Source organism: Puma concolor, chromosome D3, assembly GCF_028749965.1.
Source record: "Puma concolor isolate L17-30 chromosome D3, mPumCon1.1.hap2, whole genome shotgun sequence".
In the NCBI taxonomy this organism is placed as follows: domain Eukaryota; kingdom Metazoa; phylum Chordata; class Mammalia; order Carnivora; family Felidae; genus Puma; species Puma concolor.
Genome location: NC_141678.1, coordinates 84,812,778 through 84,884,866, shown reverse-complemented (window position 1 = coordinate 84,884,866; position 72,089 = coordinate 84,812,778). Strand labels below are relative to the sequence as shown.

General features: G+C 40.5%; 1 protein-coding gene across 2 annotated transcripts; it reads left to right on the top strand.

Moving 5' to 3' along the window:
- Positions 1-39,288: 39,288 nt before the first annotated feature.
- DSEL (dermatan sulfate epimerase like) lies at positions 39,289-49,034 on the top strand. 2 transcript variants are annotated; one of them, XM_086683190.1, is made up of 3 exons: positions 39,289-39,681; positions 40,519-45,048; positions 46,054-49,034. In XM_086683190.1, the coding sequence occupies exon 2, from the start codon at positions 41,401-41,403 to the stop codon at positions 45,037-45,039; it is 3,639 nt and encodes a 1,212-aa protein (XP_086539316.1). In that variant the 5' UTR covers positions 39,289-39,681; positions 40,519-41,400; the 3' UTR covers positions 45,040-45,048; positions 46,054-49,034. The 2 variants fall into 2 exon arrangements, with proteins under 2 accessions (XP_086539316.1, XP_086539315.1); XM_086683189.1 differs by having other exon boundaries at positions 40,519-49,034.
- Positions 49,035-72,089: the final 23,055 nt, after the last annotated feature.

Genomic DNA, 72,089 nt, shown 5'->3' with positions numbered 1-72,089 from the left:
TAATTAATCTTCAACCTTGTACTGAAGAAGTTTCATTTGTTTATGTTTTAGCAGATTATTTATTTGTTCTTTCTGTGTCATATAAAGCTAAACCCGGCTACGGAGCAGACAAGGCAAATTCAGCATGAAGTAAAAATTGGATACAGGACAAATAATATAGCTAATGAGAGCAATATAAAACCCAACACAATTACAATAGAAGGTTCTGGAAGGGAATTTTTGAATGTAACAAGCTGCTATTGGCCTTGAAAACGAAATCAGAAGTAAGAAAACAAGAAGGACATTTTAGCAAATATAGTCATTTGTGTTCTTTCTTCCAAAATATTGGAGTAGGGAATATGAAGTGAACAATGCTAACATAATGAAAGAAAAAGAATCTCCAGAGTCTGTCACTAGAAACACAAATGAAAGAGAAAACACGAATATAACTCTGAAAGAGTAGTGCCATTCATAAGGCCAAGAATTATCAATGGGACCTCTGAGAAGGTTGTTGCTTTAAAGTGTGGTAAATGAAAGGGCAGGTGCTAAATTTAGTTTTACATGGTCGAGTGCATGAACTAACAAGTTAAAGGTGTAAAGGAGCCTATATCAGGTTCCCATGGCTGCTTACAAATTACCACTAATTTAGTAGATTAAAACAACACACATTTATGCTGTTCCAGGTCTGAAGGTCAGAAGTCTTAATGAGTCTTATGGGGAAAACCAAGCCTCCTTCTGGAGGCTTTTGGGAGAGAATCTGCCTCGTGTCCCTGTCAGCTGCTAAAGGACACTTGTGTTCCATGGCCCTTGACCTTTGCTGGCATCACTCCAATCTTTTGCTTCTATGTCAAAGCACATCTCAACTACTGACTGAAATCTCTTATAAGGAGACCTGTGATTATATTGGGTGCACTTGATGAACTAGATGAATCCTATGATCCTAAGGTCTTTAACTTAATCACATCTCCAAAGTCTCTTTTATCATGGAAGGTAATATGCTCACAGGTGCCAGGGATTGGGATATGGACATTTGGGGGACCATTATTCAGCCTACTACAGAGCCCAGTAGATCATTCTAAGCATGAGACTCAAAGGAGGAAAAAAATGGTACTGGCTGAAAACAAAACAAAACAAAACAAAACAAAACATGTAGCTCCAAGAAATGCTAGAAAGAGTTAAAGTTGCAGCCTATAGAAGAAAATGCAGGAAAATGTTTACTTCCTGCTTGTAATTAAATAGAAACATATATTATATTTAAATCCCATTTAGACCACTTACTAGTTGCATTACCTGTAAGAAGTCACTGGTATACATTTCAAATTCCAAAGCTAGAGTTCCCACCTTTTATTTCTAATCACCTCTTTGATGTAACTGGTATTTCTTGAACTGTGACAGATTGTAAGGCATCGTGCAGCACACAGGTGAATGACCCTAATCTCAATATACACAGAGGCACAACCTTAATAAAATTGGATTTCAATGATCACCGACTGGATGGGCACACATGCCCTGAAGCACAAAGGAGGAACTAATTTACCTCTGCTCTCATCCTCCCTCCCCATGCCCTGTAGTAATGAATGACATCCGTCATGATGAGGACCGGGGAGGACTCAGTTCCACCACTTACTGTCTTCTGATATCTACTCTCAGACCAAGTCCTGTAAAAGTCACTTACTCTTCATTTCTAGAAGTTCTCTGCATGCATGCATGTGAACTTCCACTATGCTCGTCAAATTGCCATATTTACCGCTGGAGAGTGGAAAATACTCACACATCCATTTTCGGTCCTGTCAGTCTAAGCTTCTGCAAGTTCAAATCTTATCAAGTGCCTCCTTGCTTAATCACTTCCTTTGCTCTTAAAGACCCAAATGTTGAACACATCCTGCCTGGCCCTCAAGAATCTGACCCTGACCTACATTAGTGGCGTCATGATGTGCAAAATTGTCCTCACTCTCTGTGCTCCAACCACAGAAGATGTTTTCAAGTCCTTGCCCTTCTGGCCCTGCTTCCTCTTCCTGGAATGACTTTCCCCCCTCTTTCTCTAATAAATGCCTCTTCTTCTTTTATAATTCAGTTAAATTATCTCTCCTCAGGGATCTAGTCCTTGACCTCCCCAGAGGAGAATACATAGCCTCAGAGTACCTTTTATCTCTCATTCGTAGCATTATTGATGACTGCACTTAAATAAATCTATTGTGTCATGAATGGTTTAAGTAATTACACAAATCTTAGACCGTAGGCTCCATTATTCAATGATTGGTAAATATTTTTTTTGGATGACTGAATAGCTTAAAGGATAATTAAAGCCTTTCCAAGTTGATAGATAAGTAAACCATTTCTAGTCAAAGAAGGAACTGTCGGTTGAAGCTTAAGTGTGAAGTCAATAACTCTAGTTAAAAATAACAAAAGGAGAAATGTTGCTCATACACAGAGATATCACACAGTGGGAAAGTGTGCTCTGAAGAGTATAGTGAAGGAAAAAAAGGTCAGGAAGTATGAATTTTACTCAGGATTGTCAATGCACACAAATGTGGCTTTGAGTTCTCCATCTTGGAAAATCACCTAAAGAAAGAAATCTTACTCTCTCCAGAGATTTCATTCCTTATTAGCACAGCCGATTCTAGTGAAATTCAAAAGGACTCAAAATACAAACAAAAATAATAAATTTCTTTCATTCAAGGTAAAGAATTGAGAACTAAACAACTGACATGAAGGAAAGTAACAGAGGCGGGACCAGATGCAGCATAAATGTGCTGTTAACACCTCTTTAAAATCTTTGAGCATCTTGTAAGACTTGATTGAAATATAAAATTAATGGTTTATAAACCTATTATTGAGTTAAATGAAACATCTACTAGCACATTTAAAGCAGTTATTTCCTGATCTCTTCTGAGCTTATTCACCAAAGGAACAGTTGAATGCATTTCTAATCAACTACAAATTCAAATGCGAAGTGATCATTTGGTTCATTAAAAAAAAAAAAAAAAAAAGTAGCGGGCTTTCCAATTGCATCCTTACTGTTACACTTAGATTCCAGGGAGGAAAATCCTAGTAACATTCGTTATTCAGTTTCCTTTGCTTATATTTTTGATGGTTGTATTTAAAGGTATAAAATCAAATATGTTTGTATGTTTCACGGAGCTCTGTCTTTGAAAAAGAATAATAGTTTCTCTAAATCTTAGCAGGTCAGGTTGATGGGAAGATTAAAGACAAACTTCACTTTTTCTAAATCAGTGTTTTTTCTTAATCTATTTCCAGAGACATAATTTGGAAGGAGCGTTGAATAGTAAGTCATTATACCCATTCTGCAGTAAATGTAGAGAAGGGTATGAGAATACTTATAATAAAGAAGTTTCTAAGAATAATTTCAAAAGGTCAACCATCAATTTTTTTGAGGCTGCCTGCTGTTATCTACAAAGAAATCACTGAAAGAAAGAAGAAAGAAACAAAGATAAAGAAAGAAAGAAAGAAAGAAAGAAAGAAAGAAAGAAAGAGAATATCGACCAAATTTAAAGGTGTAATTAGCATAAATTATGAAGAATTAAAAGTATCAAAAGAAAAAAATAAAATATAATAGTAGGGTTTCTGTTTTAAAATGTATAGTCTTGGGGCGCCTGGGTGGCTCAGTTGGTTGAGTGTCCGACTTCAGCTCAGGTCATGATCTCGCAGTCTGTGAGTTCAAGCCCCGTATCGGGCACTGTGCTGACAGCTCAGAGCCTGGAGCCTGCTTTGGATTCTGTGTCTCCCTCTCTCTCTGACACTCCCCAGCTCATGCTCTGTCTCTGTCTGTCAAAAATAAATAAACATTAAAAAAAATTTTTTTTAAATGTATAGTCTTAGGAGAAAATGTATAATTTTATGATTTGAACTATAATCTCAAACTGTGATCACAGATTTTATGATAATAACGGTAATAATTGCTATGTTTTTTCATAACTTTTATTAAAAATTAAGTTATGGTATTTTTATTATGGTATTTTTATTTTTATGTTTCTAAGATCATAAATATATGAATCAATAAATTTAAATCAAAAATATAAATCAATCAATCAATAAATCTAAGATAATAAATATATGAATAAATATATGAAGCAAATATTCAGAAAATAAAAATTAAAAACAATGAAATGCAGAAAATAAAAATTAAAAACAGATGAGAAATAAATATATTAAATTAGTAAAAATTTAAAAACTCATTTTGTGTACCTTATATTTTATTTGCAACGAAAAGCCAAACGTTGCAGAGCCAGCACATGAAGTTGCTAATTCTTGTGTAGGCTCACATGGACAGCATGCGTATTATAAATGACATATACACATATAGTTGCAACTTAAGGTTTAAAGCTGGTACATTTTGACATGAAAAATGTGCACACCAAGGTTGATAACATACACCCCCGATTAAATCAGAACAAATATGTTAAACTGAAGAGATTTATCCTTAGAGAAGGAGACTTCAATTCAGTAATTAAAAAGAATAAATCATTTACATAAGATATTCATTCAATGTAACGTGTAAAAACAGACAGCCTCCAGTAAAACTGTCAAATGAAGCAGGTTTGAAAGTCCTGTGATCTCTGTGTATGTTTAATGCACTCATAATTACTACATAGCAAGATGTGTGTTAAATATAATAAATGTAAGTCCTGAAAGTGGGCTTGATTTTAGAATTTTATCATAAACTTGGCTCCATATCACTTAATTTCTTTCTTAAATCAGTCTGGCCTTGACAATCTGTCTCTCTCTCTCTCTCTCTCTCTCTCTGTATATGTATAGCATATATACAACTGTCTACATACACATATACATACATATGCATATACATATACATATACATATACATATACATATACATATACACGTATGAATATGAAAGGAAAGGATTTGCAGGATTTAAAATGTTACCCAACTAGAAAGGATGAAGTGTGTCTAAGATAAAAATCTGTATTGATAATTATTTGTTAAGAGACAACTAGCTTTCACTAAGTCTTGGGATTTTCTATACATCAGATCATGTATTAATCTGTGCTATGAGTATATAATATTTTTATAATTTTTACTTTACCTCTCCCAATATTCTGTGGGTCCTTTTTAAGCAGTAATTGTCTGCCTCCCAGAGCTAAGCACAAAACCTGGCATATGTTGGATGCATTAAAATGTGTATTAAGTTAAATTGAATTAAGTCAAATGAAATCAAATTAAATTGAGTTGAATTAGAGGTACTGGTAACTTTAAAAGTATTATCCTAACAGAAAACTGCATGAAGCTCTAGGATGAGGGACAGAGAGTGAATATAAAAAAGGAGTTGGGTATCAGAACTGGCATACAAAGTAGAAAAATGTGTGGGGTTAAGAGAAGATTTGTATCAGAAACATGAAAGAAGTAGAGATGCAGTTGAAATTGAACTAGGACTTGACACAGAAGTAAGTGTCCTTAGTCTTAAAGTAGACTATTTCAATCCCTGAACCCTGAACAGTATCAATACCAAACTCTGTAGATCCATTGAGCCTGAGTTAAAATTTATATGGCTCCGTCTTGCTGTAGGACACAAAGTGGGATAAAAAAGTCTGATGAACATAGGAGGAAACATGTCTTTCTAGCTTAGCCCTTTGATTTCACTTCTGGGAGGTCAACATGATCAGAGAATAAACAAGAAAAGAAAACTCCTCTTGGGGTGCCTGGGTGATTCCGTTGGTTAAGCGCCAGGTCATGATCTCACTCTTTGTGAGTTTGAGCCCCATGTCAGGCAGGCTCTGAGCTGACAGCCCAGAGCCTGGAGCCTGCTTCAAATCCTCTCTCTCTCTCTTTCTCTCTCTCAAAAATAAAATAAACATAGAAAAATTAAAAATAATAAAACAAGGAAAAGGAAACTACTCTAAATTTTCCAGCAGAAGGATTTCAGTAAAAGGTATGGCTTAGATCAGTCATGGGCGAGCTAAAACTCCAAATTAAGGACGAGGTAACCTAAAGATTAACAAACGCAAAAAGCTGCTGCTGATTCTGGGCTGAAAAAACACAGTGACTGGAACTAAGGGAGTAGTTCCAGCATTACCAGAACCAAGAAATGGAATCAGGGCACTTCTGTTCATCAGGACCTGGAACCTAAAGGAGATATGACAGCTGGCAGAGATGTCATCCAGAACCAAGTGGGAGCTGGTCTTTTTCTGCTTTCTTATAGCCTTCTGTTGTTGCCTTTGACTGTACCTCGCTTTAGAAACCTGGGAAGCACAGCTGCGAAGCTTCAGCCCTCCTGCAATCCAATAATAATGATAATGATAATGATAGTGATAATGATAATGATAATGATAATACATTTTTGGGGCACCTGGGTGGCTCAGTCGGTGGAGTGTCCAACTTCAGCTCAGGTCATGATCTCGCAGTCTGTGAGTTCAAACCCGCGTCGGGCTCTGTGCTGACAGCTTAGAGCCTGGAGCCTGCTTCAGATTCTGTGTCTCTCCATCTCTCGGTCCCTCCCCTGCTCATGCTCTGTCTCTCAATAATAAATAACTGTTAAAAATAATGTTTAAAAAAGTCAGGTAATTTTGGGACACCTGGGTGGCTCAGTCGATTAAGCATCTGAATTTGGTTCAGGTCATTATCTCACGGTTTGTGGGTTTGAGCCCTGCATCGGGCTCTGTGCTGATGGCTCATAGCCTAGAGCCTGCTTTGGATTCTGTGTCTCCCTAGCTCTCTGCCCCTCCCCCACTCATGCTCTCTCTCTCTCTCTCTCTCTCTCTCTCTCTCTCTCTCTGTCAAAAATAAATAAACATTGAAAAATTAAAAAATAATAATACATTTTTAAAAATAGGGAAAAGGAAAAGATTACATCTGGGAACACAAAAGCCAAGATTGTGCACGGCCATTTCATATTTTCTCCTTAGCTTCTCTTCTCACTCTTCTCTACATATAAACTCTTATATAAGAGCCTGATACTTCATCTCTCATGATACAGTTATCAATTCAACAGGGAATAGCCTTTGAACAAATGGGGCTGAGGCAATGGGATAGTCACAAGCAAAATAATTAATATGGACCCCTATTTCATATGCACATGAAAATTAACTCCAAATGGATCACTGATTTGAAGATAAGCTCTAAAGTTGTACCATTCTTAGAAAAAAAGTGGAGGAGTAAATCTTTGAGGCCTTGAGTTGGATGTGGAATTCCTTAGAAACAATACCAAAAAGCAGAGGCAACCAAAGAAAAAAGTAGATAATTTGGCTTCATCAAAATCAAATACTTTTTTGCTTCAAAGAATACCATCAAGAGAGCATAGTAAAGGCCCATGGAACGAGAGAAAATATTTGTATATCTGAAAAGGGACTCATATTTAGAATATATAAGGGGCTCTTACAACTCAGAAACAGAAAGACAAAAAATGGACAAAACATTTGAAGATGTAGTCACCTGAAGAAATTATACAAATAAACACAATATACAATATATAAGCATGGTATATAGGAAGTACATGGAAAGATGCTCAATATTATTAGTCATTCAGGAAATTCACGTTAAAGCCACAAGGAGATACCACTTCATATCCACTAGGATGGCTAAAATCCAAGACCGTCAATAACTAATGTTGGCGAGGATGTAGAAAAATGGGATCCCTCCCGTGTTGCTGTTGAAAATATAAAATGCTGCAGAGACTTTTGCAAAAAAAAAAAAAAAAAGGCATTTCCTCAAAGTTTTAAACTAGAGTCACCATAAGATCCACCAGTTCAACTCCTAGTTATACACCCAGGACAATTGGGAACGTATGTCCAGGAGTGGCTGGGTGGTCAGTTAAGAGTCTGACCTCAGCTCAGGTCACGATCTCACAGTTTGTGAGTTCGAGCCCGGAGTTGCTGGTGAGGACCCTGCCTGGGATTCTCTCTCTCCCTCTCTCTCTTTGCCCCTCCCTCACTTGTGTGCATGCTGTATCTCTTTCTGTCTCTCTCTCTCTCAAAATAAATAAATAAACTTGAAACGTACGTCCACAGAAACGCTTGTACCCTAATGTTCATAGCTGTACTATTATAATAGCCAAAACTGCCTATCAGCTAAGGACTAGATACAATTTGATTTATCCCTACAATGGAACATTATCCAGCCACAAAAATAAGTGAGGCATTGATACATGCTCTAACATGGATATACCTTAAAAGTATGCCAAATGATAAAAGTTAGTCAAAAACACAGCAACATTGTATGATTCCATCTATATGCAGTATCTAAAATAGACACATCTATAGAACAGAAACTATACGGTTGCTCCTCTGAAGCAGGGAGGGGAGGGGCACCTGGGGGACTCAGTCAGTTAAGCGTTGGACTCTTGGTTTAGACTCAGGTCATGATCTCACAGTTCATGAGTTCGAGCCCCACGTAGGGCTCTATGCTGACAGCACAGAGCCTGCTTGGGATTCTCTCTTTCCCCCCACTCTCTCTGACCCTCCCCTGATTTCTCTCTCTCTCTCTCTGTCTCTCAAAATAAATAAATGAATTTACAAAAAAAATTTTAAAGGTGGGAAGGGAGAAGTGTTGAGTGGCCATAGGGGCATGTACTACTAACAGGAACAAGGTTTCTTTTGGGGTGTTGACAGAGGATAATGATGTTTTATAACACTGTGGATATAAAACCACTAAAAAATGCTGGACACCTTAAATAGTGAATTTTACAGTAAATGACCCCTACCTCAACAATGCTGTTAAAAAGAGGGCATTTGACTTTGCCTCACAAACAAAACAAATACCTTTTGCATCCCTTACGTCAAAAACGGTATGGTTCATGCTTTAGTAACCTAAAATAGCTAAGATCGTATTTTGAAAATGTGAAAGAAGCAGATTAAAACAAAATATTGGAGTTTCAGAGCACATACTGCATATGGTGATCAACACGCTCAGGAGAGGTTTGTTTAAATTGTTACCTGTGAGGCTGCTATGAAAATCAGCCAACTTGGGGCATCTGGGTGGCTCAGTCCGTTGGGTGTCTGACTTCAGCTCGGGTCATGATCTCACCGTTCATGAGTTCAAGCCCCGCATCGGGCTCTGTGCTGACAGCTCAGAGCCTGGAGCCTGCTTCGGATTCTGTGTTTCCCTCTCTCTCTGCCCCTCCCTCACTCACACTCTGTCCCTATCTCTCCAAAATGTATAAACATTTTTAAAAAATTTTAGAAAATCAGCCAAGTTTGGAGGCGAGGGGGATGTTTACTTGTGTCTGACTCAACATGCAGCACGGCACTGTCCCTTAATCAGATGCCTTTTACCATTTATTGTTATAACCCTTCTCTTCATTTTCTTCATGGTTAAATTGTATGATATGTGTTGTTCTGCTTCATGAAGAACCATCTGTTGTGTAATTATCACCAGGGGCTAACCATTATCTCAAGGTGCAGAAATTCGGCACTATAGGTAATATGAATGCATAATTTATTATGCCTAGGTACCTAATTGAAAACTCAAATGTATCCAGTAAGAATTATATTTGATCGAGAATTCTCTGCCTTGAGAAATGGCATGTTTCTCTCAAACCTGTGAACAAAACAACTTTTAAACCTCAAAATTTACTGAGATTTTTTTTTTTTAAATGGCGAATTTTTTGGCTTTGAAACAGTTGCACTCATTTCGGAATAATTAACAACGGGAAAATAATGTCTGTGAAAAAAGAGGAAATATTATATTCATGGGCAAGTAGTCACATGTGACTTTGAAGCTTCATTACTGTCTGGAAAAAAGAAAGGGAAATTATAATAATATGTGCCAATGCCAATCAAAACATAGGCAGCAATCCTCACCACAATAGTTTTCTTTTTTCTCTTTCTGAACTGCACAAGCTGGAGGGAAGAAAAAATAATAAAGATAATAGTTAACTACTGAGGATATATTCTGTTATATCGTGCCCTGATTTTAGTTCCTAGACACAGATTTCTGTGCCTTTTAAGCAGATTATGTGTCGATATAAATGTTATTTTCATTAGGGAATCTCAGATAGATATATGAGCTTTTATTTACAAAATATAAAAGTGATAATAACAGCATATATATTTCCATCTGGTGCATTGTCTTTAAATATTCCTGCTCCCCCAATAATGCAGTGTCCAAAACTCATAAGATCTGTAAAATTAACACTTGAGCATGCTGGCTCCAACTTCTCTTACAAGTTACTGAAACCTACCCTAAATAACAAATTATTCTAAAGTTTTATATTGTGGTATTTAATGTACCCAGTAGGAGCCTGGTGTGCTTTTTTTCCTCCTGAATTCTGAAAGCCGCTGTCCAATTGGACCCATCTGGTTCAGGTAGACACCGTCAGCATTCCTTGAAAGACTTCTCTAACCCCAGAGTACACACAGATGATAATAGGTTTAAGTGAAAAATGATGCATGATCCACATCATGCCATCTAGGAGGTGCAAATTAAAACAACAATGATGTTGGCATTTGAGTAAATGGCATTTACTCAAAGGTGAAAACGTAAGTCATACAGAAGCTTGCGCGTGGATGTTTATTGCAACTTTATTCATCATTGTCAAACTGAAGATGTCTTTCAGTAGGTGAATGGATAAGTAAACTTTGGTACCACCAGACGGTGGAATATTATTCGGCACTAAAATATGTGAGCTGGCAAGTCACGAAAAGATATGGAGGAAATTTAAATGCATGTTACTAAGTGAAATGAGTCCATCTGGAAAGGCTGCATACTGTATGACCATAAAAAGATCACTGGTTGTTGTGGTAGGATTGGGGGGAAATAAACAGGTGGAGCACAGGGGATTTTTAGGGCAGTGAGACTACTATGTGCGATACTATAATGATGGATGCATGTCATTATACATTTGTCAAAACCCATAGAATATGCAACACCAAGAGTGAACCTTAAGGTAAACTACTGCCTTTGGGTAACAATGATGTATCAATGCGGGTTTATCCACTGTAACAAACATGCCAGTATGGTGGCAGATGTTGATAACGGGGAGCCGGGGAGGGGGGGGGGGCAGGGGTTTGCATGTATGGAGGAATGGGTAGCTGGAAAATCTCTGTACTTTTCTCTCAATTTTGCTGTGAGTCTAGAACTGCTCTAAAAATTGTCCTGAAAAAAAAAATGCATACTTTTAAGTATATTCATTTTAAAAATATAAAATTACCAATAACTCATATTGTGCTTTTTATTATGGACTTTCAATTCAACTTTAAGACTGAATTTGTGTAAATGTTAGCCAGCTAGAACTGAAGGACATATTTGTGATCTAGAAGTCCAGTGGTTCTCAGAATATTGTCCTGGGATTATCATCATCAAGGTCCCCGGGAGTTTGTTGGAACTGTAGAATCTCCCTCACTTCCCCATCCTCTGAAGCAGAAGCTGTGGGTTGGGGTTGAGCAATCTGTGTTTTTATCTTTAAGTTTATTTATTTATTTTAAGATAGAGAGAGACAACACGAGTGAGGAGGGGCAGAGAGAGAGGGAGAGAGAGAATCCCGAGCAGGCTTTGCACTATCAGTGTGGAGACTGACATGGGACCGGATCCCACAAACAGTGAGATCATGACCTGAGCCAAAATCAAGAGTCAAATGCTTAACCAACTGAGCCACTGAGGTGCCCCATGAGCAATGTGTGTTTTCACAAGCCCTCATGGGATTTCCATGCACAGTGAAGTCTGAGGACCGCTACTCTAGTTTACGTTGACTTCTCTCTTGCTCACAGCTAGGTTGACTTCTGTCCACTTGGTGCCCCTTTATGGACACCTTTCACAAGAACGAACGTTTCCCTGTTTCAGGAACAAGGAAGCCATATGTTATACTTGACTCTCCACTTATGCCCAGCATTTGTTGAAACTTCACTCAATATTTTGTTTCATACATTGTATGTGCCACCCTCTCAAAGTGGACACCCAAATACTAAATTTCCACACTTCCTTATTGGTAGTGAGAAGGTACATTACCTAGTTATACCAACTAGATTCACTCAAATGGGAACTGGGTATGAGGAGGGGTGGCAGGAGGTGATGGCCACAGACAGGTCGATTGATAGGTGCACAAGCACAATGGTACAATGCCTGGTTCTTTGGAAGCTAGTCTGTAGCCTTGTCAATGGCAAGTGATAGTGACAGCGTTTTGTTAGAACAGCCTCACAATGTGCTTGGGCACAGATTTTGACTCCACTGTTCTGGACTGAGTAGCAATAAGCCTGGTTCCTTGCCTTTTCTGGAAATTCTGCAAGCTCACCAATTGCCTTTGGCAAAAACTCGCCTTTCAATCTTGCTAGAGTAGATTTTGTTGTTCCTACTAAGAATACCAAATAAGGAGAATATTTGCTGTCATTTATAGAAAATTCTGTCTTTGGCTGTAAGTGGCGGGTTCGCTTTACAACTGGTATCAGCTGTTTTGTTTCCTTTTTTCTTTTCTGTTTTTTATTGAGGAGTAATGGACGTCAAATATTATATTAGTTTCAGGTGTACAGCATAGTGATTCAACATCCGCTGTATTTTTAAGTTCTGAGTGCTTCTCCTCTAAAGCACAACGTAAGTGGCATTCTCACACTGTAGTGATTGCCGTCAGTTGCTCATAACCAAGGAATAGCTTCTGTGTACTTGGAGTGCACTTTGAATTTCTGCTCTTTGTCTTCCTCAGCAGTCTGTCATCTCCCTGAACACCATGATTTGTTTCTTCGCATTGTTTATTGTCTTCGCTTCAGTTACCTCCCAATTGTCCTTGAGTGGTACTTCCTTGGTGGGATGGTTTTATGGTTCCTGGTTTTCTGTCAGGAACAGCTTCTAAAATGGGCCTGACCTTGACTCTGCATGAAGTCCATGCACTCTGGATTCTTTCCTACCTATCTAAATGGCTCAGCCCCCACCCCCCTCCATCCCTGCCTGAAGGTACTGGGAATGTATTGTTTGATCATTTGACATCCATTCTGTGATAATGTGCGATCCCTGGATCTATTGAAAAAACAGAAAGATGTGGCAGTTGGAAGGATGTATTTATGATTTAAAGTTTAGAAATGTTAAATTTTGTGTTAGAAAATAATTGCCTAGTCTTCTTTTTTGACCCAGATTTTGAGAACATGAGGATGAAAACATTAAGCAATCAAACAAAATAATAAAGGGATGGATAGGACAAGATCAGGGAAAGGTGGTTTCACATTACTCAAGAAAGACAGGAGAATTAAAATGACTTAATTTAATACAACACAGCCATTTTACAAGAGTGTTGGAAGATAAATTTATATTTCAAAGTCTTACTGCATAGAAGCAGAAAAAGACGGTCAGTGGATATACAGCACCGACTTTAAGAATTTTTGTGAGTGTGTGTGAACCAATAAATAGAAATAGAATGATGATCTTAAGGCATTTGAGTAAAATGCAAGACCTAAAAATCTAAATATACATCTGACATTGAGGCAGCCATTAATATTACAAAAGATCCATCTTCAAAGTCAGTTGAAATTACTCTTTACAACGAATCACAACCAAAATACAACAATACAACAAAATGCAACAAATAAACCATAATTTATTTACCATCCATTAATCTTCCTGTGGTGAAGGCTAACCATTTTTTGTCTTCACTACTGTATGCTGTGGTAAAGAGTTACGAAAGCTTGTTTTTTACCAAAAAAAAATGCTCTATTTACTAAATAAATAAATATTATTTAATGTAGAAAAATAAAAACAAGATAAATGTTGCTAGTTCTAAGGGGATAATTGCATTAAAAATTTTGGAAGCCCTGTGTCTCCCTAATGAAGAATGCTATCCGACCAGCCAAGCTTGCCTCCTGACTTACTAAATAAACAATTAATATGGAATGAATGATTTCCAGTAGTTGAATCTGTCATACTTCTTTTTTCAAAATTGCCAAGTAATAGAAGGTCACCAAACCTTATAAAGTGCTAACTTTTTTAAAGTTTATTTATTTATTTGTTTTGAGAAAGAGGGGAAAAGAGAGGCAGAGGGAGAGAGAGAAAATCCCATGCTGTCAGCACAGAGCCTGGTACAGGGTTCGATCCCATGAAAGGTGAGATCATGACCTGAGCCAAAGTCGAGAGACAGATGCTCAACCGACTGAGCCACCCAGGCCCCCCCTAAGGTGCCAACGTTAATTATTAATTAACTCTACATCATTGTAGATGCATGTGGCCGTATCTTCCTTTTCTTAGGACTCTTTTTCCTTTTACTAAATTATGTATTTCTTTAGGATAAAATTGCACATTTTCGAAGCAGGTATGAGGCTCTTGGCCTAGACTAGATAAGGGATAACAGAAGCAGGAGCTAGAGCAGTGACACAGAGAGCAGAGATTACTTTTAGAAAGAGGTGGCAGGGGCGCCTGGGTGGCTCCGTTGGTTAAGCACCCGACTTCAGCTCAGGCCATGATCTCACAGTTTGTGAGTTCACGTCTTGCGTCCATCTCTGTGCTGACAGCTCTGGGCCTGGAGTTTGCTTTGGATTCTATGTCTCCCTCTCTCTCTGCCCCTTCTCTGCTCACGCTGTGTCTCTCTATCTCTCAGAAATACATAGACATTATTATTATTATTATTTTTAAAGGAAAGAAGTTGGTGGTAAAATTGGTAGGACTTTGTGGTCGATTAGGTGAAGCCAGTAAATGCAAAGTCTTCATAAACTTAGATGGGAATAAAAACTACAACAACAACAACAACAACAACAATGGCAGTGTCCAAATGAGAAAGAAAAAGCAAAGTGATACCATTTTTACGGTGGAAGAAACTCTATGCTTACATGTTCAGGTTATGGATCTGTTAGAGAGGGAAAGGTCAAGGACAGAGTGATGGCCAATATTTATCGAATATCTTTCTAAGTACTTTATAAGTCTCTCATTTAATGCTCACCAAATGCCGTATCAGTGAAGTTATATTTTTATCATATTTTACAACTGAAGAAACAGAATTGCAAATAATATGCCCAAGTTCACACAGCTAGTCGTGGTGACGGAATCTGATCTGGATTCTTAACAAACTCACTACTGTGTCCCACTAGAGAAGGAGGAAATAACCAATGAAATCCTAGAGATGTAATTGAGCAAGAGCACAGATAATGATTTGTCCCAAGAGGAAGATGCTCTGGGACCAGAGGAAGCAGTGCAAAGATAGGACAGATGCAGGTAGGGTCTTAAGAGAGGTTAGCTAAAGTAAGAATAAAAGTAAAGTAAAGTAAAGTAAAAGTAAACTAAGAGAGGAAGCTAAAGTACTTTGCTGCTAGCTTTCTTTTACTTGATAAAGGAGATAGGAAAGCTGTCCCGCAATTCTAAGTCAGGGTAAATATTGGGGAGATACTCTTTTTCTTAAATGTTTATTTCTTTTTAAGATAGAGAGACAGAGTATGAGCAGGGGAGGGGCAGAGAGAGACGGAGACACAGAGTCCGAAGCAGGCTCCAGGCTCAGAGCTGTCAGCACAGAGCCCGATGCGGGGCTCGAACCCATGAACCATGAGATCATGACCTGCTGGAAGACTGATGCTTAATGGACTGAGCCACCCAGGCACCCTGAGAGGATACTCTTAAAACACGTGCTGAAGAAATAAACTACTTGAGGGGAAGCTGGGTGGCTCAGTCGGTTAAGCACGTCTGAATCTTGATTTCAACTCAGGTCATGATCTCATGGTTAGTGGGTTCAAGCCCTGAGTCAGGCTTCATGCTGGCAGTGCAGAATCTGCTTGGGATTCTTTCTCTCCTTATCTCTCCCCCTATCCCGCTTACTCCTGTGCTCTCTCTCTCTCTCTCTCTCTCTCTCTCAATAAAGACTTAAAAAAATAAGCTACTCGATCTCTGAGGACAGAACAGAGACTATCATCATATTTCAACTGATTTCATTTTGGAAGAAACCTGAGGAAATCATTACAAAATGACCGTATGATAGCATGACTCTATATAAAAAGTAGGAAAAAGGAGGACGCTGATTTTTTTATATTATTATTCAGGCTAGCTCCAAATAACACCGAATGGATGGATTACCTACTTCTGAGCTACATTATGTAAATCTGATTTTTTAAATTTCATAAAACAAAAATCATGTTTTAAAGAATACAAAAAATAAGAATTAAATTATACCTTCATATTCTAAAAAGCAAATATAAGTAACTACCGAGAAATATATATTTATTACTAATAAATATGATTCCATAAAACTGAAAGGGACTTTGGCATCAGGTGACCCAAATGGTTCACTTCTCAGAAGAGAAAAACTTAAGATCCTATGAAATATATGACTTGACAAAATTGATACAGTTCACTGAGAAAGCCGGGACTTCAATTTCCAGTATCCTTTTTGTATTCAGGGTACAATATCCCTTTTGATGTGGTCAGAAGAAACGTTATCTCATATTCTCTTTTACTCATATATTCTTAATCTACTGACATAGATGTATAAACTATGCATTGATTCTAAGGGGTGTGTGATAAAGGACGAACATTTACAAAATGCACCCAGTTTGCCAAGATCATTGCTAAGCGCTTCTATTTGTACTTTACCTTACATAATTACCTTAAGTATTTATTGATAGACCCATTTATTTTCATGGTTGACAAAACTGTAGCTGAGAGAGGGTAATAACTCACTCTGGGTCATAGGTGGTCATTTTCCCCTGACTGCACTGTGAAGTACTAGAATGTTTGTATCTTTTAAGTATCTGAATGTTCTTTTTCCCTGTGAGACCTCAGATATTTTTTTTCACTATTAAATAATATCAGCATGGTTCCAGAAATTTTAACCTTTGGTTTGGATAGTGTGGACTACATACAGTAGTCCTAATGTAACTGTTAAAAAGAAACTCAGTTTAGGGGCACCTGAGTGGCTCAGTTGGTTGAGGGTCCGATTCTTGATTTCCCAGCCCAGGTTGTGAACTCATGGTTTGTGGGTTCGAGCCCCGCTTCCGGCTCTGTGCTGGCAGTGTGGAGCCTGCTTGGGATTCTCTGCCTTTTCTCTCTGCCCCTCATCCCTGCCCCACTCCTGTGTGCCCTCTCTCTCAGTATAAGTAAATAAAAATTTAAAAAAGAAAAGAAAGGAAATTAAGCTTAGTTTCTCTTACTCCTGAGTGTTTCTGGAAGGGCCAGTGGAAGCACAATCTATGGGAAGGGAGCACAGAGGGGAATGTGGTGCTACCGCCTTCTCACAGGACCCCGCTGCCCCTGAACCCACTCACACCAGAAGGATGCCTCACGCCGTATTTCCTCATAAACTTGATAGGAAATATAACGTTCCTAGGGAACGTTTGGCATTTCCTGAGTCACTTGTGTAAACTCTAGAATATGTGGTTTCCCAAGTTCTCTGCAAGACGTGTATGGAAACCTCAAAACCCAAGGAAGGATTTCAACATACGTTAGGCAGCCCACATTTGAAAATGTTTGCGATAGTCTACCATAAATTTTCCACTATAAACAACCTTTCCAGTATAAACATCCTTTCATACTCAAACAATGGAAATAACAGGCTCCAGTCCCCCATCCTAGGAAAATATAATTTCCTTTACAAGAATGAAAACAAGTGCATTTTATTACCAAAATGAAGAGCCTCACATCTCTTCAGCCTCTGGATCTGCTTCAAGTTGTGATCTCTAGTAATTATTTCTTCTTCATCTAGTTCAGTCATATTAGCACTTTGATACTCTATATCACGAAAGAAATTTGGGATTTAACCACTCCACAAATGTCCTTCATATAATAATTAGGAGACGACAGTGGGAGGATATTAGCTGACATGCATCTATACATATAACACACAGCAAAGAAATGAGAAGAAAAATGGGCAGGAAGTGCCACTGGTATTTCTCCAATAGGTTTATCAGAAAATCATATTTGTTATTAGTAATTTAATTCTTCCACCAACCATCCCATGTTTCCACTTCCTGGACTCTTTTTTTTTAATTTTTTAAATGTTTTATTATTTGTTTTTGAGAGAGAGAGACAGAGTGTGAGCAGGAGAGGGGCAGAGAGAGGAGAGACACAGAATCCAAAGCAGCTCCAGGCTCTGAGCCATCAGCACAGAGCCCAATGCGGGGCTCAAACCCATGAACCGTGAGATCATAACCTGAGCTGAAGTCGGAAGCTCAACTGCCAGAGCCACCCAGGCACCCCTCAGCTTTCTGGATTCTTTATCCCTACTGTATCTGAGTGCACTATTTTCCTGTCTGCAGTGGTTGCTGAACTCTTACATTAGCTACTAGCATCGAAGATGGCAAAAATAAGAGGCATTCCTAGGAATCTCTGATTTCAGGACATAATCCTTTCTAGACCTACTGCATAGCAGCAAACCTATTACTTTGTCACGGGTTGCATATAGCATGGTGAACAGCTACAGACACCCCAAGAAACAGTGAATCTGGACTAAGTAGACCACGTGTCCAAACTACTTGCAAAACAGTCTGGACTAGCTAAACAGCCTTCTCTTTCTCTTGCCATCACTCAGAGGTAAGCCTTTCTAAATGCCTTGATAAATGGCTTGAAGCAGCACGTCTCAATGGTGATACAATGTTTCTCCAAGGTTTAGTGAGATCTGCCAATCTTCATGCATCATTATAAACGGTAACGATTATGAGAATTTGCATCCTGTCTTTAACTGTGGAGGGTAGACTCGAACAGGTTCCTGAAACTTCAGGTTTTATGCACTCTGGGCCAAGATGGTATACTATAGTGGATCAGTGTAAGATCCTGTAGGGTGCTGAGAAAATCAGAATCCCTGCAGACTCAATTACAGCATGGCCAGCGAGGCACGTCCGCTTTCTACAGGAGCAAAATCGCTACCAAACTGACCTAAGGAACATGTTATTTCTTTACTCAAGACATCAGAGTATCAACAAGCATTTTGAAACTGATGATCAGTTTTAGCTATTGGGTTTTCATATTTTCAAAACTCATTCTCTTTTTTTTTTTCCAGATAAGAATATGGCAGATCAAAAGAGCTGTAAAAAATGTTTTCATCAAAAACATTTTAGATCAATGCTCTCCATACTATTATTGCAAGATTAGTTTTTGGCAAATTCTACCTTCCATTCAAATTCTATAAAGTATGTATTGTGTATTTAAATAGTCCATGCTCCACTTAATTTTGATATTCATAATTGAACAATTAGGATTATAACAGTGAATCATTATTAAAAAGTACAGTTGATTAAATAAACAATTTGTATGCAATAAAATTATGTATTTTAAACATAAAACTGGCTAATCTGCTTTCCAAAGATAGTTTTCAAAATAAATCTGTTATGGAATTCAAAACTGGCCATATTTTCTTATTCAATCCATTTAATTCTTATTGAAATATTGCTAATGCAATATAAAAGCCATTTGGCAATATTGAAACATCAGAAAACAGTCAGTAATTCCATATTCAAGGTTGGGTAGTGTTATAATGGACATTTCAATAATAATATATAATATATATACATCTCATAATATAATATGTAATATATATATATATATATATATATATATATATATATATATCGTAATATATAACCTAATTTATATTGTTTGGTATCCGTGATTGAATGATTAGAACTATTTAATCCAAAGTCTGTTCCATTTAACAGTGAAAAATATTCAGTCAGATTGTTAGTTTAAATTAATGAGTCAATTTAGTCAAAGTTAGTGAGGCTTATCTAGAATAAAATTAGAATATTCAGTTTCCCATGAAACTTTATAGGTGTTTTTTATCAAGTGATTCAGCACTTCACGTCCTGTAACTTCAAACATGGGTCATTTTATACTTCAGCCTGATGCCAGGCACATGAGGCAAATGCACAATAGACACTGATCGAAATGATGGCTAATAAATCTACCTCTTACTTTAATATTCCATAGACGAAGAAATTTCACAGAGCATCCAATAACATTTGGCTATATTTTTTATAGGTAGAGAAAGTCCATATTTTTTAAACGCATTATAAAACTTTAAAACAGATATAAGGAAGATTCTCTAGGAAAACAGGCTTTTCTAATATATGCATTGTCGTTTACTCTTAGACATGATGAATGACAATGAATCTGAAAAATTTATGTACAAACAAAAGCATTTAACACTTATCTTGAAGATATAAAGTAAGAATAAATATTAAAATTTTACTGTTTCCTTCTATTTTAAATTTCTGTGGAAACTGAATGCAGAAAACCCTCTGCCAGGAAGATTAAAATTGTAAACTGTGTTATAGTTAAAGAGAGGCAAGGTAGAAATGTTATCTAGGGACAGCAGCTGGCTGTGGTCCTGAGTCCTGTTCTCAGCTTTGCAGATCCAGAGGACCAATGTACCAGAAGACAGAATTCAGGAAAATTGAATTATACACTCTTTCAGGAATTTTGGTAAGATACACGCAGGCGCACACACACACACACACACACACACACACACACACAGGCGCACGGAATGTACTCCACCCTGACAATTTATTCAGCAATAACTACGCTAATTTAATTTTTAAAGGCCAGATATTTGAGGCATAAAAACTAATTTATTAACATTTTATAAGCAACAACATTAAATACATATATTTAAATGCTTGAGAATCCATAACTTCTTATCTGTCTTTAGCACACAGTAGGAGAGGGGTGGGGATTGAGGCCGTGGAAAGAAAGAGACACAAGACAGAAAAACAGATTCCTGAACAAGAATCTCTTTTTCTGCCAATGTCAACAGGGGACTGATGACCTTCATGTTTCCACAGCTTGATGCATTTTGTAGGGAACAAGTAACAGAGCGGCTGCCCAATAACTGAGTAAACAAACAAACAAACCAAGCAGCTTTCGGCAATATTTACCATCCTGTTCAGATCTGCTATTGAGGAATTTCCAGGAATTTGCCGCCGATATACATGAATTCGCACACCGATGGTACTGAATTAGTCCTCCCAAGGGAGTTTTTCTCTCCCAGGCCTCCACCTAAGGGTTCCACAAAGTTCCTGGGTGCAATGCAGTACATTCTTCTCAAGAATGCATTTTATCTATTTTAATTATCTTACACACAAATATACTCAAGATGTTAAAAAAAAAATTCCCAAAGTAAAAAAAAAAAAAAAAAATAGAAAGACAAAGAGAATGAATGCTTTTTTTATATAAATATAGATAGCAAATCTAGATATTTTATGTATTCTTTGAAATTACAGAAATATTTGAACGAGCATGATATATATATATGTATATACGTGATTCTTTTTTAAAATTTTTTTAATGTTTACTTTTTTTTTTTTTTTTTTTGAGAGAGACAGAGTGCAATCAGGGGAGGGGCAGAGAGAGAGGGAGACACAGAATCCGAAGCAGGCTCCAGGCTCCTAGCTGTCAGCACAGAGCTCAACACGAGGCTTGATCTCAAAAAAACATGACATCATGACCTGAGCTGAAATCAAGAGTTGGATGTTTAACCTGCTGAGCCATCCAGGGGCCCCTACATGATTCTTATTTTGTAAATTTAATTTTAGATTATTTTCTTTTTAAGTTCTTTATGTGGGCAAAGTTGAGGACCATAGTCACAGAATGTCAGCCAACTGGTGAAGTTACATGAAAGAACTTGAAAAAAATAATGTTTATTGTTGAGAGAGACACAGACAGAAGAGACAGAGCAAGGGTTGGGGAGGGACAGAAAGAGAGAGACAGAATGTGAAGCAAGCTCCAGGTTTAGAGCCTGATGCAGGTCTCAGACTCAAGGATGGTGAGATCATGACCTGAGGCGAAGTCAGACACTTAACCGACTGAGCCACCCAAGCACCCCGGAAAGCACTTTTTAAAAACTAAATCTATTTCAGGAAGTTCTTTCCCTTACCTCTAAGTAATCTATGCAATTTTGGCATAAGCTAATAGTCTTAAAAGTAAAGAGTTATATTTAATTTTAAAAAGAAAATATATATGTATGGGTGAGGTTTTCTTCAAGGGTGTCTGAAGAATTATTTGATTTGTTGCTGATACACCTGACTTTTTTCAATATATTTAATTCCATTGATATCCCAAACTCTAAGATCTTCACAAAAAGTGTTTATAATTAAATCAACAATGTACAGATCATGTATTCAGTTAGAGTACAAATTAACTAGTATTTTATATAGAAACACAAGAATATATGTTTAGAAATGAGGAAATTATGGTTGTTTCTTTCTTTACTTTGGTTATACAATGCAAAGGCTTTAAAATTTTAAATGGTAACTTAAAAAGACTGGGATGAAATACGTGAAGCCATTGAACTATACCGGGTTTCATGCTTTAAAAAATAATACACACTTAGGTGGCAAAAATGAGTCCAAATTAAATGGGCATTGCATAATACTATTCATAGCACAAGTATGAAATGCAAAGATAATGGAATTGGGAAAGAATAATAGATATTAATTAAACAAATAAAAAAAAGAAACCCTTTGCATCCATTTTTAAATTCTCTAAGACTTGCACTTTAAATTGTATATTTGAGAAGTTTTGAATTACTGAATTTAATTACTTTGTAACACAGAAGAACAATTCAAAGGTAGAAGGACAAGCACACATCTTCAAGAAGCTCATTGCTTTTCATGAGAGGTAGGAATTCTGTAACTAACATCATAGTTCAAAAGAAATGGTTCCCCATTAGTGTAAAGTTCTTGCCATGGTAAATGTTCTTTGCACTTCCACAAAAATAAATAAATGAATAAGTAAATAAGTAAATAAGTAAATAAATAAGAGAAGGTTTGTAACTTTCCAAAAGGAGAATACAAACAAGAGGTAGGTGAAAAATGATTTCAAAATTTAGAGTTGACACATGACCTTTCGTTTCTCCTGTTGACCTCGGCACAGAGATGCTCTCCTTAGCATGCTCTCTAAATCAGGATCCTGATCGGCTCTCAGAACATGAGTTACTAGGTTCTGGCAGTGACTCTAATGATAACTTACTGCAGAGCAAGGCCAATACTTTTCCACAAGTTAAGAGAACTTTGGTGGTCTTCAAATCTTTCTGTTAAATTGGTATTCCTATCCCTTGGTGTGGTATACTTACTAATGACAGAAGAGTCAATAACATATGCACAAATACTATAAATGCTGACTTCAAATGATGTTAAAGATAGTATTAAAATTGATTTTAAGGAAAACAATAAAAGCTAATCCACATGAAGTTGAGCTTCATTTCTTATAAGTAGCATTATTTATGGAACAAAAACGGTTACTAAACCTAATGTTTATCTCTTCTTTAGAGAAAACAGAGTTGAATTCACTTTTTGATGTTCTAAGTCTAATGTTTGGCTAATGTTTGTAACATTCTTTATCCAGGATTCTTTTACATAGGGGCACCTGGGTGGTTCAGAGGGTTAAGTGTCCAACTTCAGCTCAGGTCATGATCTCATGGTTCACGGCTGATAGCACAGAGCCTGCTGGGGATTCTGTCTCTCCCTCTCTCTGCCCCTCCCCTGCTCATGCTCTGTCTCTCCCTGTGTCTCAAAAATAAATAAAAGTTAAAAAAAAAAAAAAAAGAAAGATTCTGTTCCATAGGATTTTTTTTCCTTTTTCAAGAAAAAAGAACCCTAAAATTTAATCTAATTTAAGTATACTACGTGAAAAAAAGATTAGCAAATGTACTTAATAAAATAGTAACATAACTGGAATTATTTTTAACTTGTGACTCAGCTCTTAGCATCTAAGTAAATGGTCCCAACTCTGTCTCTTCTTCCTCCCAGGGAAGTGTATGTTATAAACAGCCAGTGCTACTCATATCTCAACATCGCGCATCATTTAAATCTCTCCTCAATTTTGCTCACTTTTGAAATGCCATTGCTGAGTATGCCTCTGATCTCTTGGCACAATTTCACATAAAATCTATCATTGGTTCTATGATTATACCTCCTGTTCTTGAAAAACACCTTTCCCTGTGAAATCGTGCTATTCAGTTCTATTGCATTCTTTCCTTCCTCTTGTCTTCAAGGACCTCTCATCTGTGGAATAGTCAAGCGCAATCCCTGCACACAACCACATGAGTGAAACTTCCATGGTCTCTCTGCTCCTTGCACGCCACATTCCAGTGAAATCCCCTTCTGATCTCTACCTATCGTCATGCTTGGGACCTTTCCATCACAACAAAGGTACTAACTTCTATATCCTGCTGTGGTTTTCCTGGTGTCGATCTTGTTTCACCATAGCTTATTCTCTGTCAGAGAAATTCTTTGGAAACACAGTTCAGGTCTTTTCCATTTCTGCTCAAAATACCCTCATGGCTTCCCATCACACCAAGAATATAATCCCGTGTCCTTCCCAGGGACCACAAGCCATGTTGGGTAGTGCTTGGCTACGTCTGCAGATCTCCATGTCTCACATTTCCCAGTGTAGGACGCTAGCAGCACAGGCTTCCTTGCTGTCTCTCATGACACTCAGCATTCCTCTGTCCCTGGGCCAGAGCACTCGCTGATCCCTTGGCCTGAAATTCTCTTGCTTTGTTCTGTAGTTTCTTTTGGTCTCTGCTCAAATATCACCCCTCAGAGAGGTCTCTAAATTAGCATTCCAGGGCTCCTGCTACTCCTCTCCTTAATCGGCTTTATTTTCTTCTTAGCATTTCTTACTACATAACATTGTATGCTTATTTGTATGTGTGTTTCTTGTACCATTTGAAGGTACAATAAGCCTCCGTGGGGACAAGGGCTTTATTTGTTTGGTTCCCTCGTCTACCTTGAGCAATGAACCTAGCTAGAATGAATAAAAAATGTCAATCTAAAAAGAAAAAGAAGAAAGAGGAGAAAGAGGCAGAGGTGGTGGAGGACGAGGAGGAGATGAGAAAAGGAAAGAATATTGTTTTCTGGAAACACTTCCTCTTCTTCCAGCTTGGGTGTATAGCTATTTCTCCAAGGCCGTTTTTTTTTTTTATCCACACCAGATCATCAGTATAGAAGTCTGTCACAGTCATAGTTCCTTTCGTATGCAGCTCAGTTAATGATGTACGAATCATTCGGTGGCGTTGCCATAAATACTTGTATAGTCTCCTTGTCCTGTGTTCAAGGCACAAAAAACATTTGATTACCTTGACCTGGCTGTATAAATGTGGGAAAGAAACAATCTACGGATTTCTTTTAAAGACAGAATCATGTACAAGATTGTATGGGTGGGAAGGAAAGAGTAAGAAGAGTGGGTGGTCCAGGAGCTTGAAGGACATCAACATATAACAGCTGCTAAAGAGGTAGAAGGGAAAAAGAGGAAAGATGTCGGTGTCAGTGATGATTCCAAGAAGAGAGAGTGAACAACAACAAAAGCTGCTGAGAGGTCAAGTCAGATGTGGCCTGGAAAAGGTCTGTTGGATTCAGTGACATAAGTATTATTGGTGTCCTCAGAAAGGAGCCCTTTCAGGAAAGGGCAAGAGAAGAAACCAGAATGGATTGGGTAACCAGCGAGCGACAGGTGTCAAAACCAAGACATTAAGTGCCGTGTCAGGAGAAAGGCTAATTTACAGGATCCCAATCAGAAGTGGATTTATTGGCTTTGAGTAAAAGGAGTGATACCTCCCATGGTATAATCTGAGAAGAGAGGCTTCGTACAGCTCTAAGGAGACTTGCAGATCTTCTTGCTAAACAATGGAGTTCTGGTGCACTGGTTTTAATTTTCAAGGAAAAGGGAGTCACTTCTGCTGAGGGTAAGGAGGAAGATGCCTGAAACTGGCAGTGGGGTCCCTGTCTAGGAGAGAATGAGCAAGTCGTGTATTGGTCATAGAAAGAGAGAAGACCAGTTGACCAGAGCTTCAAGAAGGACTGCAAGGCAGAGGTGACAGCCCATGTCTTCTGTCCATCTTCACTGCCACTAGTCTAGCTCGAGCTTCCGTAGGTAGCCCAAACTACAGCAAGAGACTCACTGTCTCCCTGTTCACTCTATGACCCCTTGCTAACTTATTCTACTCGATATGGTCAGAGACATATGTGCAAAACACAAATCTGATACTCATGTTACTCTATGTCCAAAAATCTCAGTGGCTTCCTATCCTTATTCAGATACAGACCAAAATCTTTAACACACATAGTGTGATCATAAAATGTATCACCCAGTGAGGAGCCTTTCAAGATTGATTAGCGAGCACTATTCATAATTATGCTGAGGAAGTTAGTGTAAACCAGGATAGCCCTGGGCAAAATGGGATTGAGTATCACCCTATACATTAATTATTTTTTAACGTTTATTTATTTTTGAGACAGAGAGAGACAGAGCATGAATGGGGGGAGGGTCAGAGAGAGCGGGAGACACCGAATCTGAAACAGGCAGGCTCCAGGCTCTGAGCTGTCAGCACAGAGCCCGACACAGGGTTCAAACTCATGGAGCTCGAGATCATGACCTGAGCCAAAGTCAGACACTTAACCAACTGAGCCACCCAGGCGCCCCAGTATCACCCTATGCATTAGATCTTACTTGGTTTTTCTGCTTTATACATCTCCGCGCTTCCTTCCTATCACATTGTCCCAAGCTTTCTCCTATCCAGATAAATGATTCTTTTTGTTTTTCTTATATGCCCGCTTCCTTCCTACTACAGGCATTCACGCTTGCGATTTCATCCACAAGAAACACAACCTTTTCCCCATTCATTGCTGTGGAAACACACCACAGAGTCAGTGTTTTTTTAAAAAAGACTTTGTCCCGTAGCTGCAGTGATGGAAGATACAAATGAGTCCCTGTCCAGGGATCGGCCTGCCAGTGCTTAGTACCCTGAGCCCATAGAAATGACAGGCTTTCTGGAACGTGTAAACTTAACAGGATTTCCCACATTTTCTCTGTGGCCAGCAGGGGAGCACACGCCCCACAACGCTCAGTAAGCAAAAGTGAGAAATTCTGATAATACACTGAAAAAGCCATCGTGGTTGTCTCCTAAAATCTTTAAGTTTATCGAAGTTATAAATGGGACAAGGGAATAAAATACTGGAGATCTTCAAAAGGGTGATATTATTTTTCTGAGACAGTAAACCACTGAGGATGTGTTTGTTCGTTGAGATTACTTAACTATCAAAATACATGATGTGAAGTTCAACCAATTACGGGGGGTCTGATTTCCTCATCGCTTTCACAGCTCATTGTTCGGATTCCGGCTCAAAGGCCGGTTGCCATTTCCTCCAGAAAGACTTCTGTAAGGATTGTTCTATATTTTTTGTCCACTTTCACCTTAGCAGGAAATTTTTCATTGTAATTCAACTTTAAGTTTGATACACATTAATCCTAATCTTTCAATGGAACTTTTTCTCCTGAACCAGAACATAAACTCCGTGAGTACCGGTACTCTTGTTAACTCGTATGTACCGGATGCTTACCACAGGGCCTGGCACGTAATAGGAGGTCTATCAAGACCTGTTGAATGAATGAACAAACATGAAGATATGCTTAGGAAAATCATTTTACATAATGATTTTATATAATCACCATCCATAGTGTCATTCTAGAGTTTACTTTATGATTGCATAAGAAAATTATAAAAGGAGATGACCTTTTTTTCTTTTCTGCAACCATGACTTTTATATCCCCCCCCCCCCAAAAAGGAATTGCAATACTCATCAAATGCATAACTCCTTGCCCCTCTCATTCTTGAATCACTTCTCCCGGGGAACTTCAGCTGCCATGTTGTTAAGCAAATCAAGCCCCCTTGTGGAGAAGTTCATGCAATGGGGAGCTGAGACCTCCTGCCATTATCCATTTTAGGGACTGAAACTTGACGTGGCCAACGGCCATGTGGGTGAGCCTACCCAAAAGCGGCCCCTCTGGCCCCCTTCAAGTCCTTAGAAGACTATCAGCCCTGGCCCACCGTAATGGCATTGTAAAAACGCTGTCTTGAGCAAGTTTTGGGGTCCTAGCTAGAAGCCAATCTGTCCCTTTCTCAAGCAGCCCATTACATCTACATCTCAACTACCCCCCTATCTAAATCTCACTCACTGCAACACTATACACCTACCTTAAATACATCAGAACCAGGTACCAGAAAACCAGGGACAGCCCTGATGCCCGCAACCCAGTGAAATAACTTAAACTGGCCAATCTTGCTAAACCTGCCTCACTCATCTCTTCCCTCGAAAAGCACAGTGAAGGCCCTCACCCTCAGTTCTTTCTCCTTCAGCCCTGGGACTCACCTTCCCTGAGTGGCCCTGCACGGCACACTGTGTTCTCCCCAGGGAGCTGGGCGTAACAAAAATCCAAAACCCTTTCCAGTTCCTCTCTCTTGATCTGAGCTGGGCCCCACCATGCCTCATGCAACCTAATGCAGTTAAAACACAGCCATGGTGACTGCACCTCTTGAGAAAGCCTGGCTGGAACCATCTCGTCAAACTGTTCCCGGTTATTAATCCTCAGAAATTGTCTAAGAAAAGAATTGTTTGTTTTCAGCTGCCAAGTTTTGGGATAATTTGTTAGGCAGCAGTGGATAACAATATCCAAACTAACGTTTTTCAAAATTGGCCTGCTATTTGGGCTTTGCCCCCCGTCTCTGTTCAACCGGATTCCATTTCCCTAAAGGCAAATTTTCCCCAATCTCTCTCTATCTCATATGTGTTCTCCAGAAAGAGAAATATATCTGGCAAGAGAATTATGCTTCTAATTCAGATAAAATTTTATAAATGATATCTTTGGAAATGATTCATCCATACATGTGCTTCGCAGATTTTTATATAATCAAAACATTTTGCCATAATTTGATTTCACCATAGTGCAATTCAATAAGAGTTAACTGAGTGAAAAGTGCCTGCCTAAAATTCTGGCTGGAACAGATGGGAATACAAAAAAAAAAAAAAAAAGCAGAAGAAGAAGAAGAAGAAGAAGGAGAAAGAAAAAATACACAATTTCTGGTCTCAAGGACATTATAGTTTAATCAGCTAGTTCTCAAACTTTATTGGGAAACTTGAAAATGCAAATTCTCACACCCCACCAAGATTCTGATTCAAAAAGAATGTCTAATGGACACAGAAATCTAGGTTTTTAAAAGGTTTCTGAAAGAATTTTGGTACAAATGTAGACCACATAATTCCTTGAAATACCGCTTTATTTTAAGAAGCATATTAGGATAGTTTTTTTTTTTCTTTTTTGGGGAGTTAATTTAATATCAGCAGGAACAAATCTAAAATATGTATCATAGGATTTACTTAAAGAGAAATCACATCTTCAACGAAGCCATGACAAGGCTGCAGACGTGCACGAAGAAGCCCGAATTCCCATCTGGTTGTGGTTGCTCTGTCTCCCTCTCACACTGAACGGATTATTTTCCTTCACAGGCCCTCGGCTGCTTTACCTGTAAAATGAGGGGAGTGGATTAGCTGTGTCCTTAAAATCTCCTCAGTCTTTAAAATTAGATAAATCCAGACAGCAAGTTGCCAGAAACCGGGTACTATTTTTGTCCCATTATCCTAAGATACGATGATTTTCTATCCTGAATTTTTCTTCCTCAGTTTTTATTTTATTTTATTTTTTTAACGTTTATTTATTTTTGAGACAGAGACAGAGCATGAACGGGGGAGGGTCAGAGAGAGAGGGGGACACAGAATCCAAAGCAGGCTCCAGGCTCTGAGCTGTCAGCACAGAGCCCAACGCGGGGCTCGAGCTCACGGACCGCGAGACCATGACCTGACCCGAAGTCGGACGCTCAGTTTTTTTAATACAGGCATTACCTCAGAGATACGGAGGGTTTGAGTCCAGACCACCTCGAGAAAGCAAGTCTTGGTAAAGTGAATCAAGTGAATTTGTTTGGTGTCTCAGTGCGTATAAGCTTCCAGTATACTGTAGTCTACCCAGTGTGCAAAGCATGACGTCTAAAAAATTGCGTGCATGCCTTAAGTAAAAAATACTGCATTACTACCAAATGCTAAACATCACCTGTGCTTTCAGAGAGTCATAATCTTTTCACTGATGGAGGGTCAAGCCCCTCACGGCTGCTGACTCAGGGTAGCGGTGGCGGAAGTTGGGGATGGCCGTGGCAATTTCTTAAAATAAGACGACAGCGGCTTTTGCCCCATCGACTGGCCCTCCCTTTTATGAAAATGTCTCTGCCACCTGCAATGCTGAGAGCATTTTACCCCCAGTAGGACTTAGACAATTGGGGTCGACCCTCTCGAACCCTGGCTCTGCTTCATCAACTAAGTTTTTAGAATATTCTAAATCCTCTGTTGCCATTTCAACAAACTTCACACAGTCGGAGCCGATTCCATCCCAAGAAACGACTTTTGTTGTTCATCCATGAGAAGCAACGTCCTCATCTGTCCAAGCTTCGTCCTGAGCTCACAGCAATTCGGTCCCATCGGCAGGCTCCTCCCTGGATTCTCTTGCTGTTTCCAACACATCCGAAGTTACTTTCTCCGCCAAGTCGTGACCCTTAAGTTTGCACCAAATGCAGTATTCGTGAAGCACAATAAGGCCAAGAGTAACGAAATTAGGTATGCTTGTCTACAAAAGCGAGTTAACCGTCCATCATTCACAGGAGCATTAGAAGCATTAAATGAGACGCATTTCGTACGTTTGCTTTTTAGCCGCAAAGAGCTTTCCCTGCCTCATCCCCAGAGCTCTGTACTAAGGGCTGCCTGTTTCTTCTCAGTTAAGCTTCCCAACTGTCCTTTGCAGTTAGAAAATTTCCCACCCCATTTTTAAAGGTGAGAGCATCCATAGTCAGAGAAGTTACATAACCAGCCCAACGTCTCACAACAATTTACAACAGAGACTTGGAGCGTGGATTCAAACCCAGGACCACATCACTCAAAAGTCGAGGCATGTAAACAAGCTAGCTAACGTGCAACTAGTTGGTTTGGGAGGAAGGCTGTGACCGGGAGAGAATCACTCTTTACCCTAGTTTTTCGGTGATAATAATCACTCGCTGTACGGACGAGGAACACCGGATTTCTTATTTCCTCTCAGCCTCTGAATCTGCATTTCCAGCACAGGGAATTTTCGAGTGCCTTTGGTGCTTCTTGTCATCAAGTACTTAGAGGAAAACACTGTTCTATCCATCTCTCTCTCTCTCTCTCTGTCTTTTTTTTTTTTTTTATGTTTAAAATGATTACTAATAAGAGACATGATTTTTATCTTGCTTTTTTGGGTTTGACCAAATCCACTGATAAAAAGGTCTGGCCCAGGGTGAGGCCTGGGTCCACTGCCTGGCCCTGTTCTTTCCTCCTGAGCCTTCTCAGTGGCCTGTGTTGCGGCCAGCTGCCGGAAAACGGCTCGGTCTCATCCCCAAAGGTCCCCAGATAAATAGCTGAGCTGCCAGATTCGTGGTGTTTGAATTCCCTCATTGTCTATAGGAAATCTCTGGCTAGCTGTGCTGGAAAGTCTGGAAACAGGTCAGCAAGAGAGGATCCAGAATTCCTTTCTGCAGTAGTCAGCCAGCTTGCCTGGTGCCTGGCTGGACTCCAGGTATTCTAACAGAAGGGGTGCAGCTCTGAAAAAAATGCAAACATCCTAGAGATTTCTCACGACGTTTAGATTTTTATCCATTTTCTCAGTTCCCGAGTCACTCCTAATCCTTCCATCCTCATCAGTGCAAATGTGCTTTTGAAAATAACAGGCAGTGAGATATGGAGTATCCTTCAAAGATATTTAAACCTTATGAAGTAATGCTCCAAATACAGAAAACAACTGAAGCAATAATTCGTAAGTACGATGCCTTTTCATTATGCCTTTTCTGTCCATAAGATTAGATAAGCTCCATTTGGCTGGTAATTTTTTTTTTTTTTTTTTTTTCCCATAGAGGTTTCCCAACGAGTTCCTGGCATGGTACATTTTGGAGCACTTAGTGAATGTTTATTGAATAGATGAAGAAAGAAGTATCACACATTTCTGCAGATATAAGTATTCTTATTTGAATACATCACCAATCTTTGTTCCAGACCGAGAGAGGTTGTAATAGTAGATAATTTAATAGAAAGAATGGCACTTTTCTCTCCAGTATTAAAATGAAAGTGGAATTCCTGGGATAGAATTGGTCTAACAAAGATAAAAATCAGGAAATTAATTTTCAGTGCGTCCAGCTTCTAAATCAAAAGTCAAAACCTTCCATTTTACGATCTGAATTCATCTTGCAGTCTTATTTTATTTGGCCTTCGCGGTGTTTTCCAAAAAAAAAAAAAAATGAAGCCATTAAAAAATCAGTTTATTTCATATCATAACCCAGATTTCTGGCTTTCTTTGCAAAAATCAGACTATCTGGCTATATGGGGCCCCAAATTCCACACGACAGCAGTCAACTTGCTCTCTGCACCCACGTACATTACCCAGCGAGACCCTGTGGTACCACCGTCAGTGTTTAGGTTGTTTAGAGGGTGATACAATACACGCTCAAGAAGTGCCATTGTTCTCGTTAACATCAGCACGTCAACATCATCTTCCCTGTTATGATAAGCACGTATCCACTCTGCATAGGCGTATGGCTGGGGACTTCTGCCATAAATACTATAATATCATTCTCCCTCCTCGCTCCTTTCTCTGTAGTGTTGTCCAATAGAACTTTCTGCAGCAAAGGGAGTGCTCTAATCTGTGCTATTCAGCATTACAGCCACTAATCACAAGTGTTGCTGAATTAAGAAACCAAATTTTTCGTTTTATTTAGCCTTAATGAATTTTAATGTAAGTAACACAGGGGGTGACTGGCTACCAAGGACAACGCGGCTCTCTAACTTCACTCCCATTTGCCTTTTATCCTCAGTCAAACTGCTCTCTGGCTCTGAAACCAATTTATGCTCTATTATGAGTGGTTGGCAATATTTTAAAAAGGTTATCTCTCTAAGGGTAATTTGCCTGTTTTGCATGATCAAAATGACATTTAAAAATATGAATCCCTTGCATCCCCCTTCCCCACCGTAATTCGAAGGTGGGATTTCACATTGTGTATTTTTAGGGAGCATTCCTAGGTGATTTTTATGACTAGACAGATTTAATAAATCCTACCAAAGAAATAATTTTCAAAGAGTGCTAAGAAAGAGGAGTCAGCCTGCATTATGCAGCGTGTGGACATTTTTGAAGCGCGTATATGCCAACCTCCTACCCTACCTTCTGCTATTCCCACCCCCACCTCAACTTCTAGCACCTCTCTTACCCACCATTAAACCCACTGCATTCCTTATGCCTCTCGGGGAAAGCATGGCCCTCTGACATACCGTTCTACTGTAGCTACTTCTCAGATATGAGCCAACTCTGTTCTCTGATGATGATTGATACCCCAAACCCACAATAACCATAACCGTGCCGTGCAATCAGCTTTTCTTCCCGGAGACGTTGAACTCGGATTTCAAAACGGATGATTTCTTTCTGCCTGATGGCGGAATCAAGGCAATATAAACTGGTGCTAAGGGGTGGCCGCATTTAGTCCAGTCCCCATGACAGACCTGGTAAGGCTGATCTTCAAAAGTTGAAGAATGAAGCAAAGGCTCAAAAGCGAAGAGAGGACTCTGCTGGCCTTGGATGGGTGGAGCGTGGAGATGTCCTTTCTAGTGGCTTTCCAGTGAGAACGCCTACTGGGGAATATGGGGGCTGGATCTGACAAGGTGACAGCTAGGAGGGAAGGTTACTGGATGACATTACAGAAGAACAGACTGTCTTCTGCCCACAGCTAAACTCTCACTCTTTTCTGGGGAATTTGTAAAGAATTACAAGTTGGCCACCCAAGGACCCAGGACAAACTTCTCTGCTACCTTTCATTTAATCAGTGTGCCCCCAAAAGGGGCAACACGAGTTTCACTCTTCCCAGGTTGTCTTAATTTTTTTCTCTCTTCTCCATCTTCTGCATTTTATTTACCTCACACTCTCGGGCGTGAACAAACAATTAGCAAGTTAAAAAATCAAGCTAGGTGCAGAACAGCTCCCCACATGTCTCCGGGCTGTTACACAACACCAACTCCTACCCCTAGTTAGGCCCTGTGCTTCTGTCAGCCTGGGGATGTGGCCATCACAACCCAACTAAAGCCTCAGAGACATGGCCCCCAGGTGTGCGGAGAGGAAAAGAAGGAGAAGCCTCGTCTCAGAACAGTGACTCAGATTTGGGGTGCGCCTCGGGAGCATTTGAAAAGTGCAGATCACAAGGTCACACACCCAGAGATTTTTAACCCATAGGCTGGGACAGATTTGAAAGATTGGCATTTTATTTAAAAAAAATTTTTTTTTTTAATGTTTATTTATTTTTGAGACAGAGACAGAGCATGAACGGGGGAGGGTCAGAGAGAGAGGGAGGCACAGAATCTGAAGGAGGCTCCAGGCTCTGAGCTGTTAGCACAGAGCCCGATGTGGGGCTCGAACTCACGGACCGTGAGATCATGACCTGAGCCGAAGTCGGACGCTTAACCGACTGAGCCACCCAGGCGCCCCGAAAGATTGGCATTTTTTTTTTCAACGTTTATTTATTTTTGGAACAGAGAGAGACAGAGCATGAACGGGGGAGGGGCAGAGAGAGGGGGAGACACAGAATCTGAAACAGGCTCCAGGCTCTGAGCCATCAGCCCAGAGCCTGACGCGGGGCTCGAACTCACGGACCGCGAGATCGTGACCTGGCTGAAGTCGGACGCTTAACCGACTGCGCCACCCAGGCGCCCCAAGATTGGCATTTTAAACAACACCCTGATCTTTCTGATCTTGGGAGGTTCAAGAATTTTAATCTGCAGTCACTATCTTCGAGGACAAAGTTCAGATAATAATAAAGGTGCCTGGGGTATGCACGTACATGTGTAGGTATGCCTGTGTGTGAAGGGATGGGAGTTTTCATCAGAAGAGCATTTCTCCTAACCATAAAGTCACATCTTCCCCTTATTGTTTAGTAGCAACTGACTAATTGCCAGTTGTGCCTGGAAGTCCGCCCAGGCTTTTATTCGAGGTGACGTAGCTGGGCTTAGGGTGTTTTTGGTCAAACAAAGAGAAACAGACGCGTATCTGGTAAACAGAAAGGCATGTGTGAACCAACTGGGTAACAGCTGGCTTTGGAACCACTGCCAAAAGGTGATAGAAAGTCCAGGGGATACTTCAAGACTCGATTTGAACAACCACCAAAAACACGCACATACTTTTTAGAGTCAGTAGGCCAGGACGAGCTTTCTCAAATTCAGCAGTATCGACATTCTGGGCTGGCTAACCCTTCGGGGTTAGGTGCAGGGGTGTTCTGTGCATTGTAGGATGTCTAACAGCATCCCTGGCCTCTACGCTCTGGATGCCAGCAGTCCCGCATCCCCCAGCTGGGACATCAAAAATTTCTCCAGACGTTGCCAAATTAGCTCCAGTGAGAACCACCAGTATGAGACCGGGGTGCGGAGGGGTGGGGGGATGGGGGAGGTGAAGAGGGTGGGGGTCCGGGGGCAGGGGACACAGGGAGAGAGGAATAGCCCCATTTTGGGCTCCCCTTGTAAGTTTCACCTTGCTTAAAATTTTTCTTTTCACAGTGAAAGAGAAAGTGCATGTTCGCAGATGCAGTAGCAAGGAAGCTTCCCATTTCTGAATACGGGGTTTTAGTGGACTTATGGGGAAACTTCTTTCCTCAGAATTTGGCTGTGGTATTTTTAAATTTTTATAAATCCAGTTACTGTCATGCAGACCCTTGTACAGCCGGATAAACAAACTCAGGGCACACTCAGCCACATCTTCATTAGCAACTCTGCAGGCGAATTCCCTGTCATTTTGAGACGTTTTGTATTCAAAGCAATTGCAGAAAGATTATTTCTAGATTCTACTGCCTGCTTTAAATCTGTGGTTTTGTCTTTATTATTGGTGCGGCCTATTACCGCTGGCCAATTGTGCAATAAAATTTGCAGCTTAAGTTTGGTGTCTGTTTCTGCACAATCGCAGCTGCTATCTCCCCAAACTCTGGGGAAAACTCTCGTTCTCACAGTGTTCATGGATCAATATAATATACATCTGGCCTTGGTAAGTGGTTCAGGAAATCTGCATCTGAGCTCTCACAGCCAAAACCATCTCAAGGAAGGGTTATGCTAAAGAAAATTAACAAAGTCACCCCCAGATTCAAAAGTCTGCTCTCTGCACAAGACCATACACTGGGGATCTGGGTGTGGCCAGTTGCTGAATGCACAGCAATTAGTTCTTACGTATCTTTGCCCCAATTATTAAGAGTCCACCAGAATAATAGATGATGAACAAGTAAGATTTCAGCCGAGGGACTTTATGTAGTGTCTTGGCTTGTTTTATGGCTTGCGTTTTATCTATCTGTAAGGCGATGCAGTATTTACCTTATGTTCTAAGGCTCAGAACTTGGAATTTACCTATCTTAAGACATGAAATTCTTGCAGAAATTCTCCTTAAAATGTTGGCCAACTTCCCAGTTGTAGTTTTCATTTGAATTAAGTCACCCCAAGACAAAGCTCCAACTATGATTGTGCGGTAGCAAGCTTCTCAGCACAGCTGGAGAAAAAGAGTTTCTGATTCTGCTCAGCATTCAGCAGCCCACCTTAGACATTTATGACTTTTTCCTCTTCTGCCATAAAATGAGGGTGATAATTCATGTTCGACGTTCAACACACACTCAAGATAAAGTGCTGGGCTCTGGGATAGGTGATGAGAATTAAAAAAAAAAAAAAGAAAAGAAAAGAAAAGAAAGAAAAGAAAAGAAGGAAAAGAGGGAAGGAGGGTAGGTGGGCAGGCAGGCTCCCGCCTTGGGGAATCTAGTCCAGAAAGCATCATCTCTGCTGTAAGTAGGGTGGCTGGGGATAGGGCTGGAAGATATTCAAATAAAGCAAACACATTTTCATAAATTCTTTGAAATCCCAAGCGAAAGCTCGTGTAGATTTAAGAACCTTGTATATAGGGGGAAATTCAAGCGATAGATTGTACTGTTCTCCACTTATATTAAAATAAGATACGGCTTTAGGATTCTGAATTTAACAGCTGTTGGCATATGTGTCTCTTGCCACACTCATAAAAGTTTTTAATGTGCAATAACATAACATATAGCTCATCCCTTGTATGGTTGAATGCATTATTTATAATTAACTAACTTTGTACCTTCTCCACATGTGGAAGAAGCAGCGATAGTTATCCATTTTTAGTTCCCAGGAAATAAGACTCTATTTATTTTTCATAGTAGCACTTACCTACCACCCTTTCTGCCAATGATTTGAATTGTTTCGCAGTAGCTCTTATTTATTGCAACGCATGCACAACATGGGGGATGATGCCTGTTCAAAGCGAATTAGCCTGAAAGTTTGTCGGAAAATACTGAGAAGTTAGGTGCATCCTGCTTCACTGCAGATGCGTGGGGGGGGGGGGGGGGGACCGAAAGACCACACTGTACCTGAATGCTTTCTTCTGTAAAATGAAAATGATCACATTAAGGTGGATAAACCTGAAAAAGCACCGGATGGAAGTTAGAACGTTAGAACGTTTGCCTGGCAGATTTTAGAGCTCATAATGATGATTCTCCATGAGTCACTGTGCCCTAGCATCACGGGGGGACTTTGGATCTGCAGAACGAAAGAACCCCATCCACACATTTTGCCCTAGGAAATGGTCTGCAGTTTTATGCACTACATCGCATTTGGCAACGCTAACTCCCAGGCAGTTTCCAAAGCTCCCTTTCACGGCCAATTACAGGGATCTCTGCATTTGGGATCCTCTTTTCCCCATCTCTTACTCTCTCCCATAAATGAGGCTGGAAGCCACTGTGGGTCACATAGGGGACCATCCCGACCTTTGCAGGAAGTTCTGTTCTTAGAGTTCAGAGGAGAATCCTCGTTTCCGGATGAACCTCAGTGGCAGAGACAATGTTCTATGGGAGCCCAGCTTTTAAAGGTTCGACTCATTTCAAGCACAGATGCAGTGCTCACAGAAGGAATTGAGAGACTGCTGATGACATGAAGAACTTTGAATACAGCACAGGAGTCCGGTGAAATATTAGGCACAAAACAAACGATCTAAGGGCTGGAAATAGATACAAATCATAGAGTGCTGGAGTAATTTATTCTAACTAGGGAAACCTAAGAGGTGTTCACAGAGGAATTTAAGCATCTGAGCTAAGACAAGGATGATAAAAGAACTCCAGTAGTCAGAAAAATGTCAACTGGTCTCTGGGGTTAGCTGGGCAAGAGGACACCACGGAGAAAGGAATGAGGTAAGCATAGTTAGGGGGTTGCTAAAGCCAAAGCAAATTTGGCCTTTTGGAGTGGGGTAGAGTTCCCAAGAGGACAAAATTGGAGAGTGATGAGGTAAAGGCACATTTCATCTTCAAGATAAATTATTTTTGAAATTTATTCTGCTAGTAATGGTCTACCATTTAGTTGTACCAAGAAGTGATCTAAGCAAGGGACACATTTTTAAATGGACACGTCTGTCCGTTTTACCAAAATGGAATGGAGTTGGAGGAAAGTGAAGGTATCATCAACCCCCAGCTGGGGGTTGGGCTTGTTCATTTGTGAGGCTTGGTCCTTCACTGGATTCCGATGATTACTATGTTATTTGTACAGTTTAGGTCAGACCCTGGGTTGGCTCAGGCCCAGGTGTAACCTCAGATAGCTGTGAGAAATTCCGTATGTCAAGTGCAACAGAATTCGCAGCTCTAGGACGTCCTGGAATCGCACACAGGTGTCATACGAAATGAGGCACACTCTCTTCTGCTTGATTTTCGGTTTTCATTTCTTTAATGAGAAAGAGATTCGTTCCACTTGTTTGTCCCACACCGTCTCATATTTATACTGCCGGATGAATGATTTCAATCGATAAAACCGATTAGCCTTTTTGTTTTCCTCCGATCTTTAGCATCTGTGCTCCCGAAGTCATTCTCGTATTAATCTGGCGTATTGATTTTGCTTTTCTAAATGACAGCAACCTCAGGCTGGCTGCCTCTCATTCCTTCCCTCCTCAGTCACTGCTCTTCCTAAGGCTAATTCCTGACATCCTACAGCGTTGTCCCGCCGGTCCCGCTTCTCCTAGGTCATTTGTAATCCTGCCCAGAAAGTCCTGTCTCCCTCCCACCCGCAGCCCGGTTACAGCAGTCCTCCCCCCGAAAACCAGAGGGTAAATATCAGCAGGACCCAGTCAGCACGGCGAGGTCTTCAGACACTTGCGCTTCTAAATGTCCCCCTCCTCGGCTCAGATTGCCCGCCGCAGCCGGGAATTCTCTCGCCCGGAGAACCCACCGACTCGGCGAAGGGTACCGGGGATGGGGCGTTCAGCTCCGCCCAGGCCCCGCCCCCGCCCCCGCCCCAGCCTTGTTCCCGCCACGCCCCCCGCCCCGCAGACTCGGTCGCCATCTCCTCCCGACGGCTCTAAGGCCCCGCCCCATCCCGTTCCCGCCCCGCCCCCGGCTCCCGTCGCAGTCCCTCGCCCGCCCCGGTCCCGAGGCCCCGCCTCCGGCCCCGCCTCCGTCTCGCTCCCGCCCCGCCCAGCGCTTGCCTCCCCTTCGCACGCCCTCCCCGGGCCTGAGGCCCCGCCCCGACCCCGCCCCCGTCTCGCTCCCGCCCCGCCCCCGGCCCGCGTCGCCGTCTCTCGCCTTCCCCGGGCCGCGCGGCCGGAGCTGGCACGGAGGAACGGCGGCCGCGGCTGCATCGCGGCCTGGGGACGCCGGCGCTCCGCTGAACTCGGGGTCCGCGAGAGTGCCTGTCGCGCGTGGATCTGCCTTCCGCGGTGCGGGGCTGCCCGGAGCGTCCGGCGTTCCCCGAGGGCGGGCGTGTCCTCGCGGCGCTGGGCGGGGGACCAGCGCGGGGCCGCAGCCTGTTGGAGCGCGGGGGGCCCCGTGCCCGGGGCGCGGGGAGCCCTGCGGGGGACGGCGCGGCCGGGCCCCCTGTGCGGAGCAGTTTTCTCGAACTCTCCACCTCCTCGTTGGGGCCCCGCGCTGCCGGGAGACCCCGTCCACATCTGCCGAAGGTAAGCGGACTTGGCCATTTAAGGGTCGCTTATCCCCAGACCACAGCCAGAGGTCGAGGGTGGGGAGCGGAGGGTGGGGGCGGGCGGCACGTTGGTAGGAGGCGAATGAAAAATATGCAACAGGCGGGGCGGTTCAGGAAACTCTAGCGTTAATGTTTCCTACGGAGAGGAGACTTGTCCAAGACTGAAACTTGCTTCGGTTCTTCCAAAGCCGAGCCGGGCAGAGGCGAAGCTGCACCTTAAGTCTGGGTGCGAGCTCCCTCTCGTGGCCTCTTGAAAGGATGGAAGGCGAGGCTACAGGTGCGATTGGAGCAGGACTGCCGTTCTTGCTCCCACTCACGGGCATATGATTTCTCCTTGGAGAAACGTGATCTCTTGGTAGTTTCCCATACAAAGGCACCTTTTGATCCCGTCAAAGCTACCCCCTCAACCGGAACCAAAAAGGTCCTTTCAACTTTCGCTTTTTGTCCAGGGACAAAGTCCCTTGTCACCCAAAGGACAAGAATGATTGCAGGACTCATCTTTGTGTTAACTACACTTGAATTAAAACGTGTCCAATGAGTACAGCAAGCCACGGCTAAAATACTGCAGGAAGGTTACATCCCGTAGGTGCTTGTCACCTGCCACCATTCATTGTTAGCCTAATACGTGCATTTAAAAGTATAAGGGGGGGGGGAGAAAAGAATCACTTGAGCTGAGATTGTATTCAAGGACAGATTTTATGGCTTTGCTACAATTTCTGTCAAGGGGTTGTAGAACATTTAAATCATCAGTTCATGTCCACTCCTAGCCTATCTGTAGCCTCAGAGCATTTTTTTTTTTGTGTTTTTCCCCCAGAAAGGAGTGTCATGAAAAAGGAGCAGAAAAGAACCGTCACTCTCGGTGAAAGGGGAGTTTTCTTTCCCAGTTGGTGGTTACTTCATGATTGGAAAAGAAGCACCTAGGTGGCTGAAGCGGTTAGATTTTTATAATTGTACGGATGAAGCTGATAAAAGAAGATATGAGAATACTTTCTCTGGGTCATAATAGGCGATGAGCAAGCCTGAACAGGACAGATTTGAAATGAGGGCAGAAAGTTTGAGTTTTTCAAAGCCAAGTGGGACTTTGCACACTTGTTGAGGATGTTCTTTTCCCAAAAATGGAAGAAGAAAAAAATCTCAAAGCAAAAGTGTAAAAAGCGGAAGGGAATAACAACCAAGTCGACTCCAAGAATTTCAGTAGTTCATCGACTCCTTTGCGCAAACACCCCTCACCCGCATCGTACGCGTGGGTGATGGGATCACTAGTGTTGGTTTCCCATCCTAGGAACGACTTCTTGATTTGGATTTCAGAGTGATTATTCTTTTTTTTTTCCCCCTACAATGTGTGTTTTGACTCCTCATGTTAGATTTACGGAAAGGAAGTAAATCCTGAATTCATGGTATGTTTGACTATACCACTGCTTGGTGTGCGATATGGAAACATTAGAGGTTGTAACATTCCTTGAAGTTGTATTGGAAGCAGAGCTCTGCCAGGCAGACAGATAGTGTATGTTTTCTCTTCTTGGCAACCCTGCTTGCTTTGAATGAACCGAATGTCAGCTGGATGTCACAGCGTATATGATTTACAGTCTTTGTTTTTTCGGGGCCTTAAATGTATGTTTTATACTAAGCAGATGGGAAACACATTGAGCACTGTGTGTGACCTGTATGCCTAAGGAAGGGAGCTCCCCGATGGATCATGGCGTTGATGTTTACAGGACATGTCTTGTTTTTAGCATTAGTGATGTTTGCTTTCTCTACTTTTGAGGAATCTGTGAGCAATTACTCTGACTGGGCAGTTTTCGCAGATGATGTAGATCAGTTTAAGACACAGAAAGTACAAGATTTCAAGCCCAATCAAAAGCTGAAGAAAAGTATGCTTCATCCAAGTTTGTATTTCGGTGCTGGAGAAATCCAGGCCATGAGACAGAAGTCTCATACAAGCCATTTGCATCTGTTTAGAGCTATCAGAAGTGCAGTAACAGTTATGCTGTCCAACCCCACATACTACCTACCTCCACCCAAGCATGCCGATTTTGCTGCCAAGTGGAATGAAATTTATGGTAACAATCTGCCTCCTTTAGCATTGTACTGTTTGTTGTGCCCAGAAGACAAAGTTGCCTTTGAGTTTGCCTTGGAATACATGGACAGGATGGTTGGCTACAAAGACTGGCTAGTGGAGAATGCACCAGGGGATGAGGTGCCTGTCGGCCATTCCTTAACGGGTTTTGCCACTGCCTTTGACTTTTTATATAACTTATTGGATGACCATCGAAGACAAAAATACCTGGAAAAAATAGGGGCTGTTACCGAGGAGATGTATGAGTATTCCAAGGTCCGTTCGTGGGGCAAACAACTTCTCCATAATCACCAAGCTACTAATATGATAGCATTACTCACCGGGGCTTTGGTGACCGGGGCAGAGAAAGGATCTAAAGCAAACATATGGAAACAGGTCGTCGTAGATGTGATGGAAAAGACGATGTTCCTTTTGAATCATATTGTCGATGGTTCTTTGGATGAAGGTGTGGCCTATGGAAGCTACACAGCCAAATCAGTCATGCAGTACGTTTTTCTAGCCCAGCGCCATTTCAGTATCAACAACTTGGATAATAACTGGTTGAAGATGCACTTTTGGTTCTATTATGCCACCCTCTTACCAGGCTTCCAACGAACTGTGGGTATTGCAGATTCCAATTATAATTGGTTTTATGGTCCAGAGAGCCAGTTAGTTTTTTTAGATAAGTTTATCTTAAAGAATGGAGCTGGAAATTGGTTAGCTCAGCAAATTAGAAGGCACCGACCTAAAGATGGACCAATGGTCCCCTCCACTGCCCAGAGGTGGAGTACTCTTCACACCGAATACATCTGGTACGATCCCCAGCTCACCCCACAGCCTCCTGCTGAGTATGGTACTGCGAAAATGCACACGTTCCCTAACTGGGGTGTTGTCACTTATGGGGCTGGCTTGCCAAACACACAGGCCAATACCTTTGTGTCCTTTAAGTCCGGGAAGCTGGGGGGCCGAGCCGTGTACGACATAGTTCACTTTCAGCCATACTCCTGGATTGACGGGTGGAGAAGCTTTAACCCGGGGCATGAACATCCAGATCAGAACTCATTCACTTTTGCCCCAAATGGACAAGTGTTTGTTTCGGAAGCTCTCTACGGACCCAAGCTGAGCCACCTCAACAATGTGCTGGTATTTGCTCCATCACCTACGAGCCAGTGTAACCAGCCCTGGGAGGGTCAGCTGGGAGAGTGTGGCCAGTGGCTCAGGTGGACCGGTGAGGAGGTTGGTGACGCAGCGGGGGAAATCATTACTGCCTCTCAACATGGAGAAATGCTATTTGTGAGTGGGGAAGCAGTGTCTGCTTACTCTTCAGCAATGAAGCTGAAGAGCGTGTATCGTGCTCTGCTTCTCTTAAATTCTCAAACGTTGCTCGTCGTTGATCACGTTGAGAGGCAGGACGGTTCCCCAATAAAATCTGTCAGTGCCTTCTTTCATAATCTGGACATTGATTTTAAGTACATCCCCTATAGGTTTATGAACAGGTATAATGGCGCCATGATGGATGTATGGGATGCACACTACAGAATGTTCTGGTTTGATCATCATGGCAATAGTCCCATTGCTAGTATACAAGAAGCAGAGCAAGCTGCTGAATTTAAGAAACGGTGGACTCAATTTGTTAATGTTACGTTTCAGATGGAATCCACAATCACAAGAATCGCATATGTCTTTTATGGGCCATATGTCAATGTTTCCAGCTGCAGATTTGTTGATAATTCCAATTCTGGACTTCAGATCTCTCTCAACGTCAATAATACCGAACATGTTGTGTCCATTGTAACCGACTACCACAACCTGAAGACAAGATTTGATTACCTGGGTTTTGGTGGCTTTGCCAATGTGGCTGATCAGGGCCAAATAACCCGATTTGGTTTGGGCACCCAAGCGATAGCAAAGCCCATAAAACAAGATAGGGTTATTTTCCCCTTTGGATTTAAATTTAACATAGCAGTTGGGTTGATTTTGTGCATTAGCTTGGTGATTTTAACCTTTCAGTGGCGGTTTTACCTTTCTTTTAGAAAGCTAATGCGGTGGATCCTAGTCCTTGTTGTTGCCTTGTGGTTTATTGAGCTGCTGGATGTGTGGAGCACCTGCACGCAGCCCATCTGTGCAAAATGGGCAAGGACGGAGGCCGAGGCCAGCCCGAAGCCTGTGTCTTCAGAAGGGCCCCACACTGACCTTCCCAGTGTTGTCGTTACCTCACTTCCTGGTTCAGGAGCTGAAATCCTCAAACAACTTTTTTTCAACAGTAGTGATTTTCTCTACATCAGAGTTCCTACAACCTACATTGATATTCCTGAAACTGAATTTGAAATCGACTCGTTTGTAGATGCCTGTGAATGGAAGGCATCAGATATCCACAGTGTGCATTTCCGTTTACTCCGCGGCTGGTTGCAGTCCTTAGTTCAAGACACAAAACTGCATTTGCAAAACATCCATCTGCATGAACCCAGTCGGGGTAAACTGGCCCCATACTTCACAGCAAATAAGGACAAAAAAAGAAAACTGAAAAGGAGGGAGTCTCTGCCCGAACAAAGAAGTAGAATGAAAGGCACCTTTGATAGAGATGCTGAATATATTAGGGCTTTAAGGAGACACCTGGTCTATTACCCAAGTGCACGTCCTGTGCTCAGCTTAAGCAGCGGGAGCTGGACCTTAAAGCTCCATTTTTTTCAAGAAGTCTTAGGAGCTTCTATGAGGGCATTGTACATAGTGAGGGACCCTCGGGCATGGATCTATTCAATGTTGTACAGTAGCAAACCCAGTCTCTACTCTTTGAAGAATGTACCAGAGCACTTAGCTAAACTGTTTAAGATAGAGAGAGGTAAAGGCAAATGTAACTTGAATTCAGGCTACGCTCTCGAATACGAATCATTGAGGAAAGAATTATCAAAATCCCAGTCAAATGCAGTCTCCCTGTTGTCTCATTTGTGGCTCGCAAACACAGCAGCAGCGCTGAGAATAAATACGGATTTGCTGCCCGCCAGCTACCAGCTGATCAAGTTTGAAGATATTGTACATTTTCCTCAGAAAACCACAGAAAGGATTTTTGCCTTTCTTGGAATACCTTTGTCTCCTGCTAGTTTAAACCAAATATTGTTCGCCACCTCCACAAACCTTTTCTATCTTCCCTATGAAGGGGAAATATCACCAACTAACACCAATGTTTGGAAACAAAACTTGCCTAGAGATGAAATTAGACTGATTGAGAACATCTGCTGGACACTGATGGAGCGTCTAGGATATCCAAAGTTTACGGACTGAACGCTGCAGGTCAGCAGACATTTGCACTAACACTTGCCAACGCGGTTTGTGGACGTGAACTGGAAGAGTTTGTTTATTCTTGTACTACGTGTGTGCGTGCGCGCGCGTGTTCCGTTTGTTACTTGCACAAAGATTATTTTAAAAATAGGCACCATGTTTGGCCTCGCGGGATTTATTTTTACGTCACTGCTTTCCTTGCCTGTGTTTCTGAAGTTTTCTTTTTTTTTTGCAATGTTCCCGCTACGGAGGCACAGAGGAAGTTACGGGATGGTGGGCAGGGGAGGTAGGAAGATTTTCCGGGCTTTCGTCGAACTCTCTCCCTCACCTGTAACTGTGCTGATCTATATGGGAACCTCAAACACTGCAAAAGGCCTTTCAATTGCTGCTTTGCCCAAGCATCTCTTGCTTTCAAGATGGACTACAAAAGTTCCTTATCTTTTTTAAAAGATCTTCTAACACATTTATCTTGCACCAAAAAAAAAAAAAAAAAAAAAATTAACTGTGTATAATGTTCAGTGCTATCACTGGGGAAATGGTGAAACCTCCTATCGTAACTGTAGGATTCCTTCTGGAAAATACAGATGGAAATACAGAATGAGCATTTTTTTTTTTTTCTTTTTGGAGGTCAGAAACAGTGACCTGAAAAGCCTCCTTTAAGTTTTTTATTCAGAAGTAATAAGGAGTCAGTCTTTGAACAACCTGGGTACCAAGGGCTGGGAGAGTATTTTAGACTTGCTTGTCTGTTTAAAACTCTCTTTTCTCTTCTTTGCCTCCTTGGAGCTACAGCTGTTCCCATCCCACCACTCCCACTGTCCTTTCTGTCACTGTCATGCAAACCAGTCGATGGTTATTAATTGTGGAAGTCCGGACGTTTGTGGGGATTCCCCCCACCCCCACCCCCTGACGATTCATTTTGTGTTAAAGCCCGACACAGACTTAGAATCAGATTTCTTTTTGTGGAACGATCACTGTACGACTCAAAGCCATGCCCATGCTGCCAGTGTTTTTTTTTAGGCTGGAAATGAGTTGGAAACCTGCCTGACTCTCTTGCATCCCTTTGAATGAGTTTACAGACTGCCAGTGTCTGCAAAAGTTGAAGGCAAATGGGAGATGATGTCAGAGGCATCTGTTTCCTTTACCATCTGCATCTTATTATAAATGTAGTCGTCATGAGATGTGGTTCATTTTATTTTGGTAGGCCCCGAAATCAAAACGCCATGCCATTATAAGCCCGTGGAGTGATTACAACGCGTTGGATGAAAACCATTAGGCAGCGCCCAGCCCTGATGAAAGAAAATCTCTGTGCAGATTGCTGTCTTCCTCACGTTTCAGACTGTGGTTCCCCCAAGCTCTCGAGCACTCGGGGGTCTGTCATTCTGACCTAGATAAAAGCGGTTCCTTCTCAGTCGTTTGTTATTATGTCAGAATGTGCCTCCAGAGTGATGAGGCTGTGGATATGTTACAGCTCGGCCAACCCTAAGTGGCCTGTCAGTTTTCTTCCATTAGAGTGTGAACACAGACCGTTCCTCCCCCCTCCCCATGTACTTCCTTCCCATCGCTCGCTGCTTTCTCGCTCCAATGTCAAAGTGAACGAAAATCATATTAATATAAGTGGAGAGGGCAGCCAAAGACCTGAGTCTGCACAGGTATTCTCCAGGGAGGTTACTCTTCCTATCTCAGGACCAGCAACAAGCACGTAACACTGCCGCGCGGGTGACAGCACTCGTTCCGTCGTTGGTCGTAGCCTATGTGTCTCCTGTCAGTTCCCGGGACGTGTGATGTCAGATCAGATCCAGGGAAAAGGCTTTGGGTGGCCAGTAATAGCAGGTCTGATCAGGGTAAGAATTACAAATGCATGCAGGTCACAGAAGAAAGCAGAAGCTGTACCACTGCCTCTGAACTTGGTGGAAACACCCCCATGGGCAGCAGGGGGAACCAGGTTGAAGAACCAGGTTGAAGAACCAGGTTGAAGATGTGGGGGGAATCGGGAGAGATGGGGAAAATGAAAAAGACTGGTTCTGTGAGTGGATATGGGAACGTGTTCTTGATAGCTAAAGAAAGGGACATATTTTATTTTGTTTTTTTCCCCAGTGTTTGTTTATATTTCAGAGAGACAGAGTGCGAGTGGGGGAGGGGCAGAGAGAAGAAGGAGACAGAATCCGAAGCAGGCTCCAGGCTCAGAGCTGTCAGCACAGAGCCCGATGCGGGGCTCGAACTCACGGACTGTGAGATCAGAGATCATGACCTGAGCCAAAGTCCGACACTTGGCTGACTGAGCCACCCAGGCGCCCCAGAAAGGGACATACTTACTACAATGATCTTTACAGTGTCCTAACTTTCACCGCCACATAGCAATGCCAAGGTGAACTTTTCCTGTCACTGTCCTCACCCACTCCCACCCCAAGGGAGAGTTTGCCGGAGGAGATTTCTATTTGCGGATTCCCCTGTGAGGAGTGTGAGGGGTGAGGGACGACCCGGCCATTGGACGTGCACACATGTGTTCATGCTTGGGGCCCCCCGCCGTATAATCGCAATTCCTAAGGTGGTTAACTCCCAGGACGTGCTGGTCTTGCGTCCTTAGGGTGTTAGCCTCAGATAAATCCGGATAGCCTCCACATCTAATTTTATTCTTACCATCTGGAAAATAATTACGGGGATGATTGTCACTACGTGACACTTCTAAAGGAAATACCTGTCCTCTCGGTAAGATTAACCCCTTTCTTTGTTAACTTCTGCAAACATAGGCCTAATTGGGATAAAAGCTGTTATTAAAATGAAATTTAAGTCTTGAAATTTAAAAAAAAAGACTTAATTTTTCTGGCAAAAGTAACAAACCCAGTGGTAGTAATAGGGTTCTGGAGAGTTTGAAATGCAGATGAGTCACTTAGGATGAAAAAGGCCATGTCTGGAATTGAGCTTCTTGTAATCAAAGTCTGGAGAGGCTAGGAACTGGGAGACTCTTCAAGAAAAGGAAGATAAATTTGTGACTATGCTTAAAATTAATTGATAGAAACCTAGAGAGGTGCAAGTTGAAAGCAAATGACAAGAATGCATGCACATTAGGTCTAGACCCCAAATATTAGACATTTGATCAGCTGTCTCTTTAAACCAACAGGGAATTAGTAAATGCCTGGCGAGAACAGGGTGTTAAACTCTGAGTCACGGCCGGGGAATTGCCACAGCCCCCTCAGCAAGCGTATTTGTAGAAGAACCTCCCCTCCACACACACCAGCGCATCTTAAACATGTTACCCCTGTACCACTGACTGGATTAGCGTTCTTTACCAGCCCTTTCGGGTGCCTCGCCAAAGATCCTAGCCATTCTCGATAATGTGAAGTCTATCCGATTATCTGGGAGTAGACGTTAGCAATGGTTTTAACATCACTACGTTCCACTGGCTTGATTAACTGATGATAATTAGTAAAATATTCACTGATTTCTTTAGCAGAAACGTAAATAGGCAGTATGTAATGCCAAGTTCAGAGGTAAGGATGCCTAACAGGATACATCAAGGAATTTCATATGTGGGCTGTTTACTGCTTATGTAAATGTTGACTAAAGTATGTCTAAGACATCAAAAAATGGCTGCTGTGGCAGTTTTTCCCATTACGTCACTAGTGTCTTGATTTCCCTTCATGTTGGCAGAAAACTCCAAATAATATTGCAAGAACTAAATGACTGATGTTTGCACAAAGGATGATAGGAACTTGACACAGCAGATCCTAACATTCGCTACTTCACGTGTAGATGCTTGAGCTGTAATTTATAGGAGTTTAGGTTCTATGGAGTCCAAGTAACGTATACATGTTTAATTCTGTTTCCAAAGACAGATTCAGCTAAGGCTTCCAGACCTTTTGTTTTGTTTTGTTTTGTTTTTCTTTCACACTTACCCAGTTCCTCGGTGAAGAAAAGATAGACTGAAGATCATAAACAGAATTATTGAAACAGTATGTATAACAGGACTCCGCTGTTAATAAATAAAAAGCTAAAAGCAACTTGGCTCTGGTTGGGATAATTTTGTAATAGCTCTCGTGAGATCTTTGGGGAACCGTGAGGATTTTATGTGGGGCTGAGAAGGCAGGGGCTGGGAAACGGGAGACGCATTGAATAGGGACACGCAGCCTCATTATTTCAGCTGCGAAACTTGCACCCTTCAGTGACACGCTTGTCCCCTCTCCCCTAATGTCACTCGGCTGCGTACGTCATCCCACTTGCTGAATGGCAAGCATATCTCGCGGTACTATGCACCTGTGCCCTGCATCCCCCCCACTGCCGTGGCTGAGATCTTGGTGCTATGTGATACCGCTCATAAGAAGGTTGCTCGAGACGTTCTCGAGTCTGTGGTGCACAGAATTGGCACGGAAGAGAAGGCTCTATAGTGAATTAGTCTCTGATGTGCTACACGCTGGACCGTAAGGTTTTCACATGTCTTGTTAAAATCCTCGCAACTGTATATGGTAGTTATTTTACAGGTAAATTCGAAACCCCTATTATCTCCGTGGGAAATAGATTTTTGTAAAGGAGTTTTCAGTGGACTTAACGATTCATCAGTTCATCTGTTCACCCTATTTTTGGGTATCTACTATTGAGATATTGACTAGCGTGAGGTAAGAATACAAACCTTGGTTGACGATGGCCCTGCTGTGTGAGGAATGAGCAGTGTTTCCAGACCGCAAAGTAATAGGAGTTCCTCGGGAAGAAAAAGCAGTAGAGGGGCATGTGCCAGGTAGGGATTGTCACCGGAGGAAAGACACCAAACAGTGTTGTCTGTCCTGGCATGGGCACGATTGGTTTATTTCTTCAGTGGTGGATGTGAGGAAAGGGAGCCGTTTACCGAGTCAGAGGAAGTTGTGGTGGGTAAACTTGGAGAGAGATCCCCCCCCGCCCCCGTTTTTTTCCGAACTAGGTTTTGGCTCTAGGTGTCATAAATCCCATTAAAGAGCAGCCTTTTCCAAAAAAAGTAGCGCAAATAAAAGAAAACCAACACTTGTGCTCTCTCCGCTCTCACGGGCTCAACTACCCCAACACGTTTGGGACAAAGTAGTTTGGTCTACAGGTGAATATCACGAGCAACTCTGAAGGGGAAAGGATGTGGGAGTGTGGTCTGACCGGTTGTGTGTGTGTGTGTGTGTGTGTGTGTGCACTCGCTCCTGCAGATCGTTGCTAGTAATGACAGGAAGAAACATAGGGCTGTGTGTTCCATGCAGAGTCCCGCTGGCCAGTAGCATTTTTCCTCTCCCTCCTCTCGAGAACCTCCAGACCCACGTTGCCAGGCACAGCTCTCAGTAATGGGAATGCGGTGGTGAACGAAACCTATGGAGCTGGCAGTCTAGCGGGGACTAGAAAGAAACACATTCTTATTTTGCATTTCACAGCGATTCCAGTTCAAAGGCGCCTGCACCAAGTGGAAGTGAAACCTCTTGTCAAATCTGTGACTAACAATCAAATGTATTCAAGTAGAATTCATTTTAGGAAAAAGAAAAAAAAAATCTGGTCTTTTCTCCACCGTGTAAATAATACCAGCAGGAAGGGAGGGAAAGAGGGGAAGGAAGGGAGGGAAGAAGGGAGGGAGGGAGCTGAAGAGGGAGGGAGGGGTGGGAGGAAGTTGGAGCACAGAAAGCAAGGTGCCCAAGGAGAGTGGCTCCTGTAACAATTGCGTTAATCATTCTCTGAACGTTTGAAAACTCTCTTTGAAATCTTATTGTGGTTAAAACTTGAGAAAAAAAATATAAATTGTAATTTGAGCAGATCTTTTCTGTAGTACATTGCAATTGTTCTTTCTGTTTTGTTTAAACTATTTTTGTATTGCACTTTCTTCAGATCCAATGTAATTTTTCTTGGAAGTGTATTAACACTGACGTTGAATTTTCCTTATGTGTTTCGGGTTTTCAAATGTCTGAGATATGTGATGTTCTCCCATATGTTGTCTTCCTCTCTATTTCCAAACTTGGGATTATGCATTGTTCTTAGTGGTTTCAGGGAGCAGACTTTCACACACATGTGACATCTGCGATGCTCTACATTCTTTTTTTTTTTTTTTTTTGGAAACTAGTTTAGCTCCCAATCACTGTCACTGGTCTCATTTAGAACATGAGCAGTATAAACACTCTAGTCTCTGCATAAAATCTGGCCTCCCTCTACGAACAATGCATAACACGCTCCTTACCTTATTTATTGCAGGATGCAAATACGCTCTAAACCCTTATTGCACTACGGTGAAAGACTACAGCCTGGTTTTTCTAGCATTTATTTATTGTTGTAATTATGTATTCATTTATTCCTTCACCTTCTTCCGAAAGATTAGTTTTGTTGTAGATTTGTTTAAAGTACATGGGATTTTAAAATATGGCTATTTTAACCATATGAAGCCGTTTTAATTTGATGCCTTAACGTGGTGTTTCACAAAAAAAAACTTTGAAGGAGGGGCGGTTATTTGGAGGTAGAGGCACGTGATACTCCAACCAAGACGTGATGAAATTGCTTTCATAAGATACCCAGAAAAAGATACATGCATGTAAAGGATACAGTTAACAGAAGTCAGGCCTACACAAAATAGGTGGTCTTAATCCTCATTTTAAGACATCAACCTGCGCTCTGTGGCTAATTCAGTGCTAACCGTGCACAGCACGCTTACAGGGGGCTTATGAGTACCAACGCAGGAGGTTCTTTCTTCACACTTCCCAAAATAAACCAAATTGTACGTACATTCAGTTATTACTCTTATCTTCTACCCAACACTGTTTACAGAATGATCTCTAAAGCTATCAAAAATCGCCCACTGTGGAACACACGAGTAGAAAGTGCGTGCTTGAACACACACACAACTTGGCTGAGTTTCCTCCCTACAAGAGGCATGAGGTTTTCTGGGAATAACTAACAGAAGACCCCCGTGGGACTTTCACCGGCCTTCTTTGTACCTTCCCCCCCCCCCCATTTCCTGGCTTCGTTCGTTTGAAGGGAGCCATTTCTGTTACCATGTTACATTTCTGTAACACTTTTATGTATTAGACGAGCTTTGAGATGAAAACGAAACTGAACACAAAGCGCTAGGTCAGTAGATGCTGAACAGCTGTGAGGGCTTGGGCGCCTTTCTTCATTTTCAGTCTCCATTGCCCTCTCTGTAAACCTCCCCTAGCGTCGATGCATGGATTAAATAAAGTCACATGTGAAAGCGTAATAGAGCGGTACTTGTTTCCTCTTTGGGATCCCCTACAATTCTCTGGTCTTTTACATTGTGGTTTAGTATTTAAGGTGTCATCTATTTTAGTGCGGTACTTAATACATCAATCGAGTCGCACAAACGTGTACAGTCACAAGTCTCCAATTGACGTGTTAATTCTATATTGTGACCGTTGTCGTTTTTCTATTTTGTTTTTTTCCACTTATTTATTATGAGAGGAACGTGAAAGCTGCGGTGTGCAAGACTGTGTGTGAACACTGCATTTACCCCACTAGCTACGGTGGAAGAAGCAGAAACCAGTTGGAGGTATAGCATATCCAAATTACATATGTGATGATTACTCACCGTAACACCAGACGTAGCAAAGATGACATCAATATACAACGATCAGATCTGTATAGAATCTTTTCTTTTCTGTGAAATCACGTGTCATTCACACATATTCTTTGAGTTGGAGTAAAATTCTATAGTGTCTTATCCTCTGTTTCTGCTCTGTAGGTTTGGATGCTTTCTCTCTTCCATGACTGTGTATTAAAGACCCAGGAACCAATTCCAGCACCTCCAGCCAGAAACTCCACCTTCCTCAGCAACGAGGGCAAAAAAGAAAGTACCTCTGGGTTGGATCCAAGAGCCCTGGGTGACCTATGATAGTAGGGTTCATACCACTGATAGACAGGAAATCTGGTTTTGTGATGGGTTTTGTGATATGGTTCACTCTATGCAAATTAGAAGACACTATTGTGTTGATCCCTGCGTATGATGGCTCCATTTCTCCCACGACTCAAATTGTAGGTATTGCGGATATGCAAATTAGGTTACACTAATATGTTGACACTGAAAAGTTGTGATGACCCTATGTGGAAGTCAGAGCTGTCCTCTATGATATTGACAAGTTTCTGTGGCCAGAGCTGGAGCTTAAGAGTGAGGAATTCTATATTCACATACTCTACAAAGCATACGTGATACAAGAAAATTTAATAACGGGCACCTGGGTAGCTCAGGTGGTTAAGCATCCAATTCTGGATTTCAGCTCAGGTCGTGATCCCATCGTTGGTGAGATCGAGTCCTGTGTCAGGCTCTGCACTGACAGTGTGGAACCTGCTTGGGATTCTCTCCCTCCCTCTCTCTCTTCCCTCCCTTGCCCGTGTCCATGCATGCTCTTTCGCTGTCTCTCTCAAAATAAGTAAACTTTAAAAAAAGAAATTAATAAAATGAGCAAGAGTGTACCCATCATCCATAATTACTACTGGTAGTTAAGCCTTCCATCTAACCTTCCATTATTACATCCTCCTGCTCCCAACAATGATCCCGGAGGGAACATCTATCCTGGGTTTGTGTTTACTATTTCCTTGCTTTTCTTTACAGTTCCACACATGTGTTTATCCTTCAACATCATGTATATTTTTGCATGGTTTCAAACATTATCTAAACAATGACATACTGCGTATATTTTTGTGCAACTTGCTTTTCTTTACTCAAGATTTTGTTTATCTAATGCCTATGGATGTTTGTAGGTGGAGATCACTTATTTTCAACGTGGTAGTGTCCCATCGTATGAGGATACCATTATCTGAACTTGCCATGTTTTATCTTTTATCCTGCTGGATTTGGGAAATCTACCTAATTTGTGAAAATTCAGACATCGCATGTAAAAGTTGGATATGTTCTTTCAAGTCCCCATTGTAAGAATTTTGTTACTGTGTTTTGTTTGTACCTAGAACCTTTCCACACCCCCATTCCAACCTCCTTTCTGGTGTGTGCGTGTGTGTGTGTGTGTGTGTGTGTGTGTAAGACTGAAAGCATATCCTCAACATCAAGATGATGCCAAGTTATTATTTTCTAGATTGTACAAATTGACCCTCCAGCCATTATGGAAAAGTTTCTGTTGCTCCAAATTTTCCCCTAGACATGATATTTTCAGACTTTTAAAATATTTTCCTCTCTGCTGGGGTAAGGGAGTCACATTTGTTTTTTTTTCCTGGATGTGGAAAGACAAAGATGGAAGTGAAGGGTGTCACATTTTTGTCTTTATCTGCAGGCTTTCGAATATTAAGGACATACAGCATATACACCCTGGTGTATATGTGCACACAGACACACACACACACACACACACACACACACACACACGTAGTACTCTTTACTATTTCCATTTGTGTTTCTTTTGTGAAATGAAATCCATATTCCTCTCTTTCATCCATATTTCTATTGAGTTCTTTCTTTTTTTCCTATTGATTCATTGAAGTTTACCATATATTAACAATACTAACCCTTTTTTGGTCGTATGTGTTGTCAATAACTTTTCAGTGTATATTTTCGTGGTCCTTGGACTGTCACTTTTGTGATGTATTTTGATACACAGGTGTTCCTCATTTGAATGTGAGCGAATACGTCGGTGTTTTTTCCTTTGTTATTTATACTGTCTCTGCATCGTGTTAAAGAATCTTCTCCAAGGCCTTAGCACAGAAAATGTTCTCTAGTTTATTTTGAGCATTTTACATTTTTTTTGTCACGATCTATTGCTGTAAAACAATACTCTCACAAACATAATGGCTTAAGACAACACATTTTCATCTCACGGTTTCTGTAGGTCAGGAATCCAGGCGTGGCTTTACTGGGTCAGGAATCCAGGAATCGGGGTTTTTCACAAAGCTGCCATCCGGTGGGGGGGGGCTGCCTAGGACTGGGCTCTCATCTGAGGCTCACCTGAGCTCCTGTGCTTCTGAGCAAGAGTCAGACTAAAAGCCTCAGTTCTTTTCTGCCTGTTGGCCGGATCCCATCCTCAATCATGTGCCAGATGGAGTTATCCAAATGTGAGTTCACCTCAGGAAGGACAGGATGAGACAGAATTAATAGGAAAAGTGCTAGCAATGTAGCCTAATCAAACAAGAGACACCTAATCAGTTGTGGTTAGAAGCAAGTCGCAGGCCCCACCCACAGCCAAAGGAAAGGGATTGCACAGAACGTGGACACCAGGAGTTGTGATAATTGGGCTCCATTTTAGAGTCCATGTGTCATAGATTTTGTCTTATTCCAAGAATTGTTTTCTTTTTTTTCCCCCTGTGTAAATAATCTGCTGTCCCAGACGGAAAAGATTGAATAACCTTTTCTTTCCACCAACTTTCGATGCCCCTCTGCCACATACCGGGTCCTTTTGTTTTGTGTGAGTCTATATCTGAGCTCTCTTCTTTGTTCTGCTGGCAAATTTGATTACGCCAATGATAATACCACACTGTCTTAATTACTGTTGTCTTTTTGTTAGCCTTGAAGTCTGGCAAGACAAGTCTTTTTATTCTCTTTCCCCTTCATGTGCATTTTAGAATTAACTCACACAGTTCCTCAAAGCAAACAAAGAACAATACACATTAATTGTCAGTGCGTTACGTCAATATTGGAGAATTCACCTCTGTATGTTAATTAGTCTCTTTCCGGAGCATGATATTTCTCCTTTGTAGAATACATTTGTTAATCTTTTGATAGATTTAAGTCTGAGCACTTTATATATTATTATTAGAGCGGGTGATATTTATATTTTAATTATAAATTCTAACTGAGGCCAGTATATAGAAAAGCAGTTGATTTTTGTGTATTTATATTGTATCAGGGAACTTATCAAATCCTCTTATTAATTTAATGATTTATCTGTTAATTGTACTTACATAGGAGGTTGTATAATGTGTAACTGAGAATTATATTCCCTTCCTTCTAATCTTACGACTTTTTAATGTCCTTACTGCACATGTTAGGGCCCCCTAGAAAATATCGAATGGCTTTAGTAGTGAGTGTTCTTGTACTGTTCTAATGTAAATGGAGTGCTTTTACAGTTCACCACTGAGCAAATGGATGCTGTGTGTCTTCCAGTAGATTCACCTTATCACTATGTGGTATTCCCTTCTTTTCCTGGTTTGAGAAATGACTTTTTATCACTAATGCCTGATGAGATTTATTCAATGCTTTCTCACCATTTATTGTGATAGCCACATGTTATTTTGCCTTTATCTCTTAATGTAGGACACATTTGTGAACATGTGTTTTGTTTTTTGTTTCCTTTTGAGATTAAACCACACTTGACTTGCTGGAATAAAACCAGCCTAGGAATGATTCCTTTTATTTCTATATGTTGCTGAATTGAGTTGGATAATATTGAATTTAAGATGTTGACATCAACACTTGTAATTGTGATTTCCTTATAGTGTACTTGTCTAATTTTGAAGTCAACTTACTTGTCACAGAAAATAAATTGAGGATGTTCTATTTTTATATTCTCCAGAAGAGTTTGCATAAGATTCAAATGATCTAATACTAAGCATATTTGTTAAAACTCATTTGTAAAACCAACTGGTCATTGTGCTTTCTTTCTAGAAACCTTTTAGCTATGTATACAATTGTATTTGATGTTTTTGGCTTATTCTATTTAGGTCATGTGTTTATTTTAAAGCCTATTTTGGCCAAAAGACTTTGTCCTTTTCTTTTAAACCTTCACATGTATTGACCTAAATTTGTTCAAAATGTATTCTACTGCCTCTCTCTAATCATCCACCCCTCACACAAATTTTTCTCATGCCTAGTGCGTGTGCCTTATTTCTTTTTGTTCCTTGATCAGGGTTTTCCTTTCATAAAAGTCCTTTAAAAGACTAACTTTTGGTTGTTATTGTTCTTCTGACTATTTTCTGTTTATTTGATATTATATATTGGCTTTTGATTTACATATTTCCTTCATCCTATTTTATTTTTTTTCTCTAATTTGCTGTTGTTGTGTTTTGTATCTTTAATCGTACGGCCTGTTATTTTTTGGTCGATGCCCACCACCCAAAAAACCATCAGGAACAAACAAGATTTCGTGTTTATTACAGTAAAAAGGATAGAAATAGTGTTACTTGGCTCTAAATTAGCCGCTGTCAGGAAATAGGGTAATTCTATGATTGGGTATCTGGAGCAATCTTATCTAGGAGGGAAAATTAGAGAGAGGCTAAATCTGTAATTGATAAAGGAGTGGCCATCACCCCTATACGATAAGAGGGATGCGTGTAGGATTCCGTAGCTGGGAAATATTCGTGTTTTTTTCTGTGTCCAGACACAGTTGTGGAGCTGTCCTGTTTTTGTCTTGACCCATTGTAGTCACAGCGTTGCTTTGTTCTTTGAAATGATTTATGGTCAACAGGAGGACACCGCACCTCACTGATGGCAACGGGCCAACTTCTGGATGTCAGGAGGTGTTGTTGTTTTGTTTTTTACGCTCATTTAAAAATATTTATTCTTTTTATTATGTTAATTTAAGGCCACCAAGTTAACTGTAAAATCATATTCATCGTATGCACGCAGTTTAATATGTAGTTTCCCCCTTATGCCCTCTAAGTATTTTCTGAATTCCAGTGTGATCTCTTATATGACCATGAGTATTCCTGTATTTACAGGGCTTCTCTAAGTTATATCTTGCTGTCAGTTTTTATCTTCTGTACGTTGAAGTCAGAAACTAAAGCTGCGAGCTATATGGCGGCAATTTTGTCAAACGTAAGGCCCTCTGGATGGATATGGGCTGGCGTCTGGGACATGTTTATAAGTGCTCTGTGTGTTGTATAAACAGTGGATACTCTTCACTTGTTGGGTATGAGGTTCTGAAAATCTGCTGGCTCTAGCCTGATAATTCCCTTATTCAAAACATGTGTATCCATATGAGTTTTTCCTAATCTTTCAATTCCTGTAAAAGCTTTATGTCATTAAAGGGATATATGCATGTTATACACAGTACTTGTTGTAAATTTCATGAATAGAGCCTTCATGTAGTGACTGTCTTTTTTTGAGCATCACTTTTGGCCAAACAATTTTTTTCGCTGATGGTAGATAACAAACTTCCTCTCGAAGTATTAGCCTATCATGTAATTTTTGCCTTGATGTTTTAAAACATTTTTGGCCTCATGTTTTCAAAATACATTGTAAACAGATTATAATTTATTTATTTGGAGAGAGAGAGAGAGAGAGAGCAGGGGAGGGGCAGAGAGAGAGAGAAACAGAGAGAGAATCCTAAGCAGGCTCCTCACTGTTAGTGCAGAGCTCGAAGTGGGGATCAGCCTCACCACCCGTGAGATCGTGACCTGAGCCGAAATCAGGAGTCCGAAGTTTAACTGACCGAGCCACCCAGGTGCCCCTTCATTTTCTTCCTTCTTAAATTATTTTGAAATTTTGTCCTTCCCTCCTTTTTACTGGTTTAGAAGCAATGCATCTTATTTGTATTATTTTGAGGCTTATAGAAAAATGAAAAGTAAATATTACTCTTTTCCGTACCCATTTATTTACACTTATCCATGTATTTGCTTTTTTTGTTCTTCCTTTCTATTCCATCAAGCTGTCAAAGGTTTCTTTGTGTCTATGTTTTTTTTTCTATTTAAGTTTACCTTAATATTTTCCCAATTCCTGTTGCCTAAAATTTGTCTCTTTTTGACACTAACTCTTGTAAGTTTGCTGTGCGTACAGTCCTAGGTGAACAGCACTTGGAACCCATGATACCAGTTATCTGTAGCTCCTTCTGTTTTCTTTGTGAAATAGGTATCGATATCGATGGCTGAGAATGCATGGGGGGAGCAAGTATTGGAGGTTGGAGGTGAGAGAAGAAGCCATAGAGTAGTCATCCAGGAGATGAGAGGGTAAAGAGAGTGGGGGGTGGGCAGGGTTGCAATATCGTCGGTAGCCCTCAGGACCCCCGTGGTGGGACTGACTCTGCATTTGGACACATAGTTTCTCCCAGCCTTGTTCAGCTGCACCCCTGCAAGTGTGGAAAACACTGGAAAACTGGATTGACCAGAATGTGGCCATTGCACCATGAGGTGACACGATAAAAGAATGTGAGGTGAGGTTGTGTGCAGGGGATAGATTGTAGGGAGAGAGGCTTAGGGGGATATGAGACTTAGGACACAGCATTACAGAGGACCCTAGGTTCTGGTGGTGCCATAGACTTTTGTCAGGGACCCACTCACCGTAAGGTAAGAGGCAAGGCTTTAAGAGATAGATCTTTGGAACCGAGATTCTTGAGACATTGAAATTACTGCTTATAGTAAAATCTAAGGTATCTTCCAACCAGGTGGGAGGAGACAGAAGAAAGCATGGGCAACAGTTGAATCAAGTTCAAAAGAAGAAACACCCTCTGGGGTCAGCCGACTTAGAGTGGGGACAAGAGAGGAAAAGGCATGTGCCTTGGGGTTGTGGAGGATGTGGAGGCTTTGACTGGCTGAGGTCCTGAGAGCACACTGCAAAGATATCGGGAGCTGGAGAAAGGTTGGAAATAGTTCTGAACAATGTCGCTTGCTTTTAGAGTGTAGCCAAGAGGGGTGATTTCATTGTCTTGGTATTTGGGGAGTGAGCAGCAGTTCATAACGGGCATAATGAGGTTGACTGCATGAGATCGATTATACTGGTCTCAAGGCAGGTGATGGTAAGGAAGCTATGAGGTAGAAGGCTGGGGAGATTCTGGCTGTAGATAACAGAAAATGGGCTTACGACGCACATCTTTCTTTTTCTCCTGTGGAAGAAAGGTCCATAGATAGAGAATCCAACAGCCGGTGAATGCAACCCTGAGGTAATAAGGGACACAGTTTCTTCCGCTCGTAGCATGCCAGTTCACCATCCTTAGTGGGTGCATGCCGTTTCCAAGATGGTGTCATGAGCCACGAAGGCCAGGAGAGCTCAGTTCAGAAATGAGGGGCCTTCCATCCAACGCCTTCCACTTTTACGAGCTATAATTTTGGTAGAAAATACAAATTTCTGGAATTACTTGAGAACACTTAGAAACATATCCGTGCAGAGGCTTTCACATCCCAGATTCTTTTTCCCTCGGCCTGGAATGGTTCAAGGTATCTGTATGGAAAAAATGTTCTCCCTCCAGGGGATTCCATTGGGTAGCCCAGACTGAGATCTACTGTATTAAGCAGACAATCACCATTATAATTAGAGTAGTTTCTTGTTTATTTTATATATTTTATTTTCTAAACTCAACACAAACACTGAATTAGTGAATACGGCCCCATTGCTCCTACGGGAAAATACAAGTTTATTTATGTTCCTTTGGTCTTCTGGTCCCTATGTTTTTACTAACCAATAAATCCATAACCTTGTGTTATGTGTATTTCTGTTTAAAGATACCTTATTTAATACACATCAATAATTCATTATCAACATTGAAGTCACAGTCAACAGCTCTATAACAAAGTTTATCTGAACTCACTTTCTCTGAGAGGTACAATGCAGACTTTTTGTGTCTCGAAACACGAGAGGGCACTTCTTTCACTATTCTTTAAAGGTCACCAACCCACAGCCCCACAGATGTGAAAACTATGTCATGAAACTGACCCTGAAGAGCACACTTGTTTACAGTAAGGGAGCTGAAACAACAAGGCAGAACCCCCCCACCTCCACCTTGTTGAACCTCCACTGGGCACACTTGAGACAGGCAACTCGGATTTCTTGCCACTCTGTGCATATCTGCAAATGACATGTGTCATGATCATTAATTGGGGAGAGGGGTAACAAGTAAGTTTTAAGAGAGGCAAGTTTGCAAAGACCGAATCTGCAAATACCGAGGATCACCTGTATCTCAATTTCCTTTCTCCTTCTCATCTGACTCTGATCCTTCAGGGATCTCTGCCCGGAACGATAGCTTCCACGGCCACCCCACTTCTGTTCCACCTGATGCTGTCTGTCCCACCTTTACATATCAGAGTTTTTCTGCCTGGTTCTGTCTTTCTATAATTTATGAAAAATGTTTGTCTTTATCTCACCCTTGCCCTCATTTTCAGCACCTTTTAAGAGTGATATTCCTTATTTTTTTTTTTTAAACGTTTATTTATTTTTGGGACAGAGAGAGACAGAGCATGAACGGGGGAGGGGCAGAGAGAGAGGGAGACACAGAATCGGAAACAGGCTCCAGGCTCCGAGCCATCAGCCCAGAGCCCGACGCGGGGCTCGAACTCACGGACCGCGAGATCGTGACCTGGCTGAAGTCGGACGCTTAACCGACTGCGCCACCCAGGCACCCCAGATATTCCTTATTTTTAACAAAGTATGATCACAGAGGAGGAGTTCTGATGAAACCGAATACATTTTTAAAAGAAAGTTTTGAGAACAGAAAAATTTCAAGAACCCCCACGGATATCTATCTGGAGACAGCTGCTATTAACATTTAACTGTGTCCTTATACTTTCAGGTTTATGAAGGTAAAGTGATCTGAACTGGGATCAAACTGGAATTCGATTTTCAATTAATAAAGGTAAAGGTAGACCCAGTAATGTTAATTCCAACTAGTGACCTGGTTGCTAATTTCTTCGGTATATTTCAGGTTTTATCATGCACAGTGGCTTTCTAAAGTCCTTATTGTCAGTGTGTCCAAGTCAGTAATTAGAGGATGAGGCAAGCTGTGCATAATAACAACAAATCCCTAAAAGATGTTTCGGATGCATTAATGATAGAAGTGGCCACACAGACATTTCAGATGATGAAGAGGAAATAATCGTTCATATAACATTTGCCTGAAGAGCGCAGGACTAACTAATCCCAATGCTAAAGCCAGAAACCAGATAAGACTGAGAGATTTGCTTGAGTATTTTTATTTATTTATTTATTTATTTATTTAAAAACTTATGTTTATTTATTTTTGAGAGACAGAACAGAGTGTGAGCAGGGGAGGGGCAGAGAGAGAGGGAAACAGAAGCCACAGCAGGCTCCAGGCTCTGAGCTGTCAGCACAGAGCCTGATGCAGGGCTGGAACCCACTGACCTTGAGATCGTGACCTGAGCCAAAGTCGGCCGCTCAACCGACTGAGCCACCCAGGTGCCCCAGCTTGAGTATTTTTAAATCTTCTCTGTGTCAAAAAACAAACCAATAACAGTAAGCACATTAAAGAGCACCAAATTAGAAAACATGATCTCACTGTAGACAAGTAAAGATTTAAACTCTTTAATGTAGAAAAAGATCTGTTTATCTATAGGCAAAAAATGAGTATTGCAACTTTAAAAGACAGAGACGTTAACAGTGATAAGACATGCATAAAGCAAATAAACGGTTTCACCAATTCCAAGTATAAATACTCTTACTTTCTTTTTATTTTACAATTCATGTCTTAAATTTCAAATTATTTCTCCTTAAGGCCTGTCCTCCCACTACTAAACAAATGGAGAAAAAAAGAAATACAGGGAAAAGAAGAATTACAGGAAAAATGTCTTAAAGTTTCTTGGGATTTAATCAAAAGGTTTCAAGACTTTCCAAACATAAAATGGAGAAAGGGCTATAATCCCATGTGGCCAAACTTTCCCTGCTTCTCACTGGTATATAGTGTCATTATAGATGACTGGTCCTGCCTAACTCAACAAATGATATTTGTTGACAGGGGCTAGAATCACATGCTTATACTGTTTCTGTGCAGCTCACATTGCTGGCCCAAGCACAAAAGGACAGTGTATTTTAGCCTTCCTCTCTACCACTCTCTCTCTCTCTCTTTTCTTAATTTTATTCTTACAAACACAACCTACTGGACCACTGTTATTGGGTCTAGAAAAAATGCCTCTGTTAGGTACATATTATGCAGAAACCACCCATCCATCCCTCCCCAACCCCTCGGGGGGGGGGGGAATTCTAGGCACTTCTGTTGAGCCTGAATTATCAGCCTAAATCCTCTCTCAAGGTAATCTTATTTCAGGTATTTTCTTGTCCTTTTCTGCACACACTGTAGTTTTGGGGGTCATGCTGAACCAAATTTCAAGGTCTCTGTACTTTCAGGTTTGGAAAAAGAAGGATTGGTGTAGGGCACTTTGGTTTCACAAATATCCTGGGTCGTTCAATAAAAAAATCAGCAGCCATCAGAGTGACTAGCTTGGTGTCCCATATCATAGGTGAGGGACGTACTTCTCTCAGCCCACAGAAATTTCCTTGTCTCACGCCAAGAGGCACTAATGTATGTTAACACTATGGTTAGGTTAAAACTGTATTTCTTTTGTTTATTTCTTGATTTACACCGTATGAGAATGGACTGCATCTTCTGCCTGAATAAAGAACTTGGAGAGTCAAAAAATACAACTGACCAAGAAATATTAACATCATCAATACCATTATTAATCATATAAAATCAAATTAAGAAGAATCAATATCATATGTTAGTTTATAAACCAACAAAAGGAAGACCAATTTGGGTGGATATAGCCAAAAGTAAATTATTGGCTACTGGCTTGGTAATATAAGCATATATCTTTCATGAAAGCAATTTGGCTGCTCACCAGATATTTTAAAGATCCTTGCTTCTGCCACCACACCGTGCCTTTTGGCCCAGAATTCCTATTTCAGGCCTCTTATTCCATCAGAAAAAAAAATATAAAAGATGCATATATAAGGATATCTATTTCAAGCATTCCTTTATCATATCAAGACATGGAAACTTCTAAAGGGGCCTGAAAAATCGATGGAGATGTATAGTACCTTATTAGAAAAGTCTTTGTGGTCATTGTCTATTAATTAATTGCAAAACAACTTAAAGCAATCTTATTTTAATATTGGATACATTTATACCTACCTATTAGGCTAAACTGTTAAGTGGTCATTTTAATAAGTCAACAGAGATCAAGGATCAGTAATTTCAAATTATTCAATTTGATGTTTATATCCATCTGTGCATGAATTATCTACTTATATAGTCATATTTTATATGCATGCACTTTTGGATTATTATGGGTCAAATGTTAGCAGCGGTTTTGAAATTTCAGACGAGTTTTTTTTTTTCTAATGCTTATCTGTGCTATTATTAGAATAATTGTTCCAAAAATCTCAAAATAAACTGGTTGAGAACTTAGGAAAAACACAGCAAGACATTCTGAACAAAAGAAGTATTCTTAGAGGATTAAATGCAAAATTTAGAAACTGAGTTAAAATGGCCATCAAGCCACTGAATAACTGATCTCAAAAATTATGCAAACAACTTGAAATCAGATGTTCTTTCCCCCAAACAATAAATTATCTATTTTAAAAATAGATGACTTTATTTTTTAATAACAAAGTCTTTTACATACTGCTGCTGTTCACAGAATTTTCATGAATAATAAATGGCAATAGATATTAAAGGCCTAAAAAATGTGAGTAGCCTTTATTCAACACTTCCAGCTCAAATTCAGTTCCAAATAGATCTTCTTTATTAATTTAAAACATACATTTTGGAGGACATAATTTAAAGCTTAATTAGACTTATTTTGTGAAGTTCCCTTTTTATAATTTATAGAAATAGGAACACATGTAATTTCTTCTTTCCTTCTTTTAATTTTTTTTTCTTTCCTTTTTCTTCCTCTCATCCTTAATGACCATTTATGAAATGACAACTATGGCTAGAGTGAAAGATTCCTAAGGACACAATCCAGATTACTCCAAGAAATAGTTATAAAAGTAAAATGGCCAGAGAACAACCCAACCCAATTTCTAGCCCATCTAATGGTCAGTAGTAAGCAGAGTAAGCAGTCAGCACCAACCTTTGAAAATGAACTCAGTGGCTGTTGTTGTTTCAAGGTTTTGTGAATAAAAAAGAAAGGAATAGACCAAAAACATAGTGGTCAACCATTGTCACTCCTGATTTGGTATTTCATATTCTGTTCTTAGGGTAGGATTCTCCTAGTGTCTTTGCTTTCCTTTCATACCGGATGCTGATGACAATGACTGGGATGGTGGTGAAATCTCTTCAGATACACTTTTTAATTCTGGGTGTTTTATGTCACTCTTGCTTTCAAGAGGGTGGGGGTACACTGCAGCAGACCCATACATGGCTAGGAATAGAAGAAATTTTATCCTTTCCTCATTACTTATTATTTAATCATGGGATAGTTATGTGTGCATTTAATTTTCAAATATTTAGAAGTTTCTGTTATTTCTTTTATAGTTTTATTTCATTGTAGGTAGATAAGATGTCTGGTATCATTTCAAGTTTAGAATGTGGTCTGTCTTGATAAATGCACTTTGTGCACTTGGGAAGAATGAATGTGTTGATACTGTTGGGTGAAATAGTTTGTTATTGTCAATGAGGTCAAGTCTGCTCATGTAACATATATTGTTACTATTTCCTTCAGTCAGGAGGACTGTCTTGAAACTTCTTGTAATACGGGTCTGCTGACGAAGCATCTCTTTCTTTTTCTCTCTCATTGGAAAATATTGTCTATTGTCATCTTCCATTAATTTTTGAAAGATATTTTGAAATGTTATTATACCATCTCTGCTTTCTATTGAATCTGATGAAACGTCATCAGTCATTCATATCATTGCCCCCATGTACTTTTAAAGTGCTCTTTTTAAATCTCTACTTTAAATCTCTTTTTAAATCTCTACTTTAAATTTTCTTTGAGCTTGATTGTGACCAGTTTGTTATGTTTTGCCTGCGGGTTATTTTCGTTGTATTTATTCTGACATTGATGAACTTCTTAAATCTGTAAATGTATGTCTTTCATCAAAGTGAGAAAAAATTTTGTCCACTGATACTTCAGATATATTCTACCTCCTATTTCTCTTATTAGATTTATAGGGGTGCTTAACCCTTTGTTTTATAAAGTTAAGTTGGTGAAACTGAAACCACAAATTCTGCTTCCTCGTCAACAGAAGCTGAAATATGCCTCTGGTTCTTTTAGCCTTTTTGCCTCTGCCTGAAGTCTGTTAAGTGACGTCTTAGTTTCTGGATCTGCCAGAAATTTGGCCGAAGTTTATAGGCAGAATTTGGTCCTGCTCTCCTGTGGTTTCCTTTTTATGTACTTCTCTTTCTCTCTGTCTCTGTCTCTTTCTCTCTAATTTTCTAAACTCAGTTTTAGGTGTGTCATCTGTTCTCTCGTTCATCAAAAGAGTAAGAATGCAGTTTTCTGGCTAAGTTTTAGACACTGAATGTAAGGCTAACTATCTTAGAGCTATACAGGGGTTTCCAAAGATAAAATAATATTTACTTATTTTTTTTAACATTTATTTATTATTGAGAGACAGAGCATGAGCATGAGCCATGGGAGGGTCCGAGAGATGGGGAGACACAGAATCTGAAGCAGGCTCCAGGCTCTGAGCTGTCAGCACAGAGCCCGATGTGGGGCTTGAACTCACAAATGGAGAGATCATGATCTGAGCTGAAGTGAGACGCTTAACTGACTGAGCCACCCAGGGGCCCCTATTTACTTTCTTTAGTTGGTTGGTGAATACATGTTGGTTCACTTTTTCATTTATATTATTTTGTGTATATTTATTCATTAGTGTATCTTAAGTCTACTTTATCAGGTTGGGAGTTTTTAATTTACTAAACAACAGTGAATAACAGACAGTGTTCAACCAGAAGGAAATAATGTTAGAGTTGGAAAGAATCTTTGCTATCACCTAGTTATACAAAAAATAATACCTCAGTTACATAGGTGATCTTTCCAAATGGTACATTGCCATTTGTAAAATTGTATGTTAAAAGATCCTGAAAATTACCCAAATATTTATTATTAAACAAAATACGTGAATATCCTAAAAAGTCTAACATGTATTTTATATTATTGTAGGCAACAAATGTGTGTTTTAAAGACAAACTATCTCTTGAACATGAGTTTATTACAGCAAAATGATAGGTATTCTTTGTGAACTGGAAGGTTACAAATCTACAATTTATAATTAAACTTGGACAAAAGAGTTGGTCGCCTGTCAAAATATATTTTTATTCTCACTAACAACAAACTAGACTTAAAATGTTTTCTTCTCATTTTTCAAGTGTCTTGAAACTATGGGGTTATCTTGCTAACAGTGCCCTCTGGATATTATTCATTAGTTTTCCATTTGAGAGCACTCCTGTGATTCTTCAATAACCTTGAAATAAAACTCGCCTATCCCAGGATGTACTCCTTACTAGTCTCTTCCAGAGAAAACCTGCAATAAAAGAAAAAAAAAATCTTCCAAAAAATTTGGAAGATTTTGATATCCTAATGGTACATACAGTTCTTACGAATCACTCAGCATGGAGACTCATACCTATTCAAACACACTTACACAAGCATCCTTGAGAGCTATTCTCTCTCTTTCAGTAAAGGACTGGGACCTTTAACACAAAAAGAGCATAAATCCCAGGTCTTATTGTTAATTTTGCCACTTTTGTTCCTAGTTCTTGATTATCTTTCATAGAAATGAAAGAGTAACTTCCAAATTGAATAATTTAGAGGATTCATGATTTATGCATCCTCTCCTGAGCACAGGTCATTACTGGCCAAATATTATTTTACCCACATTTTTGAGTAAAGGTGGACCTAGGTTACTTGCTTATTGTGATTATGATATCTCTTACAGTCACTGAAATATTATTTTATAAGGTGTTGCTGTAGGTAACTTACCTTCAAATATTAACATAAGGCTGTTAAAACCAGACTGAACTGCAGCTGGCAGTGAAAGTATTCAGGGCTATTTTTTTTTTTTAATATTTATTTATTTATTTATTTATTTATTTTGAGAGAGAAACAGTGAGCCAGGGAGTGTGTGTGTATGTGTATGTGTGTGTGCGCGCGCGCACAAGTGGGGGAGGGGCAGAGACAGAGGGAGAGAGAGAGAGAATCCCAAGCAATCTCCATGCCATCAGCACAGAGCCCAAGACGTGGCTCAATCTCATGAACCATGAGATCATGACTTGAGCCAAAACTAAGAGCGAACGCTTAACTGCCTGAGCCATCCAGGCGCTCCATATTTTTTTTTAATGGAATAAAATTGGTTTTGTACTCAAAGTTTGTAAGAGACCATGGTAACCTTTGGTGGTGGCTGCAAGGTTCTGGCTCTAGCCTCAGCCTTGGCTTTGCCGACACAGCTTCTCCCTCAGGGAATTCAGTTTCTTTTTACACCGGGCAGCTTCAGCCTGCAAGACAGCAGGCTTCTCAGAACAAGAAGAGCATCACCCAGATTTGTGTCCAGAATATCAGCCCTCAAGACACATGGTGACATAGGTCATTCTTGATTTCAGTCCCTGTCACAAGAAGAACAACTAGCAATGACTCATAGACAAGATACCATTACAAAAATATCAGAGCCTGGAGAGGAAGCTGAAGGCCTCTCTGGACTCCAGAGACTGAGAAGAAAAGCATTAGAAGTATAAGAGGAAGGGCTCCTGGGGGGCTCAGTCAGTTGAGCATCCAACTTCAGATCAGGTCATGATCTCACAGTTTGTGAGTTCGAACCCCGCATCTGGCTCTGTGCTAACAGTTCAGAGCCTGGAGCCTGATTCAGATTGTGTTTCTCCCTCTCTCTATTCCCCCCTGCTTGCTTTATCTCTCTCTCCCTCTCTCTGCCACTCTCTCTTTTTCTCTCAAAAATAAATAAATATTTGAAGATTTTCTTTTATTATTTTTTAATTTTTTTTATGTTTATTTATTTCTGAGCCAGAGAGAGACAGAGCATGAGTGGGGGAGGGGCAGAAAGAGAGGGAGACACAGAATCAGAAGCAGGCTCCAGGGTCTGAGCTGTCAGCACAGAACTCAACGCAGGGCTTGAACTCACAGACTGTGAGATCATGACCTGAGCTGAAGTTGGTTGCTCAAGCGACTGAGCTACCCAGGTGCCCCCAAAATTTTCTTTTAAAAAGAGAAGTGTAACAAGAGAGACTATAGTCTGGCCACATCGCCATCCCCAAGGCTGGCACACTGCCACACTTAGGGGGGCTCCTTAGGCCTGTGGGCTGTCCATTGGGAAAAGACAACCCAAGATACATATCCAGCTTCCCCATCATTGTGGGATGCTTCCCGGGAGGCTCAGTTGGATCTCACCACATAGAGACCACAGAAGAATCTCTGGAGCTCACTAAGTGGGAATCAGTGAGAGACAGAGAAAAAGGGTGGAACTTAAACCAGTATTCAAATCATGGTGGGCCACATTTCTCCTGGGTAGTACCAGCCAATGTCTCTGCCATCTGTTGATTTCAGTAGAAATCTGTAAGAGAAGGAAAGCTGGGAAATTCACAAATATATGGAAGTTAACACAATTCTAAAATACCAATTGATCAAAGAAGAGAAAAAAGGAAATAAAATATATCTTGAGACAAATGAAATGGAATACAACATACAAAAACAGGAGATGCATCCAAAGCAGTTGTAAGGGGAAAAGTTAGAGCTATAAATGACTACATTAAGAAAAAAAGAAAGATCTCAAGTCAACAGCCTAACATTACATCTCGAGGAACTAGAAAATGAAGAACAAATTATGCCCCGATTTAGTAGAAGGAAGCAAATAATAAAGATTTGTATAGAAATAAGTGAGAGAATAGGAAGCAATAGAAAAGGTTAACAATGCTAAGATACTAGTATACTAACACTAATGCTTTCTTTGAAAGATAAACAAAATTGACAAACCTTTAGCTTAACTTACCAAGAAAAAGGAGAGAGCTTGAGGCACTGGTTTAGCTCAGTCAGGTAAGCATCCAGACTCTTGATCTCAGCTCAGGTCATGATCTTGCAATTGGTGAGATTGAGCCCCTCATTGGGCTCTATGCTGACAGCATGGAGCCTTCTTGGGACTCTCTGTCTCTCCTTTTCTATCCTTCTCTCTAAATAAATAAATAAATAAATAAATAAATAAATAAAATATTTTTAGAAAAAAGAAGGCTCAAATAAATAAAAGCAGATATGAATGAAATCACAATCGATCCCACAGAAATACAAAGGGTTGTAAGAGAGGCTACTGTCAACAATGATATACCAACAACTTGGTCAACCTAGAAAAAGCAGATATATTTCTAAAAATATACAACTTACCTCATGAAGAAAAGTAAAATCTGAATAGACCAATAATAAGTGAGAAGATTGAATTAGTTATCAAAAACCTCCCAATAAGGAAAAGCCTGAGACCAGATGGTTTCACTGGTGAATTCCACCAAAATTTAAAGAATTAACACCAGTCCTTCTCAAGCTCTTCCAAAAAAAGCCAAACCAAAGCAAAACAAACAAACAAACAAACAAACAAACAAAAAACAGAGAAAGAGGCAACACTCCCAAACTCATTTTACCAGACCAGAATAACCCTGGTACCACAGTCAGATAAGGATACTGTAAGAAAACTATAGGCCAATATTATTAATATAGATGCAAAAATTCTCAACAAAGTACTGGCAAACCAAATTCAGCAGCATATTAAAAGGTTCACACACCATGATTGATTGGATTCACCCTTGGGAGACAAGGATGGTCAAATATGCAAAAATCAATAAATTGATACACTACCTTAATAGAATGAATAAAAATCATATGATTACCTCAATAGATGCAAAAAAGCATTTGACAAAATTCAATTTCTTTCATGATAAATGAAAACTCTGAACAAATTAGGTGTAGAAGGAATGTACATCAACTAATCAAGTCTGTAAATGATGAGCCCACAGCCAAGATCAAACTCAGTGGTGAACAATTGAGAGCTTTACTTCCAAGTCCGGGAACAAGACAAGGTTGCTCTTTGTCACCGCTCCTTATTCATCATAGTAGTAGTCAGAAACAATCAGGCGAAAATAAGTGAAAGGAAGGAGTAAAACTGTCTCTGTTGCAGGTGACATGACCTTACATATAGAAAACCTTAAAGACTCCAGCAAAAACTGTTGGAAATAATCAATGAATTCAGTAAAGTTGCAGGATACAAAATCAACATACAGAAATCCATTGCATTTCTGTACAAATTTCTATAAAATTTCTGAAAAAGAAATAAAGAAAACAATTCCCTCCCAATAGCATTGGGAATTATAAAATACTTAGGAATAAATTTAACCAAAGAGGTGAAAGATCTGTACACCAAAAACTATAAAACACTTATGAAAGAAATTGAAGGAGACATACATGAATGGTAAGATTTATCATGTTCATGGTTACCGTTTAATACCGTTAAAATGTCCATGCTACCCAATGTCAGTTATATCTCAATAAATCTGGGGAAAAAATAAAAGCATAAAATGTAAATTATTAAAAAATGAAAAAGGCAATGAAAGCTTGGAGAAAATAAATATATGACAGAGCATTAGGATAAATCTAGTGAGAATGATCTGATTACTTTGAAATCCTGTCATTATCCTGGGTATCGATGCTTGAGTTCACTTCTGGTAAAAGTCAAGTAAGCCCGGGTCTTATAAACCCATTCACAGATAGTAACTATAAAGCCCAGAAAAAACTAAAAAACTAAATGATAAGTAAACAAACACACAACTGCTGAAAGACACTAGAAAATGGTCCAAAGTTAGCAGAACCTTGAGTTCCTCATTGGACGAAGAGAATGGCCCCAGTGAGTTGATTGTTCCTACCACTTCTAAACTGAGGGCAGGCCTTGCCTGCACCTCACGTGGCAGATACAAGGCCAAGAGAACACTTCACTGGAAAGCAAACAAGGAAACTGGCAAAAGGGAGTGTAAGAGATTGGGCCACAAATTCTATGCATTAACTCTGCCTAGCTATCTGGTCAACCCTAAACACAAATCCTAAGGACAGAGTCCTAGCAGTATACACAATAGCTGAATAAAGCTGACCTGCTCCTCAAAAGTCTGACTTTTCAATATGAGAACAACTAAATTAATCACCTCCTAAAAACTAAACAAAATAGAAAGTCTCATTGGGGTAACATAATGGGATCCAGGTTCCCACAAAATAGTTTTCCCAGAATGCAGGGCACAATCTAAAATTGCATAATACATGAAGAAATAGGGAGATGGAACCTATATTCAGTATTAAAGACAATTATTTGAGAATGACTATGAGAAGATCCAGGTTTTGAAATTACGAGAGCAGGATTTAAAAAAAATTTTTTTTTTCAACGTTTATTTATTTTTGGGACAGAGAGAGACAGAGCATGAACGGGGGAGGGGCAGAGAGAGAGGGAGACACAGAATCGGAAACAGGCTCCAGGC

Coding starts and splice junctions, on each gene's coding strand:
- DSEL (XM_086683190.1), top strand. CDS start 41,401: ATGGCGTTGATGTTTACAGGACATGTCTTGTTTTTAGCATTAGTGATG.